The sequence below is a fragment of the Nomascus leucogenys genome, chromosome 14 (assembly GCF_006542625.1).
Source record: "Nomascus leucogenys isolate Asia chromosome 14, Asia_NLE_v1, whole genome shotgun sequence".
In the NCBI taxonomy this organism is placed as follows: Eukaryota; Metazoa; Chordata; class Mammalia; order Primates; family Hylobatidae; genus Nomascus; species Nomascus leucogenys.
This window is the reverse complement of record NC_044394.1, coordinates 25,166,136-25,227,083: the sequence shown is the minus strand read 5'-3', so window position 1 is coordinate 25,227,083 and position 60,948 is coordinate 25,166,136. Positions and strand designations below refer to the sequence as shown.

The following is a 60,948-nucleotide window of genomic DNA, read 5'->3' as shown; positions in this document are numbered from 1 at the left end:
GGCTGTTGCCTGTAATACCAGCATTTGGGAGGCTGAGTGGGGAGGATTGCTTGAGCTCAGGAATTGGAGACCAGCCTGGGCAATGTGGAGTCCTATCACATTGGGAACTCCAATGGGAAAGGAGTCAGGCTGGCAAGACCAAGAGAAAGCAGAAAGAGAAAGCAGATAACCTGTGGGTCTGCACGGTCCAGGATATGTAGCCCTCCTACATCCAATTTATCACAAGACACCTGTAGATTAATTAGCTCATTGCAACCTTGGTGTTATCAGCACTGCTCTAAGCCCTTGTCAACACACAGTACCATCCTATAAAATCCTCAGCAAGCCTTTGTCTCCTTGCAGTCTGCCCCTCTCTCGCTGACCTGCCCCTTGCACTGTTGCAATGTATTTTCATACTTTCTCTAATAAACCTGCCTTTCTTTACCAACAGCTGTCTTGGTAAATTCCTTTACCACCTGCATGATAGCAGTCTCAGATAGTTGCCACTCACCTGCAACAGGCAACATGGCGAAACCCCATCTCTACAAAAAATACAAAAATCAGCTGGGGGTGGTGGCGCGTGCCTGTGCTCCCAGCTACGTGGCAGGGCTGAGGTGGGAGGATCGCTTGAGCCCAAGAGGTTGAGGCTGCAGTGAGCCATGTTTGCACTGCTGCCCTCCAGCCAAAGAAACAAGAAACAAACAGAAAAAGACCTTGCCTTTAAGAGCAAGGATTGTGGGACTCCAGAGTGTGGCTGTGCATGAAAGACAATGAAGTGGGCACTATGCTGCTGGGGGCAGAGAAAAAAAGGGACATGTGTGACCTAACATAAAAGCTAGAGCTGGGTCTAATGGCAAAGATGACTATCAGGCTGCTTGTGGGACTTGTGGGATGCTGCTACGGCAAGCTGCATTTTTCTAAGATTGCCATGACAGTATGTATCTGATTCCACGTGTTCTCCTTACAACGTGACTGGATATTCCTCCATTGAGAGTTGGGTCTATGTTCCCTACCCTTAAACCTGAGTAACCTTTTGTGTCTACCTCAACCAAAAAAAATCTGGTGGAATGATGCCATGTGACTTCTAAGATTAGGTCATAAAAGATTAGGTCATAAAACAGCTTCTCCCTGCCTCTCTGTTAGGGTACCTGCCTTGGGAAACCCTGAGCTGTTATGTAAATCTAACTACCTTCAAGCTCTCTTGCTGGAGACACCACACAGAGTTAGAAGGGGATGTCTGAGGAACCGCAGGTGTTTCAGTACCTAGCTGTTGGAGTCTCCTCAGCATAGGCTACCAGACATGTAAGTGAAGAAACCTTTGAAATAAGCTAACCCCAACCAGTCAGGCTGCAATCTCATGAGAGACCTTGAGCAGAACTGCCCTTGAGTTGCTCTAGAATTCTTGACACATAGAAACCGTGAGAGGTAAAAATGATTATTATTGTTCAAAGCAATTAATTTTATGGGTGATTTGTTATATAGTCATAGTGTTTGGGAAAAGGAACTAGACACATTTACCAAAATTGACCATAACCTGGGCCAAATTATAGTTAGGATTTAAAAAAAACATTTGGGGTAATTGCAATTTAGTCTTTTTTTTTTTTTTTTGAGACAGAGTTTCACTGTTGTTTGTCCAGGCTGGAGTGCAATGGCGCCATCTTGGCTCACTGCAACCTCTGCCTCCTGGTTCAAGCCATTCTCCTCCCTCAGCCTCCCAAGTAGCTGGAATTACAGGCGTGCACCACCACGGCCAGCTAATTTTTGTATTTTAATAGAGATTGGGTTTCGCCAGGTTGCCCAGGCTAGTCTCAAATTTCTTATCTCAGGTGATCCACCCTCCTCGGCCTCCTAAAGTGCTGGGATTCCAGGCAGGAGCCACGGTGCCCGGCCGCAATTTACTCTTAAAAATAAGAACCTAGGTGCCGGGCGTGGTGGCTCATGCCTATAATCCCAGCACTTCGGGAGGCCAAGGAGATTGGATTGCCTGAGGTCAGGAGTTTGAGACCAGCCGGGTGGCGAAACCCCATTTCTACTAAAATACAAAAATTAGCCAGGCATGGTGGCAGGCACCTGTAATCCCAGCTACTCGGGAGGCTGAAGCAAGAGGATCGCTTGAACCCGGGAGGCAGAGGTTACAGTGAGCCGAGAATGAGCCACTGCACTCCAGCCTGGGCAACAGAGCCAGACTCCATCTCAAAAAAAAAAAAAAGAAAAAAAAAAAAAAGAAAGAACCTAGGCTGACTGCTGTGGCTCATGCCTGTAATCCTGGCATTTTGGGAGGCTGAGGCAGGCAAATCACTTGAGGCAGGGAGTTTGAGACCAGGGCAAAACCCCCTCTCTAGTAAAAAATACAAAAACAAGCCAGATGTGGTGTCACACACCTGTAATCCCAGCACTTTGGGAGGCTGAGGAGGGTGGATCACTTGAGGCCAGGAGTTCGAGACCAGCCTGGCCAACATGGTGAAACTCCATCTCTACAAAAAATATAAAAATTAGCCAGGTGTGGTGGCACATGCCTGTAATCCTAGCTACTCAGGTGGCTGAGGCACAAGAATCCCTTGAACCTGACGGGTGGAGGCTGTAGTGAGCTGAGATTGCTCCACTGCACTGCAGCCTGGGCAACAGAGCAATACTCAATCTCAAACAAAACAAAACAACAAACAAAAAAACTGGCTGATGCAGGAGGATCATTTGAACCCAGGAGTTTGAGGCTGCAGTGAACCATGATCACACTACTGCACTTCAGCTTGAGGGAGAGTAAGACCCTGTCTCTCAAAAAAAAGAAAAGAAAAAAAGAGAAAAGGCCAGGCGTGGTGGCTCATGCCTTCATGCCTGTAATCCCAGCACTTTGGGAGGCCGAGACGGGTGGATCACCTGAAGTCAGGATTTCGAGACCAGCCTGACCAACATGGGGAAACCCTGTCTCTACTAAAAATACAAAATTAGCTGGGTGTGGTGGTGCATGTCTGTAATCCTAGCTACTCAGGAGGCTGAGGAAGGAGAATCACTTGAACCTGGGAGGCAGAGGTTGCAGTGAGCCGAGGCTGTGCCACTGCACTCCAGCCTGGGAGATGGAGCAAGACTTTCTCTCCAAAAAAAAAATGTCTAATGTCAATGGATAGAAAAGATCTTCCCTAATCTGATAAGTGACTCAATGAAAAACTATAGCAAATATCATACTAAATAGTAAAATAGTAGTAAAATATAAAAGTTTTTCCTCTTGAAGTTGGGAGCAAGACAATGATATCCACTATCTCTACATTGTCCTAGCAAATACAGAAGGCAAGAAAAAAACAAAATGTATAAGGCTCAAAACGGAAGGAAAAAACTGTCATTATATGGAATTGACATACTTGCATGCCAAGAGAATTCAAAATAATCTACAGAAAAATTATTAGAATAAAAATAATTTTAAAAGAATTAAAACATTAAAGGCCGGGTGCGGTGGCTCACGCCTGTAATCTCAGCACTTTGGGAGGCTGAGGCGGGCGGATCACCTGAGGTTGGCGGTTCGAGACCAGACCAACCAACATGGAGAAACCCCGTCTCTACTAAAAATACAAAATTAGCCAGGCTTGGTAGTGCATGCCTGTAATTCCAGCTACTCGGGAGGCTGAGGCAGGAGAACCGCTTGAACCAGGGAGGTGGAGGTTGTAGTGAGCTGAAATTGAGCCATTGCACTCCAGCCTGGGCAACAAGAGTGAAACTCCGTCTCAAAAAAAAAAAAAATTCTTTTTAAATAAATTAAAAAGAAAGAAAAAGACTGATAAACTATTCTAGAGTAAAGAAGACTAAAGAGACATGATATGGTATAAAATGTATTTGGTTTCTTTCTGCCCCAGAACTCCTAAAATCCTAGAAATTTCCTGAGTGCTAGGAGGATCTTTTGTTATTCATAATTAGCTCCTTTGATAAGTCCTGAGTTTATGCTAATGAACCTGCTTAGGGCGGAGCCCGTAGATAGCTTCAGGATGGGGCTAGTCACCAGAAAGTCCAGGTGATTAGAGGATTAAAGGGTTGGAACTTAAGCCCCGCCCACCAACATCTGGAAGGGCTGAGAGTGCAAGAAATTTAGCTCTATTAAAAATTTAAACACTGCAGTTGGCTCGAGTACTCCCAGTAAAACGAGGTGTTCTCGGCGGTCCCACCCTACCCTGCCGTCGCCGGGCTGCGCCGCTGAAGCCGGAACGCGCCTCCGCTGCCCTCGCCGCCTCCATCCCCGCTGCCCTCGTCGCCTCCATCCCCGCTGCCCTCGTCGCCTCCATCCCCGCTGCCCTCGCCGCCTCCAGCCCCGCGGCCGCCGCTCCCCTCGCCGTCCGCGCGCACACCATGACGAAGAACGAGAAGTCCCCCAACCAGAGCCTGGCCGAGTGGAAGCTCTTCATCTACAACTCGACCACGGGAGAGTTCCTGGGGTGCACCGCCAAGAGCTGGGGTTTGATCTTGCTCTTCCACCTAGTTTTTTATGGGTTCCTGGCTGCACTCTTCTCATTCACGATGTGGGTTATGCTTCAGACTCTCAACGATGAGGTTCCCAAATACCGTGACTAGATTCCTAGCCCAGGACTTATGGTTTTTCCAAAACCAGTGACTGCATTGGCATATACCTTTAGTAGATCTGATCCAACTTCGTGTGCAGGGTACACTGAAGACCTTAAGAAGTTTCTAAAACCATATACTTTAGAAGAACAGAAGAACCTCACAGCCTGTCCTGATGGAGCACTTCTTGAACAGAAGGGTCCAGTTTATGTTGCATGTCGGTTTCCTATTTCGTTACTTCAAGCATGCAGGGGTATGAATGATCCTGATTTTGGCTATTCTCAAGCAAACCCTTGTATTCTTGTGAAAATGAACAGAATAATTCGATTAAAGCCTGAAGGAGTGCCAAGGATAGATTGTGTTTCGAAGAGTGAAGATATACCAAATGTAGAAGTTTGTCCTCATAATGGACTTATGGACTTAAAATATTTCCCGTATTAGGGGAAAAAACTGCATGTAGGATATCTACAGCCATTGGTTGCTGTTCAGGTCAGCTTTGCTCCTAACAATACTGGGAAAGAAGTAACAGTTAAGTGCAAGATTGATGGATCAGCCAACCTAAAAAGTCAGGATGATCATGACAAGTTTTTGGGATGAGTTATGTTCAAAATCACAGCATGTGCGTAGTATGAGTAGGATATCTCCACAGAGTAAACGTTGTGTTGTCTGTCTTCATTTTGTATCAGCTGGACCTTCCATTCTAGAATTATAAGACCACCTTGGAGAAAGGTGTGTGGTACATGACACTAGGTTACATCATAACGTGCTTCCAGATCATAGTGTTCAATGTCCTCTGAAGTAACTGCCTGTTGCCTCTGCTGCCCTTTGAACCAGTGTACAGTTGCCAGATAGGGACCGGTGAACACCTGATTCCAAACATGTAGGATGGGGGTCTTGTCCTCTTTTTATGTGGTTTAATTGCCAAGTGTCTAAAGCTTAATATGCTGTGCTATGTAAATATTTTATGGCTATAACACTGTCATATTTTGATGTCAACAGAGTTTTAGGCATAAAATGGTACCCGGCCAACATCAAGTGACTTTATAGCTGCAAGAAATGTGGTATGTGGAGAAGTTCTGTATGTGAGGAAGGAAAAAAAGAAAATAAAAGTGTATTTGAAAAATATTTTTTTAAAAATTTAATCACTAAGATTTGATAAGTTTCCTTTCTGCTGAACACCCGGAGGTGCTGGGAGGGTGGCACACCCAGAGGTCATGGCAGCACCACACCCCTCCCCCCGTACTTTGCCATATCCATCTCTTCATCTGGTTATTCATCTGTATCTCTTGAGACAGAATCTCCCTCTGTCGCCCAGGGTGGTTTGCAGAGGCACGATCATGGCTCACTGCAACCTCTGCCTCCCAAGTAGCTGGGATTACAGCTATGTACCACCATGCCCGGCTAATTTTTGTATTTTTTAATACAGACAGGGTTTCACCATGGTGGCTAGGCTGGCCTTGAACTCCTGACCTCATGTAATCCACCCACCTTGGCCTCCCAAAGTGCTGGGATTACAGGCCTGAGCCACCATGCCTGGCGAAGACGCTGTCTTTTTTTTTTGAGACGGAGTCTCACTCTGTTGCCCTGGCTGGAGTGCAGTGGCACAATCTCAGCTCATTGCAGCCTCTGCCTCACGGGTTCAAGCAATTCTTCTGCCTCAGCCTCGTGAGTAGCTGGGATTACAGGTGCCTGCCTCCACACCCAGCTAGAGACAGAGTTTCACCATGTTGGCCAGGCTGGTCTCGAACTCCTGACCTCATGATTTGCCTGCCTTGGCCTCCCAAAGTGCTGGGATTATAGGCGTGAGCCACCACGCCCAGCCAAGACCCTGTCTTAAAAAAAAAAAAGGCAGAGCATGGTGGCTTACGCCTATAATTCCAGCACTTTGGGAGGCCAAGGCGGGCATCACTTGAGCCTGGAAGTTTGAGACCAGCCTGGCCAACATGGTGAAACCCGTCTCTACTAAAAATACAAAAATTATCTGGGCATCGTGACACGTACCTGTAATCCCAGCTACTCAGGAGGCAGAGGCAGGAGAATCGCTTGAACCCAGGAGGCAGAGGTTGCATCACGCCATTGCACCCCAGACTGGGCGACAGGGCAGGACTCTGTCTCAAAAAAAAAAAACAAAAAAAGCTGAGTGCAGTGGCTCACACCTGTAATCCCAGCACTTTGGAAGCCTTGAACCTGGAAGGCAGAGGTTGTGGTGAGCCGAGATCGCACCATTGCGCTCCAGCCTGTGCAACAAGAGCGAAACTCCATCTCAAAAAAAAAAAAAAAAAAAAAGACAGTCTTGCTCCGTTGCCTAGGCTGGAGTAAAGTGGCGTGATCTTGGCTTACTGCAACCCCTGCATCCCAGGTTCAAGCGATTCTCCCACCTCAGCCTCCCAAGTAGCTGGGATTACAGGTGTGAGCCACCACGCCCGTCTCATGGCAGACGTACAAAAAACTTTCATATTTTTAGTAGAGAAGGTATTTCACCTCGTTGGCCAGGCTGGTCTCCAACTCCTGGCCTCAAGTAATCCACCTGCCTTGGCCTCCCAAACTGCTAGGATTAGGCAGGAGAATAGGACCTGGAGGCAGGGAACCTAAGGACTTCCGAGAACTAAATCAAATGGAAACATCTCAGCTATGACAGGAAATATCCTTTTCATTTACATAGGCTGTACAGTGAGTAAATGATTTTGTAACTTTACTTCATCCTCTTCATTTACATAGGGTGTACGTCAAGTAACCAATGGAAACCTCTAGAGGGTATTTAAACCCCAGAAAATTCTGTAACAAGGCTCTTGACCTCCTATGCTCAGGCCTGCTTTCACCCTCTGGAGTGTACTTTCGTTTTCGAGAAATCTCGGCTTGTGTTGCTTCATTCTTTCCTTGCTTTGTTTGTGCATTTTGTCCAATTCTTTGTTCAAGACGCCAAGGACCTGGACACCCTCAACCAGTAACAGGACTACAGGCATGAGCCACCACACCCGGCCTATGATATCTTTTATAATAAAATGGCAATGTGTTTCCCTGAGTTCTGTGAACTGTCCTAGCAAATTAGTCAAACCCAAGGAGGAGGTTGCAGAAACCCTGGTTTCTACCCAGTCAGAAGTACCAGTGGCCTAAGGATAGTGTCAGAATTTTCATTCACTCATTCATTCATTTACTTATCATTCTTGTGGGTACATAGTAGGTGTATGTATTTCTGGAGTACATGAGATATTTTGGTACAGGCATGCAATGTATGGCTCAGAATTGAACTGAATTATGGGACACCCGGTTGGAGAATCCACTGAGGGATTGCTTAGTGGCATAAAATCCCCACACATTTTGGTGGCCAAGGGTCTCAGAAGTCTTCTCTGTTGATTGTGAGATTAAAGGCCCAAAAAAACGGTTTTTCTTTTTTGTAGAAATGGGGTCTCCACCTGTCACCCAGGCTGGTCTTGAATTCCTGGCCTCAAGCAATCCTCCCACCTCACATCACTGTACCCGGCTTGGTTTTTCTTTTTACGCATGACAACTAAGTGCAATACGTGATGCTGGATTGAATTCTGGACCAAGGTTTTAAAAAACTTTTTTTATTTTGCTACAGGGGACATTAGTGAGATAACTAATGAAATTTAAAGAAGGTACACAGATTTTATAGTACTGTATCAGTGTTAGTTTCATGATTTTCATAACTGTATTGTGATTATGTAAGGGAATATCATTGTTTTTACAAAGTTATTTAGAGGTAAAGTGGCATCATGTCTGCAATTTACTCAAATGTATAAACAGAGGAGTCAGGTGGGGTGGCACACGCCTGTAATCCTAGCACATTGGGAGGCCAAGGCAGCTGGACACTTGAGGTCAGAAGTACAAGACTAGCCTGACCAACATGGTGAAACCTCATCTGTACTGAAAATACAAAAATTAGTTGGGTGTGGTGGTGCACGCCTGTAATCCCAGCTACTTGGGAGGTTGAAGCACAAGAATCATTTGAACCCGAAAGGCCAAGGTTGCAGTGAGCTGAGATCCCAGCGGAGGTGCACAGACTGCTTGAACCCAGGAGGTCAAAGTTGCAGTAAGCTATGATCATGCTACTGCACTCCAGCCTGGGTGACAGAGCGAGACCCCATCTGTAAAAATAAATAAATAAATAAATTGATATGATCACTATGGAAAGCTGTTAGTATACTCAATTGAACACACACGTACCCTAAGACCCAGCAATTTTACTACTAAATATATGTCCTGCGGAAATATGCACACAGATGCACCAAAAGACATATACAGGAATATAATTCACATCAGCCCCAAACTGGATACAACCCTAAAATAGAATGGATAAGTAAAATGTGGCATATTTATACAACTGAACACTACTGGCAATAAAAATGAATGAACTGCAACTATATACAACCACGTGGATGAATTTCTCAAACGTAATGTTGAGCAAGACACAAAAGAACACACGAATATAAGTCCGTTTACACATACTTCAAAAGCAGGCAAAACTAATTCTTAAAAAAATTTTACTTTTTAATTGAAATATAACCAGAGAAAATGTACAAATCTCAAATGTATAGCATTTTAACATATGGAAAACATCCATAATGACTATTAATTACCTAGATCCAGATATGGAATATTTCATCCCCCAGGAGCTGCGTCCCCCTCCCAGATGATAACTCCAAACTTCAACTACTATTCTGATCTATTTGTACCTTGAATTAGTTTTTTCATAGACTACCATTGCTTTTTTTCCTTCATTTTTTTAAAGACAGAGTCTTACTCTGTCACCCATTAAATAATAATTACCATTGCCCCTTCCCGCTAACCTCTAGCAATCAGTTTCACTTTTTGTCTTTATGAATTTTTAGTATTTATTTAGAAACAAGATCTCGCTCTGTTGCCCAGGCTGGAGTGCAATGGCATGAACACAGCTTACTGCAGCCTTTAGTTCCTCAGTTCAACTGAGCCTCCTGCCACAGCCTCCCAGGTAGCTGAGACTACAGGCACATGCCACCATGACCAGCTAATTGTTTTAAATTTATTTTTTATGGAGATGGGGTCTCACTCTGTTGCCCTGGGTGGTCTCAAACTCCTGAGCTCAAGCAATCCTCCCACCTCAGCCTCCCAGTGTTGAGATTACAGGCATAAACCACCATGCCTGATTTTTTTAAAAATAATTTTTTGTAGATATGGGGTCTCCCTGCGTTGCCCAGGCTGGTCTTGAAATCCTGGGCTCAAGTAATCATCCTGCTTTGGCCTGATTACTATTTCTACTATTTCTTGACCTGACTGTTGTTTCCATAGATGTAGTCACCTTTTTATTATTTATTGATCTTTATATTTAGGATTTGTATACTTTTCTGTATATATGTTACACTTCAATAAAATTTTTCTCAAAAAATCTAAAGATTTTATTAGTTATTGCTCCTCAACTCAGCACAGTGACTGTAGAATTTTATCCCGGTATGTTCTAAGCATTAGCTTCTTTCATTTCTGCTACTACAGGCATATTTCACGATTTTATGACTATTATCATTTTATGAGTTTGCCTATTTAAACTAAAGACTCATATTAAGACAGGAAGGGGGATAACATTTAAAAAATTACTGTATTGTAAAAGTCATTGTTTCTCTGTGAGGAGAGATGATGAATATATGAATTGTTTTTTCTCTCTCAGCTTCTAGTTACTAAAGAACAATCTGAGATCTGAGACACATTCTCAGAATGTGGGGAAAGGGGCTTACCAATGAGCACGCAAGAGCATCTTGTTTGGACACAGTGTCTACCTGGACACCCCCAGTTGGTCCCATTTAGATTAAAATATGTCTCTGGCCGGGCACAGTGGCTCATGCCTGTAATCCCAACACTTTGGGGGAGGCGGGTGGATCACCTGAGGTCAAGAGTTCAAGATCAGCCTGGCCAACGTGGTGAAACCCCGTCTCTACTAAACATACAAAAATTACTTGGGCATGGTGGTGTGCAACTGTAGTCCCAGCTGCTCGGGAGGCTGAGGCAGGAGAATCGCTTGAACCTGGGAGGGTGGAGGTTGCAGTGAGCCGAGCTGGTGCCACTGTACTCCAGCCTGGGCAACAGAGTGAGACTCCATCTCTAAATAAATAAATAAATAAATGTATAGCTCCAAGTCTTGTCTTCAACGTTAAAGTCTGACACTAACATCCCAAGGCAGAATCTTATTATTTCCAGTGGTATTCATTGTCATGAATTCATTAGTTTGATGCTGGGACTATGTATAATTCTTTTTTTGTTTGTTTTGGTTTTTTTATTTTACAGAGCATAGTAGAGGAGTGAGGCTATATATAATTATGTAATTATCTTGGCTGTTTTCTGGGAAAACTTACAGGAGGAATGGATAGCAATATTTTTTTTTTTTTTTTTAGATGGAGTCTCAATCTGTCGCCCAGGCTGGAGTGCAGTGGTGTGATCTTGGCTCACTGCAACCTCTGCCTCCTGGGTACAAGCAATTCTCCTGCCTCAGCTTCCTGAGTAGCTGGGATTACAGGCGTGTGCCACATACCTGGCTGGTCTCAAACCCCTAACCTCAGGTGATCCGCCCCCCTCGGCCTCCCAAAGTGCTAGGATTACAGGCATGAGCCACCTGTACCAATAATTATTGAAACTAGAGTTTTATGTAAGAATTGACATTTCTTTTTGTTGTTTATATTTCTCCCCACCTCCATGATGTACAACCTTCCTATTAAGAGAATGTTGAGCTGTTGTGATGATTAATGTTAAATGATGTTATATTTATCTGAATTAGTTTCAATTTAATCACCATTTCATGAAGTCACCGCAAAATGAATTGCTGACTCTAAGAAAATAATCACTTTTAGGAAACAATTAGTTTGGACACTGTGTTTCTACTGTTAGGTGACAACCAAATAGAATTTTATGTTTGAAAAATTAGAAGCAGTTAATTGCACTCAAATCATGACTCTCTCCTGAGGAAAGTACTTTGCAGATTGTAATTATCAGTAATACTTTGTAAATGAAAAAGCAAGCATTGAAGAAATTAAGCGTTTTGTGGTTCTCTGTGAAATTAAAGCCAGGAATGAGAACTCTGTATTTCTGGTTCTCGTTCTTGTACCAAATCATCTGACCATAGATAGGCAACTTTTAGAATTTAGCCAAGAATAAAGGAAATTGTCAAGATAACCTTAATAAATTTATGCAATATTAATATGCAATCCTCTTTCACATTAAATTTATGAAATCATATTTAATGCCAGGCCTAGTGGCTCACACCTGTAATTCCAGCACTTTGGGAGGCCAAGGTGGGCAGATCACTTGAGGTCAGGAGTTTGAGACCAGCCTGGCCAACATGGTGAATCCCTGTCACTACTAAAAGTACAAAAATTAGCCAGGCGTGGTGGTGTGTGCCTTTAGTTCCAGCTACTCGGGAGGCTGAGGCAGGAGAATCCCTTGAACCTGGGAGGTGGAGGTTGCAGTGAGCCAAGATCGCTGTTCCAGCCTGGGCAACACACTGAGACTCTGTCTCAAAAAAAAAAACAAAGAAAAAGAAAAAAAAGAAATCATATTTAATGTATACCTTAAGATATGGAATTTTATATTCTCACTTTCAGCTGGGATCCCTAGTCACTTAGGAGAGTCATTCTTTTTCTTCGAAACAAGTCTGTCTCTTATTGCCCAGGCTAGAGTGCAGTGGCTCGATCTCAGCTCACTGAGGCCTTGACCTCCCAGGCTAAAGAGATTCTCCCACCTCAGCCTCCTGAATAGCTGGGAATACAGGTGCACGCCACCACACCTGACTTTTTGGAGAGACAGGGTTTTGCCATGTTGCCTAGGCTGGTCTTGAACTCCTGGGCTCAAGTGATCCTCCTGCTTGGACCTCCCAAAGTATTGGGATTATAGGCGTGAGCCATCGGACATGAACTTGGGAGTGATTCTTGACTCCTTCTGTTACCAGAAAGGGGTCCCGATCCAGACCCCAGATTTCAAGAGAGGGTTCTTGAATCTTGGACAAGAAAGAATTGGGGTGAGTCCACAGGGCAAAATGGAAGCAAGTTTATTAGACAAGTAAATAAACAAAAGAATGGCTACTCCATAGGCAGAGCAGCCCTGAGGCCTGCTTGTTGACTATTTTTATGTTTATTTCTTGATCATATGCTAAACAAGGGGTGGATTATTCATGAGTGTTCAGGGAGGGGGTGAGCAGTTCCTGGAACTGAAGGTTCCTCCCCTTTTAGACCGTATAGACTAACTTCCTGATGTTGCCAAGGCATTTGTAAACTGTGATGGGGCTGGTGGGAGTCTTTTAGCATGCTAATGCATTATAATTATAAATAAATATAACGAGCAGTGAGGACCACCAGAGGTCACTTTCATCACCATCTTGGTTTTGGTGGGATTTGGCCGGCTTCTTTATTGTATCCTTTTATCAGCAAGGTCTTTGTGACCTGTATCTTGTGCTGACCTCCTATCTCATCCTGTGACTGTGAACCACCTGGGAATGCAGTCCAGCAGGTCTCAACCTTCTTTATTTATTTTTTTTCAAGACAAAGTCTCACTCTGTCGCCCAGGCTGGAGTTCAATGGTGCAATCTCGGGTCACTGCAACCTCTGCCTCCTGGGTTCAAGGGATTCTCCTGCCTCAGCCTCCTGAGTAGTTGGGATTACAGGTGCCCACCACCACGCCTGGCTAATGTTTGTATTTTTAGTAGAGACGGGGTTTTGCCATTTTGGTCAGGCTGGTCTCGAACTCCTGGCCTCAGGTGATCCGCCTGCCTTGGCCTCCCAAAGTGCTGGGATTACAGGCGTGAGCCACCGTGCCTGGCCGACTCAGCCTTATTTTACCCAGCCACAATTCAAGATGGAGTCGCTCTGGTTCAAATGCCTCTGACACTGCCTGTCTCAAGTTCAAACTTTTAAGCTCTGCTCTTACTTTTTTGCTTTTCCTTTTTTTGGAAATAATTTCAAGCTTATAAGAAAAGTTGCAAGAATAGTGAAAAGAATAGTTTTTCTTCAAATCATTAATTTTAATTTTAATTTTTTTTTGAGACAGAGGCTTGCTGTGTCGCCCAGGCTGGAGTACAGTGGCAGGATCTCAGCTCACTGCAACCTCCACCTCCTGGATTCAAGTGATTGTCCCGTCTCAGCCTCCCGAGTAGCTGGGATTACAGGCGCGTACTACCATGCCTAGATAATTTTTCGTATTTCTAGTAGCGACAGGGTTTCACCATATTGGCCTGGCTGGTCTCAAACTCCTGGCCTCAAATAATCCACCCACCTCGGCCTCCCAAAGTGCTCAGATTACAGGCATGAGCCACCGCCGGGCCTAATTTTTTCTTTTCCTTCCTTCCCTCCCTCCCTCCCTCCCTCCCTTCCTTCCTTCCTTCCTTCCTTTCTCCCTCCCTGCCTCCCTCCCTCCCTCTCTCTCTCTCTTTCTCTCTTCCTCTCTTTCTCTCTTTCTTTCACAGGGTCTCACTCTTATTGCCCAGGCTGGAGTGCAGTGGTGCAATCATAGCTCACTGTAGACTCAACCTGCGGGGCTCAAAGCGATTCTCCCACCTCAGGCTCCCGCGTAGCTGAGACTACAGGCACAGGCCATGACCCCCAGCACATTTTTGTATTTTTTGTAGAGACGGGGTTTTGCCGTGATGCCCAGGCTGGTCTCGAACTCCTGGGCTCAAGTCATCCTGTTGCATCAGCCTCCCGAGTAGCTAGGATTATAGGCACCCACCACCATGCCCAGCTAATTTTTTATTTTTGGTAGAGGCAGGATTTCGCCATATTGGCCGGGCTGGTCTCAAACTCCTGACCTCAAGTGATCTGGCTGCCTCAGCCTCCCAAAGTGCTGTGTTTTTGTTTTTTTGAGACAGGGTCTGGCTGTGTTAGCCAGGCTGGAGTGCAATGGGATGATCACAATTTACTGCAGCCTCAACCTCCTGGGCTCAAGTATTCCTTCCTGCCTCAGCCAGGCACACACCACCATGCCGGGCTAGTTGTTTGTGTTTTTTGTAGAGACAAGATGTTACCATATTGTCCAGGGTGATCTTAAATTCCTGGGCTCAATCCTGCTGCCTCAGCCTCCCAAAGTGCTAGGATTATAGGCGTGAGCCACCTCGTCAGAACATTTGTTTTCTTTTCTCTGGAATGAAAGTTCAGGAGGGGCCGGTGTGGTGGCTCACACCTATAATCCCAGCACTTTGGGAGGCAGAGTCGATCATTTGAGGTCAGGAGTTCGAGACCAGTCTGACCAGCATGGTGAAACCCTGTCTCTACTGAAAATACAAAAATTAGCTGGGTGTGGTGGTGCACGTCTATAATCCCAGCTACTTGAGAGGCTGAGGCACTAGAATCGCTTGAACCCTGGAGGCGGAGGTTGCATTGAGCTGAGATCGTGCCACTGGACTTGGGCCTAGGAAGCCGCTCCAGCCTCCATCTCAAAAAAAAAAAAAAAAAAAAAAAAAAAAAAAAAAAAAAAAATTCCAGGAGGGGAGGGCAGTTAGTTGCTGGGCCAAATAGTAGTTTGCATGTCGTTATAGAAAAAATTGTTTGTTGCAAGCCGACAAGAAATTGCATAGTGGCACATGCAGGTTGTTCCAGCTACTTGGGAGGCTGAGGCAGGAGAATTGCTTGACCCAGTGAGGCAGAGGTTGCAGTGAGCCGAGGTCACTCCACTTCACTCCAGCCTGGGCAACAGAGGGGAGACCTAATCTCGAGAAAAAAAGAAAAAGCTTGTCTGGTGTGGTGGCTCATGCCTGTAATCCAGGCTTTTTTGTTTGTTTGTTTGTTTGTTTGTTTAAGACAGAGTCTTGCTCTGTCACCCAGGCTGGAGTGTGAGTGGCATGATCTCGGCTCACTGCCACCTCTGCCTCCTGGGTTCAAGCAATTCTCCTGCCTCAGTCTCCTGAGTAGCTGGGACTACAGGCGCGTGCCACCACACCCAGCTAATTTATTGTATTTTTAGTAGAGACGGGGTTTCACCATGTTGGCCAGGCTGGTCTTGATCTTCTGACCTTGTGATCAAACCGCCTTGGACTCCCAAAGTGCTGGGATTACAGGCATGAGTCACTGCACCCAGCCAAGTCCTGGCATTTTGGGAGGCCAAGATGGGAGGATTGCTTGAGGTCAGGAATTGAAGACCAGTGTGGTCAATATAGTGAGACCCCCAACTCTAATTAAAAAAAATTTTTTTTCAGACTCTTTTCCAGAGTGGTTGTATTATTTTACATACCTACCAGCAGTGTATGAATGATCTAGTTTCTCAAAATCCTCACCAGCATTTGGCGATGTCACTATATTTAATTTTGGCCATTCTGATAGATGTGAAGTGATATTCCACTGTGGTTTTAATTTGCATATGTTTAATGGCCAGTGGTGTTGGATATCTATTCAAGTGCCTTTTTGCCTTCTGAATAGTTTCTTTGATGAAATGTCTGTTTATATCTTGTGCCCACGTAATTGGTTTGTATTTTTACTGTTGAATTTTGAGGGTTTTTTAAAATATATTTTAGGCCGGGCGCTGTGGCTCACGCTTGTAATCCCAGCACTTTGGGAGGCCGAGGCGGGTGGATCCTGAGGTCAGGAGATCGAGACCACGGTGAAACCCCGTCTCTACTAAAAATACAAAAAAAAAATTAGCCGGGCGTGGTGGCGGGCGCCTGTAGTCCCAGCTACTCGGAGAGGCTGAGGCAGGAGAATGGCGTGAACCCGGGAAGCGGAGCTTGCAGTGAGCCGAGATTGCGCCACTGCACTCCAGCCTGGGCGACAGAGCGAGACTCTGTCTCAAAAAAAAAAAATAAAATAAAATAAAATATATTTTAGATATTAGTCCTTTGTCTGATGTAAACTTTGTCAATATTTCCCCCCTACAGTCTGTAGCTTTTACTTATATATTCTCTTAATAGAGTCTTTTATAAAGCAAAAAGTATTTTAATTTTGATGAGGGCCAAGTTGTCAATTTTCCCATCATGCTTTTGGTGTTAAGTGTAAGAATCCTTTGTCAAGCCTGAGATCCTGAAGACTTTCGCTTATTTTTTTCTAAAAGTTTTATAGTTTTGCATTTTACATTTAAATCTATGATTTAATTTTGTTAAATTTTATAGAAGGTGTGACGTTTAGGTTGAGTTCATTTTTTTTTGCCTATGCATGTTCAATGCTCCAGCATCATTTGTTAAAAAGGCTATCTTTCCTCCATTGAATTGCTTTCATACCGTTGTCAAAAATCAATCTGCCACATTTGTGTGGGTCTATTTCTGGGTTCTCTGTTCCTTCACCAATATCACTCATTTGATTACTGTAGCTAAATAGTAAGACTTAATATTTGGTAGAGTGATTCTTTTTTGCTTCTTCTTTTTCTTTTTTTCTTTCTTTTTCTTTTTTTTTATTATTATTATATTTTAAGTTTTAGGGTACACGTGCACAACATGCAGGCTTCTTACGTATGTATACATGTGCCATGTTGGTGTGCTGCACCCATTAACTCGTCATTTAGCATTAGGTATATCTCCTAATGCTATCGCTCCCCTCTCCCCAGACCCCACAACAGTCCCTGGTGTGTGATATTCCCCTTCCTGTGTCCGTGTGTTCTCATCGTTCAATTCCCACCTATGAGTGAGAACATGCGGTGTTTGGTTTTTTGTCCTTGTGATAGTTTGCTGAGAATGATGGTTTCCAGCTTCATCCATGTCCCTACAAAGAACATGAACTCATCCTTTTTTATGGCTGCCTTTTTAGGATTCTTACAGGAATTGCATAAAACCTGTGGATAAATTTTGGAAGGAACTAACATCTTTGTTATTTTGAGTCTTCCAATCCATGAACATGGTATGTCTCTCCATTTATGTACATCTTTCAGAATTTCTTTCATCAGCATTTTGTAATTTGTAGGATACAGATCTTGTACTGTTTTATTTTATCTATTTATATACTTTTTTGGGACAGAGTCTCACTCTGTTGCCCAGGCTGGAGTTCAGTGGCACGATCTTGGCTCGCTGCAGCTACTCTGCTTCCTAGGTTCAAGTGATTCTTCTGCCTCAGCCACCCAAGTAGCTGGGAATACAGGCATGTGCCACCAATCCTGGCTTATTTTTAGTAGAGATGGAGTTTTACCATAGCCAGGCCGGTCTTGAACTCATGATCTCAAGTGATCCACAGGTCTTGGCCTCCAAAAGAGCTGAGATTACAGGCGTGAGCCACTGAGTTCAGCCCTGTACATGTTTTATAAGTTTATACCTAAGTATTTAATTTTCTTTGGAGTGATTATATATAGTATTGTGTTTTTAATTTCAGTTTCCACATGTTTATTATTAACATATAGAAATGCAATTGATTTTTCTGTGTTGGTTTTGTGTCTGTGACCTTGCTGTACCCATTTATTGGTTCTAGGAATTTCTTTGGCAGATTCCTTGGAATTTTCTAGATAGACAATCATATCATCTGCAAATTGGGACAGTTTCATCCTTCCTTCCTTCCTTCCTTCCTTCCTTCCTTCCTTCCTTCCTCCCTCCCTTCTCTCTCTCTTTTTCCTTCCTTCTTTCTTTCTTTTCTTTCTTTCTTTCTTTCTTTCTTTCTTTCTTTCTTTCTTTCTCTTTCTTTCTTTCTTTCTTTCTCTTTCTTTCTTTCTCTCTATCTCTCTTTCTTTTCTTTTTTTTCTTATTGCACTTTCAGTACTATGTTGAATGAGAGTCGTGAGAGGACATCCTGTTTTAGCAGGAAAACATTCAGTCTTTCACCATTAAAAGTATGGTTTCTTCCTTCCTTCCTTCCTTCCTTCCTTCCTTCCTTCCTTCCTTCCCTCCTTCCCTCTTTCTTTCTTTCTTTCTTTCTTTCTTTCTTTCTTTCTTTCTTTCTTTCTTTCTTTCTTCTTTCTTTCTTTCTTTCTTTCTTTCTTTCTTTCTTTCTTTCTTTCTTTCTTCTTTCTTTCTTTCTTCTCCCTATCTCTCTCTCTTTCTTTTCTATTTGTTCTTATTGCACTTTCAGTACTATGTTGAATGAGAGTCGTGAGAGGACATCCTATTTTAGCGGGAAAACATTCAGTCTTTCACCATTAAAAGTATGATGTTAGCTGTAAGTTTTTTTTGTAATCCTACATTCATTTTGGAAACAAATCTACCATGTTGGCTTTTGATTAATCCATGTTCTGGGAAGTCCTCTATGATTTCCAGTTTATCTATTGTTCCTTTTGTAAGAGCAGGTATTTACCATAAATTCTGCCCTTAGATCAAACAACCTTGATGTTATGGTACTTCAATTGTCCTTCACATCCCTTCTGAACCACCCCTCCCATATGATATAAAAGCCCTGAGTCGGCCAGGCATGGTGGCTCATGCTTGTAATCCTAGCACTTTGGGAGGCTGAGGCTGGCAGATCACCTGAGGTCAGGGGTTTGAGACCAGCCTGGCCAACATAGTGAAACTCTGTTTCTACTAAAAATACAAAAATTGTCAGACGCGGTGGTTCACGTCTGTAGTCCCAGCACTTTGGGAGGCTGAGGTGGGTGGATCACCTGAGGTCGGGAGTTTGAGACCAGCTTGACCAACATGGAGAAACCCTGTCTCTACTAAAAATACAAAAAATTAGCTGGGCATGGTGGTGCATGCCTGTAATCCCAACTACTCAGGAGGCTGAGGCAGGAGAATCGCTTGAACCCAGGAGGCAGAGGTTGTGGTGAGCCGAGATCACCCCATTGCACTTCAGCCTGGGCAACAAGAGCAAAACTCCGTCTCCAAAAAAAAAAAAAAAAGAAAAAGAAAAAAGAAAATTAGCCAGGTGTGGTGGCGCATGCCTACGATCCTAGCTACTCAGGAGGCTGAGGCAGGAGAATTGCTTGAACCCAGGAGGCAGAGGTTGCAGTGAGCTGAGATCGTGCCACAGTACTCAAGCCTGGGTGACAGAGCAAGACTCCGTCTCAGAAAAAAAAAAAAAAAAAAATGCACTGAGTCTTGGGAGTAAGAGTATGGCATCCAACATCTTGTCATCGCTGCGACCCGAGACACAGACATAACTTCTGTTAGTAAGTCTCTGTTAATGTTTTTTCTAAGAAGCTGGATTTGTCCACCTCTTTCTTCAGCCTCTCAGCTTCCTCAGACTTTGGGGCAGATTTACATAGATCTGCTGGCCATGGAACAATGCTCTTTATCAAGTTGGGGAATTCCTTTCATTCCTGGTGTGCTGAGACTTTTAAATTTTATTTTATCTTATTTTATTTTGAGACAGGGTCTTACTCTGTCACCCAGGCTGGAGTGCAGTGGTGTGATCATAGCTCACTGAAGCTTCAATTTCCTGGGCTCAAGCAGTCCTCCTGCCTTAGCCTCTGTAGCAGCTGGAACATTTTGCTAAACCTTTTTTCTTCAATTGATATGATTATATGATTTTTCTTTAGCTTATGGATATGGTGGATTACACTGATTATTTTTTGAAATATTGAACCAGCCTTGCATATGTAGAATAAATCTCACTTGGTTATGGTATATTATACCATAAACAAACCATTACCATTTTCATACATTGTTTGATTAGATTTGCTAACATTTTGTCGAGGCTTTTTGTGCCTAAGTGATCTGTTGTAATATATTGGTCTTTAATTTTTTTCCTTTTGCCTTCTTGGTACTTTGGCTCAAGCCTGTAATCCCAGCACTTTGGGAGGCTGAAGTGAGCGGACCATTTGAGGTCAGGGGTTCCTGACCAGCCTGGCCAACGTGGTGCAACCCCGTCTCTAATACAACTACAAATTTCAGCTGGGAGTGGTGTCGGGTGCCTGTAGTCGTAGCTACTTGGGAGGCTGAGGCAGGAGAATTGCTTGAATCCTGGAATGGGAGGTTGCGGTGAGCTGAGATCGCACTGCTGCATTCCAGCCTGGGCTGTGGAGCAAGACCCCATCTCAAACACACAAATAAAAAACACAGAAAGAACATTTACTCCAAATTACATTTAAGAATATTCACCATTTTGGAAAACAAATATTCTAATACTAATAATGAGACCAAATCACATGCCTACTTTATATAATTGTTCCTGTTACATGATTAGATAGTAAGCCACGGCTGGGTGAGGTGTCTCATGCCTGTAATCCCAGCACTTTTGGGAGGCCGAGGCAGGTGGATCACTTTAGGTCAGGAGTTCGAGACCAGCCTGGCCAACATGGAGAAACCCCTTCTCCACTAAAAATACAAAAAATTAGCCAGTGTGGTGGCTCACGCCTGTAATTCCAGTTGCTCGGGAGGCTGAGGCAGGAGAATTGGCTGAACCCAGGAGACAGAGGCTGCAGTGAGCTGAGATTGTGCCACTGCACTCTCTAGCCTGGGCAACAGAGTGACAATCCGTCTCAAAAAAAAAAAAAAAGACAGTAAGCTACTCTTTCATAGAATTACTCAGGTTCAGGGACATCAGAAATGATGTTTATAGCAAGCTCTTGGTCAAAACCAAAGTCAATTGGCTGATTCTGGCTTAATTCATTTTAGTATATGCCTAATGCATTTGTTTATTATATAAAATAATATACTGCGGTAATACCCTACTGCAGTAATATATTATGTATCTGCAATAGGGTATTATTAATATATTACCTTAATCTGTTTTATGTTGCTTATAACAGAATACCTGAAGGTGGGTAATTTACAAAGAAAAGGATTTTTTTTTTTCTTTTTGAGACAGGGTCTCACTTTGTCACCCAGACTGGAGTACAGTGGCCAATCTCGGTTCACTGCAACCTCCACCTCCCAGGCTCAAGTGATCCTCTCACCTTAGCCTTCCAAGTAGCTGGGATTACAGGCGTGCACCACAATGCCTGGCTAATTTTTGTATTTTTAGTAGAGACGAGGTTTCACCATGTTGGCCAGGCTGGTCTTGAACTCCTGACCTCAGGTGATCCACCCGCCTCCGCCTCACAAAGCGCTAGGATTACAGGCATGAGCCATTGAGCCCAGTAAGTCATCATCTTTTAAAGGCCCATCTCTTAATATTGCCGCATTGGGGATTAAATTTCTTCTTTTTATTTTTATTTTTTTTCTAAGATGGGGTCTCACTATGTTGCCCAGGCTATTCTTTTTTTTTCTTTTTCTTTTTCTCTTTTAATATGTTTACTTATTTAACAGCATTACTGAGGCGCAATTGACATACAATAAACTAGACATATTTAGAGTACACAATTTCTTAAGTTTTGACATATGTACGCATCTGTGAAGCCATTGCCACAATCAACATAATAAACAAATCCGGCACCCCAAGAATTTCCTTGTTATCCCTTTGGATAATCTCTTCCTCCAATTACCCTCCCCAGGCAACCACTAATCTGCTTTCTTTCACTATAGACTTTAGTTTGAATTTTCTAGAGGTTTAAACAATTGGAATCACATAGTACGTATTCTTTTTTCTGGCTTGTTTTGGTCAGCATAATTGCTTTGAGATTCAGTACATGTGGTGTTTTTTTTTTTTTGAGATGGAGTCTCGCTCTTTCACCCAGGCTGGAGTGCAGTGGCGCGATCTCGGCTCACTGCAGGCTCCACCCCCCGGGCTTCACGCCATTCTCCTGCCTCAGCCTCCTGCGTAGCTGGGACTACAGGCGCCCGCCACCTCGCCCGGCTAATTTTTTGTATTTTTAGTAGAGACGGGGTTTCACCGTGTTAGCCAGGATGGTCTCGATCTCCTGACCTCGTGATCCGCCCGCCTCGGCCTCCCAAAGTGCTGGGATTACAGGCGTGAGCCATACATGTGGTGTTTATCGATACTTCATTTCTTTTTTTTTTTTTGAGACAGAGTCTCCCTCTGTCACCAGACTGGAGTGCAGTGGCGAGATCCCGGCTCACTACAACCTCCGCCTCCCGGGCCCAAGCGATTCTCCCGCCTCAGCCTCCTAAATAGCTGGGACCACAGGCATGCGCCACCACACCCAGCTAATTTTTGTATTTTTAGCAGAGGCAGGATTTTACCATGTTGGCCAGGATGGTCTCGATCTCTTGACCTCATGATCCGCCCACCTGGGCCACCCAAAGTGCTGGGATTACAGGCATGAGCCACCATGCCCAGCCCAATATTTCATTTCTATTGCTGAGTAGTATTCAATTGTATGGATACATCAAAATTTGCTTATCCATTCGCCTGTGGGTGGACGTTTGGGTTGATTCTAGTTTTCAGTTCTAATAAGGCTGTTATGAACATTAATTCACACATGGGTCTAGATGTAAGCTTTTTATTTTTATTGAGCATGTTTGCTAGGTCATATAATAAGTAGTGTTTAACTTTTTAAAAAATGGATGAGGCTGGGCATGGTGGCTCATGCCTGCAATCCCAGCACTTTGGGAGGTCAAGGTGAGAGGACTGCTTGACCCTGGGAGTTTGAGACCAGCCTTGCCCAGGCTATTCTTAAACTCCTAGGCTCAAGCAGTCCTCCTGCCTTGGCTTCCCAAGATGCTGGGATAATAGGAATGAGCTGCCATCTCCAGCAGGGATCAAATCCTAACACAAGTTTTGGAGGGGACAAATACCTTACAAAATGTACATAAATTTTTTTTAAGTTAAAGCACAAGATAGAAGTTGTAACATTTTCTTCCTGTATTCCAGTGAACTTTCTTCTGTACATGGGTTGTGTGTACCCCTCCTTGTAGACCACTGACTTATAAGACAGAGTTCAAAGTCCTTCCCCTGTTATAAACAGAGTCCTTGCCTCTCACCTCTCCCTGCTTGAACCTTATACTCCCACAACATTGAATTTTTTTTTTTTTGAGTTGGAGTCTCACTCTGTTGCCCAGGCTGGAGTTCAGTGGCATGATCTCGGCTCACTGCAACCTCTGCCTCCCAGGTTCAAGAGATTCTTGTGTCTCAGCCTCCCAAGGAGTTGGGATTATAGGTGCCTGCCACCACACCTAGCTAATTTTTGTATTTTAGTGGAGATGGGGTGTCGCCATGTTGGCCAGGCTGGTCTCGAACTCCTGACCTCAAGTGATCCTCCCACCTCGGTCTCCCAAAGTGCTGGGATTACAGGCGTGAACCGCCATGCCAAGCCTGAATTTATTTATTTATTTATTATTTTTATTTTTTGAGAAATGTCTCACTCTGTTGCCTAGGCTGGAGTTCAGTGGCACGATCTTGGCTCACTGCAACCTACCTCTGCCTCCTGGGTTCAAGCAGTTCTCCCTGCCTCATCCTCCCAAGTAGCTGGGATTACAGGTATGCGCCACCACGCCTGGCTAATTTTTGTATTTTTTAGTAGAGGTGGGGTTTCACCATGTTGGCCAGGCTGCCCTCGAACTCCTGGCCTCAAGTGATCCACCTGCCTTGGCCTCCCAAAGTGCTGGAAATACAGGTGTGATCCACTGCGCCCGGCCCTGAATTTATTTTATTTTATTATTTATTTATTTATTTTTGAGATGGAGTTTCGCTCTTGTTGCCCAGGCTGGAGTGCAGTGGCACGATCTCAGCTCCCTGCAACCTCTTCCTCCCAGGTTCAAGCCATTCTCCTGCCTCAGCCTCCCAAGTAGCTGGGATTACAGGCATGTGCCACCACGCCCCGCTAATTTTGTATTTTTAGTAGAGACAAGGTTTCTCCATGTTGGTCAGGCTGGTCTTAAACTCCCGACTTCAGGTGATCCATCCGCCTCAGCCTCCCAAAGTGTTGGGATTATAGGTGTGAGCCTCCGCACCCGGCCTGAATTTATTTTTAAAAAAATATTTTTATTATTTGTTCGCTTTGGAATGCTTCATGAATTTACATGTCATCTTTGTGTAGGGGCCACGCTAATTTTCTCTGTATTGTTCCAATTTTAGTATATGTGCTGCTAAAGTCTCCTACACGTTGTGCTATTTCTTGCCTCTGTACCTTTGTTCAGGCTGTTCCCTGTGCTAGCATGCCATTTCCTTTCTTCGTCTGGCTAACTTGATTCATTGTTTTGTCTCATCTCAAACACATCACACTTTCCAGGAAGTTCCCTGACATTTCTTTTTCTTCTCCCTTGAGGTTGGGTTAGGTGTCCCTCCTCTTGGCTTCTAAGTTCTCAGTGTGTCATTCTATTCTTACTTTTTATTGTTTTTGAGATGGAGTCTTAACTCTGTGCAATCTCGGCTCACTGCAAGCTCCGCCTCCCAGATTCACGCCATTCTCCTGCCTCAGCCTCCCGAGTAGCTGGGATTACAGGCGCCCACCACCATGCCCCGCTAATTTTTTGTATTTTTAGTAGAGATGGGATTTCACCATGTTAGCCAGGATGGTCTCGATCTCCTGACCTCGTGATCTACCCGCCTTGGTCTCCCAAAGTGCTGGGATTACAGGTGTGAGCCACCGTGCCTGGCCCATTCTATTCTTATGCCTATTAATTGTATTTTTTATTTTAATTTTTTTAAATTTTATTTATTTATTTATTTTGAGACAGAGTTTCGCTCTTGTTGCCCAGCCTGGAGTGCAATGGTGCGATCTCGGCTCACTGCAACCTCTGCCTCCTGGGTTCAAGTGATTCTGCCTCAGCCTCCCAAGTAGCTGGGATTACACGCATGTGCCACCATGCCCAGCTTATTTTGTATTTTTAGTAGAGACAGGGTTTCTCCATGTGGGTCAGGCTGGTCTTGAACTCCTGACCTCAGGTGATCCACCTGCCTTGGCCTCCCAAAGTGCTGGGTTTACAGGTGTGAGCCACTGCGCCCAGCTATTCGTTGTATTTTAATTGTCAGGGGGCAACCTGGGCTGATTTAACTTATGTTTCTACCACCCTGGAGCATTGGGGCTGAAAGAGAAATTAAGTTGGGTTATAGAAAAGTAGAAAAAGTTGGTCCGTGCGCAGTGGCTCAGGCCTGTAATTCCAGCACTTTGGGAGGCCGAAGCGGGCAGTTTGCCTTAGCTCAGAAGTTCGAGATCATCCTGGGCAACACGATGAAACCCCGTTTCTACTAAAATACAAAAAGATTAGCCAGGCATGGTGGCGTGCACCTATAGTCCCAGTTACTTGGGAGGCTGAGGCAGGAGAATTGTTTGAACCTAGGAGGCAGAGGTTGCAGTGAGCCAAGGTGCCAAGATTGCGCCACTGCATTCCAGCCTGGGCAACAGAGTGAGACTCCGTCTCAAAAAAAAAAAAAAAAAAAAAAAGAAAAGTAAGAAAAGTAGAAGTTGTATTTTTTGCACACTTGAGAGTTTTCAGACTGAAGTTTGAAACTACTATTCTTACTGACCTTGGCTCTTGGTACAGTTGTACTTTACCCAGGTGTTAGGTTCAAAAGGGAGTTATGTGAAAAGCACATACATATTCATCAGGTAGAGTGCTAGGAAATAGATGGCATTGCCAAACGAAGATATTTAAGGAGAGTTTAAAAGGGGACTCTATAAAGCTATCGCTGTGAGGTTTACCTCCACAATGGATTAGGCAACACTCAAGACTTGTCATAGCAGGTTCTGTTTCCATTCCTAGGCCTACAGAGGCCGTAAGAGGAACTGGTTACAGGAATGCAGAGTCAGAGAAAGCTGTGTGGGCAAGGTCACCTGACAGAGTATACACATTTGAAGTGACCCTGATGGGAAACAAGCACCCTGACTTTGTTCTTCCATCTCCTACCAGCGGCCCCCACCTTTAACTGAACCCAACTCGAAGGCAGAGAGCAAGTCAGCCTGCTGCTGATGTAGTCCCAGGCACAGGGCATGGTGGGTAAGGTGGAGAGAGCATCAAGTGGACACACCAAAGACATCCAGCACAACAGATAACCCTAAGAGTCACTGTAGGTGTCGAGTCAGACATGAGCAGGGTAGGAGAGCTCCCTTCCTCAAACCACCACTAGGAATGTCAGGCAGCCATCAGGTGATGGTCAGGTGGTTATTAAATGGTATCTCTAAAATAATAATTGGTCACAGCCATAGCCAGGGAAAGGCAGTCTCTCAATAGATAAAAACACCTGAAACTAGTGATCAGCAGCTTCCCAATAAGATCTCAGGAGTTGGGCAACTGGGCTCAAGCATGCTCATTAAGAGACGAAATGGGCCGGACGTGGTGGCTCACACCTGTAATCCCAGCACTTTCAGAGGCTGAGGTGGGCGGAACACAAGGTCAGGAATTCGAGACCAGCCTGGCCAATATGGTGAAACCCCGTCTCTACTAAAAATACAAAAAAAATTAGCTGGGTGTGGTGGCGCATGCCTGTAATCCCAGCTACTCAGGAGGCTGAGGCAGGGGAATTGCTTGAACCCAGGAGGTAGAGGTTGCAGCGAGCCGAGATTGTGCCACTGCACTCCAGCCTGGGGAACAGAGCAAGACACTGTCTCAAAAAAATAATTAATAAATAAATAAAATAATTTTAAAAAGAGACAAAGTGGTGGAGTTTAACTGGTATATGACCTTCTATATGACCTTCCTCTAGGAATGTTAGACTGGTAAGGGAAGTATGTTAGTGGTGGAAAGTATCCGAGTCACACAGCACCAAAATATGTTACCAGTGCCGAATCCGTACCAGTCTGCAGCAACCTCAATTCTTGCCTCCTTAGAAGAAAGAATTTAACTGAAGGGTGTAAGGCAGAAGGAGAGACCGAGGCAAATTTTAGAGCAGGAGTGAAAGTTTATTAAAAAGCTTTAGAGCAGGAATGAAAGAAAGGAAAGTACACTGGGAACAGGATCAAGCAGGCAACTTGAAAGGCAAGTGTGTGGTTTGACCTTTTGACTTGGGGTTTTATATGCTGGCATATTTCTGGGGGCTTGCATCCCTTCTCCCCGATTCTTCCCTTGGGGTGGGCTGTGCTTCTGTGCGGCAGCCTGCTAGCACTTGGGAGGTGAGCATGCATGGTGTGTTTACTGGAGTTGTGCGCATGCTCACTTGAGGTGTTCTTTCCTTACCAGTCGAATGTCCCTAGAAGGTGACCATGTATGTTAAACTCCATCATTTTGCCTCTTAATGCTCATGCTTGAGTCCACTTGCCCAACTCCTAAGATCTTATCGGGAAGCTGCTGATCACCAGTTTCAGGTGTTTTTATCTATTGGAAGACTGCCTTTCCCTGGTACTGGCTGTGAACAATTTTAGAGACTGTTTAACAACCACCTGACCATCACCTGATGGTTGCCTGACATTCCTGGTGTGTGTGTGTGTGGGGGGGGCTGTCTTACCCTGCTTATGTCTGACTCGGTGTCTACTCTAACAAAAGTACCTATGAAAAACGCTAAAATCCACTCCTAGCCCCCTGTGCACTTAGCCTTGAGGTTCCACATATGAAACCTTGAAATAAGTGACATCATACAGTGATGGAAAATGCTAAAGTCTTTTTTTTATTCCTTTACGTCTGAGAGGATTGCTCTCTCTCAGCCATTAAAGCATTACTGTCTGGCTGAAGTGGTGGAGAATTCCATAATTAAGATGATTAGCAAAATATCATATGTCACAAACTCAAATGCCTCAGGGGGCCAGGCAGGTGATGGAAATCAGAGCAAATAAAACATGGATGGATGCAGTTGCAAGCCAGTGGGTGATCTCTGGCTCACTTTCTTTCTGATACCCCTTGATATGGTTTCGCTGTGTCCCCACCCAAATCTCATTTTGAATTGTAGTTCCCATAATCTCCACGAGTCATGGGAGGGACCCATTGGGAGGTAATTGAATCATGGGGGTGGTTTCTCCCATCCTGTTCTTGCCATAGTGAGTTAGTTCTCACGAGATCTGATGTTTTTATAAGGGGCTTCCCCCTTTGCTGGGCATTTGTTTTCTCTCCTGCTGCCATGTGAAGAAAGACATATTTGCTTCCCCTTCCACCATGACTGTAAATTTCCTGAGGCCTTGCCAGTCATGCTGAACTGTGAGTCAATTATTATTATTATTATATTTCTTTTTGAAACAGAGTCTTGCTCTGTCGCACAGGCTGGAGTGCAGTGGCTCAGCCTCCCGGGTTCAAGCAATTCTCCTGCCTCAGCCTCCCGAGTAGCTGGGATTACAGGCATGCGCCACCACACCCGGCTAATTTTTGTATTTTTTTTTTTTTTGTAGACACAGGGTTTCACCATGTTGGCCAGGCTGGTCTCGAACTCCTGACCTTGTGATCGCCCACCTTGGCCTCCCAAAGTGCTGGGATTACAGGTGTGAGCCACTGTGCCCAGCCTGTTACTATTATTTTTGAGATGGAGTCTTGCTGTGTCACTCAGGCTGGAGTGTAGTGGTGGGATCTTTGCTCACTGCAACCTCCGCCTCCCAGGTTCAAGCAATTCTCCTGTCTCAGCCTCCTGAGTAGCTGGGATTACAGGCATGTGCCACCACACCTGGCTAATTTTTGTATTTTTTTTTAGTAGAGAGGGGTTTCACCATGTTAGCCAGGCTGGTCTCAAACTCCTGACCTTGTGATCCACCCACTTCGGCCTCCCAAAGTGCTGGGATTACAGGTGTGAGCCATCATGCCCAGCCTATTATTATTATTTTTGAGATGGAGTCTTGCTCTGTCACCCAGGCTGGAGTGCAGTGGTGCGACCTCTGCTTACTGCAACCTCCACCTCCCGGGTTCAAGCAATTTTCCTGTCTCAGCCTCCTGAGTAGCCAGGACTACAGGTACCCGTTACCACCCCCAGCTAATTTTGTATTTTTAGTAGAGACAGGGTTTCACCATATTATTCTGGCTAGTCTTGAACTTCTGACCTCAGGAGTCCACCTGCCTGGGCTTCCCAAAGTGTTGGGATTACAGGCATAAGCCTCCGTGCCACCTGAACTGTTAGTCAGTTAAGCCTCTTCCCTTTATACATTACCCAGTCTCAGGTATGTCTTTATTAGTAGCATGAGAACAGACTAATACACCCCCTTTCATCAGTCTTTAATAGTGAGGGGCAACCACCATGTTGGCAAATTGTTTCTGGTTTGCGGGTGGGATTGGTAGAAAGCCTTCTCTTCCATGCCCTGCTGAAAGGCTGATCTCCCTAATAACTGCAAGCCACAGGCTAGGGCACTTCTGAAGGCCTACCATGTGCAAACACTGTTCTAAGTGCTTCCACCTTAATTGGCTTCTTTTTTTTTTTCTGAGACAGAGTCTTGCTTTGTCACCCAGGCTGGAGTGCAGTGGTGTGATCTCAGTCCACTACAACCTCTGCCTCCTGGGTGCAAGTGATTCTCCTGCCTCAGCCAACCGAGTAGCTGGGATTACAGGCACCTGCCACAATGCCTGGCAAATTTTTTTTTTTTTAGTAGAGACAGGGTTTTACCATGTTGGCCAAGCTGGTTTCGAACTCCTGACTTCAAGTGATCTGCCTACCTCACCCTCTGAAAGTGCTGGGATTATGGGCATGAGCCACTGTGCCTGGCCCTCCTAATTAGTTTATTTAATCCTCTCTACATTGCCACAAGATAGGTACTACTATGATCACTATTTTACAGGTGAGCAAATGAAGCACAGAGAGGTTAAGGAGGAACAGGGTTATCTGTTACAACTCTTCAGCAGGGCATTCTGGGCAGTACTGTCTAACTTGTAAGAGGCAAGGGGACTATTTGTTAATCATTTATTGTTATTATTATTATTATTATTTTTTGAGCAGAGCCTTGCTCTGTCCCCCAGGTTGGAGTGCAGTGATACAGTCTTGGCTCACAGCAACCTCTGCCTCCTAGTTTCAAGTGATTCTCATGCCTCGACCTCCCAAGTAGCTGGGATTACAGGCCTGCACCACCATGCCTGGCTAACTTTTGTGTTTTTTAGGAGAGAAAGGGATTCACCATGTTGGCCAGAATGGTCTTGAACTCCTGATCTGTATTAGTCCATTTTCATGCTGCTGATAAAGACATACCCAAGACTGGGCAATTTACAAAAGAAAGAGGTTTAATGGACTTATAGTTACACATGGCTGGGGAGGCCTCACAATCATGGCAGAAGGCAAGGAGGAGCAAGTCACATCTTACTTGGATGGCAGCAGGCAAAGAGAGAGAGAGCTTGTGCAGGGAAACTCTCATTTTTAAAACCATCAGATCTCGTGAGACTTATTCACTATCATGAGAACAGCATAAGAAAGACCCACCCCCATGATTCACTTATTTCCCACCAGGTCCCTGTCACAATATGTGGGAATTATGGGAGCTATGGGTGTGAGAGAGAGCCAAAGCATATCATTCTGCCCCTGGCCCCTCTCAAATCTCATGCCTTCACATTTCAAAACCAATCATGCCTTCCCAACAGTCCCCTAAAGTCTTTTTTTTTTGAGATGGAGTCTTGCTCTGTCACCCAGGCTGGAGTGCAGTGGCACATCTCAGCTCACTGCAAGCTCTGCCTTCTGGGTTCATGCCATTCTCCTGCCTCAGCCTCCTGAGTAGCCGGGACTACAGGCGCCCACCAGCACATCTGGCTAATTTTTTGTATTTTTAGTAGAGATGGGGTTTCACTGTGTTAGCTGGGTTGGTCTCGATCTCCTGACCTCGTGATCTGCCCGTCTCAGCCTCCTAAAGTGCTGCAATTACAGGCTTGAGCCACTGCGCCCGGCCGTTGCTGAAGTCTTAACTCATTTCAGCATTAACTCAAAAGTCCACAGTCCAAAATCTCATCTGAGACAAGGCAAGTCCCTTCCACCTATGAGGCTGTAAAATCAAAAGCAAGTTAGTTATTTCCTAGATACGTGGGAGTACACGAATTGGGTAAATATAGCCATTTTGAATGGAATAAATTAGTCAAAACAGAGGGACTACAGGCCCCATGCAAGTCTGAAATCCAGCAGGGCAGTCAAATCTTAAAATTCCAAAATGATCTCCTTTGACTCCATGTCTCCTATCCAGGTCACGCTGACGCAAGAGGTGGGCTCCCATAGCCTTGGGCAGCTCCACCCCTGTGGCTTTGCAGGCATAGCCCCTCTCCTGGCTGCTTTCATGGGCTGGCATTGAGTGTCTGCAGCTTTTCCAGGTGCACGGTGCAAGCTGTTAGTGCATCTATCATTCTGGGGTCTGAAGGATGGTGGCCCTCTTCTCATAGCTCCACTAGGTGGTGCCCCCAGTAGGGACTCTGTGTGGGGGCTCTGATCCCACATTTCTCTTCTGCACTACCATAGCAGAGGTTCTCCATGAGGGCCCTGCCCCTGCAGCAAACTTCTGCCTAAGCGCCCAGGCATTCTCATACATCCTCTGACATCTAGGCAAAGGTTAAAAAAAAAAAGGCCAGGCACGGTGGCTCACTCCTATAATCCCAGCACTTTGGGAGGCCAAGGCGGGTGGATCACCTGAGGTCGGGAGTTCAAGACCAGCCTGACCAACATGGAGAAACCCCACCTCTACTAAAAATACAAAATTAGCTGGGCATGGTGGCTCATGCCTGTAATCCCAGCTACTCAGGAGGCTGAGGCAGGAGAATCACTTGAACCTGGGAAGCGGAGTTTGCAGTGAGCCAAAATCGAGCCATTGCACTCCAGCCTGAGCAACAGGAGTGAAACTCTGTCTCAAAAAAAAAAAAGGTAAAATAATAATAGCAATAAAAACAAATCTTTCACGCCTGTAATCCCAGCACTTTGGGAGGCCGAGGTGGGCTGATCATGCAGCACTTTGGGAGGCCGAGGTGGGCTGATCACGAGTTCAGGAGATTGCGATCATCCTGGCTAACATGGTGAAACCCCATCTCTACTAAAAATACAAAAAATTAGCCAGGCGTGGTGGCGGGTGCCTGTAGTCCCAGCTACTAGGGAGGCTGAGGCAGGAGAATGGCGTGAACCCGGGAGGCGGAGCTGGCAGTGAGCTGAGATCACGCCACTGCACTCCAGCCTGGGTGACAGAGGAAGACTCCGTCTCAAAAAAAAAAAAAAAAAAGAACAAAAAACAAAAAAACAAATCTTATGTCGTAAATTTGACGTCCTTCTAAAGCAAATGACTTTTCTGATGAGATTGGTGGGGATATTAAAAAGTGTGGGCCGGGCGCGGTGGCTCACGCCTGTAATCCCAGCACTTTGGGAGGCCGAGGTGGGCGGATCACGAGGTCAGGAGATCGAGACCATCCTGGCTAACACGGTGAAACCCCGTCTCTACTAAAAATACAAAAAATTAGCCGGGCGAGGTGGTGGGGGCCTGTAGTCCCAGCTACGCGGGAGGCTGAGGCAGGAGAATGGCGTGAACCCCGGGGGGTGGAGCCTGCAATGAGCCGAGATCGCGCCACTGCACTCCAGCCTGGGTGAAAGAGCGAGACTCCGTCTCAAAAAAAAAAAAAAAAAAAAAAAAAGTGTGGTTAGAAAATGTATAATGAAATGTGTGAACATTCAAAAGGTCTGCATAATTCAATGAACCAATATTTCCCAAATGGCCAATGAATGATGTTCAAAATTATGCCTGGACAAATGATTCAAAGTGCAAAATAGACTGTTTTTTTTTTTTTTTTTTTTTTTTTTTGGTATTTTTAGTAGAGATGGCATTTCACCATGTTGGCTAGGCTGGTCTCAAACTCCTGACCTCAAGTGATCCACATGTCTTGGCCTCCCAGAGTGCTGGGATTATAGGCGTGAGCCACTGCGCCTGACCTAGACTTACAGATTTTAATGTAATAGAGTATGGAATGGTTATTGATGGGGTTTCAGATTCCATATTGCCAATAACCTTTAAGAAATCATCCCTTGTTGGCCGGGCATGGTGGCTCATGCCTGTAATCCCAGCACTTTGGAAGGCCAAGGTGGCCAGATCACGAGGTCAGGAGATAGAGACCACCCTGGCCAGCATGGTGAAACCCCGTCTCCACTAAAAATACAAAAATTAGCTGGGCGTGGTGGTGCATGCCTGTAGTCCCAGCTACTTGGGAGGCTGAGGCAGGAGAATCACTTGAACCCGGGAGGCAGAGGCTGCAGTGAGCCGAGATCATGCCATTGCACTCCAGCCTGGGTGACAGAGCGAGACTCCATCTGAAAAAAAAAAAAAAAAAAAAAAAGAGAAATAATTTCTTGTTGACTGGGTGTGATGGCTCACACCTGTAATCCCAGCACTTTGGTAGACTGAGGCAGGTGGATCACCTGAGGTCAGGAGTTCAAGACCAGCCTGGCCAACATGGTGAAATCCCACCTCTACTAAAACTAAAAAATTAGCCAGGCGTGGTGGCAGATGCCTGTAATTCCAGCTACTCAGGAGGCTGAGGCAGGAGAATTGCTTAAACCCAGGAGATAGAGGTTGCAGTGAGCCGAGGTTGCAACACTACACTATAGCCTGGCCAACAGAGCAAGACCCCGTCTCAAAAAAAAAAAAAAAAGAAAAAGAAATCATCACTTGTTGAATTTTGGCATAGTATCAGATAAAAATGTCCACAATAACCTTTTTTTGTTGTTGTTGTTTGTTTTTTTTAAGATGAAGTTTCACTCTTGTTGCCCAGGCTGCAGTACAATGATGGGATCTCAGTTCACTGCAACCTCCACCTCCCAGGTTCAAGCAATTCTTCTGCCTCAGCCTCCTGAGAAGCTGAAATTACAGGCACGTGCCACCACACCTGGCTAATTTTTTGTACTTTTTAGTAAAGACAGGGATTCGCCATGTTGGCCAGGCTGGTCTCGAACTCCTGACCTCAGATGATCTGCCCACCTCAGCCTCCCAAAGTGCTGAGATTACAGCCATGAGCCACTGCACCTGACCACTCTTTCCTTTTCTTTTCTTTTTGTTGTTGTTGTTGTTTTTTTTTTGAGATGGAGTCTCACTCTATTGCCCAGGCTGGAGTGCAGTGGCACGATCTCGACTCACTACAACCTCCACTTCCTGGGTTCAAGTGATTCTCTCACCTCAGCCTCTCAAGTAGCTGAGAGTACTGGCGTGCACCACCACGCCTGGCTAATTTTTGTATTTTTAATAGAGGCAGGGTTTCACCATGTTGGCCATGGTCTCAAACTCCTGACCTCAGGTGATCCACCCGCCTCAGCCTCCAAAGGACTGGGATTACAGACGTGAGCCACTGTATCTGGCCCACTCCTTCCTTTTCTAACTGTGCCAGGCATGTGCCACCACACCCAGCTAATTTTTTGTACTTTTTAGTAAAGACAGGGTTTCGCCATGTTGGCCAGGCTGGTCTCGAACTCCTGACCTCAGGAAATCCACCCACCTCGGCCTCCCAAAGTGCTGGGATTACAGGCATGAGCCACCGCGCCTGACCACTCTTTCCTCCTTCCATGTGTCAATGCCTTCCAGACAAAGACCACCAGGAACACAGCTGTAATTGGAAAAGTTGGATTTGTTAATCATTGCAGTGAGGGAGAACATACATGATAGGGAACTGTTGGGCACCTTAGTAAGATAGTTTTAGAAAACACTTGTAGATTTGGGCTTGTGTTAGGTGATTTTGGGGACAGTTTAAGAAAATGGGGTTTTGCTTTGGATTGAATTTTTAGGAAATGGGGATAATTCTATAATTGGGTATTGTAATCGTTTTTTCACTTCAAGTTGTTTTTTTTTTTTCTTCTGAGACAAAGTCTTGCTCTGTCACCCAGGCTGGAGTGCAGTGGCGCGATCTCAGTTCACTGCAACCTCTGCCTCCCAGGTTCAAGCAATTCTCCTGCCTCAGCCTCCTGAGTAGCTAGGATTACAGATGTGCGCCACCATGCCTGGCTAATTTTTTTTGTATTTTTAGTAGAGACGGGGTTTCACCATGTTGGCCAGGCTAGTCGCAAACTCCTGACCTTGTGATCCGCCCGCCTCAGCTTCCCAAAGTGCTGAGATTACAGGTGTGAGCCACCGTGCCTGGCCGCACTTCAAGTTTTAATGAAAGCTTATATAAGATTATTTTGGCCGGGCGCAGTAGCTCACGCCTGTAATCCCAGCCCTTTGGGAGGCCGAGACAGGCAGATCACGAAGTCAGGAGATTGAGACCATCCTGGCTAACATGGTGAAACCCTGTCTCTACTAAAAAACACAAAAAAGTAGCCGGGTGTGGTGGCGGGCGCCTGTAGTCCCAGCTACTTGGGAGGCTGAGGCAGGAGAATGGCGTGAACCCAGGAGGCGGAGCTTGCAGTGAGCCAAGATCCGCACCACTGCACTCCAGCCGGGGTGACAGAGTGAGACTCCGTCTCAAAAAAAAAAAAAAAAAAAAAAAAAAAAAAAAAAAAAAAAAAAAAGATTATTTTCTTCCTGCATCTTCGCTATTGTTTCTTTCTTGTATTTGCCATTTTCCTTTCCTACCTGGTGAGATTTGGCTTTCTGTTCAAGGATCCTTTTGTGGCCTTTGTCAAGTTTTAGCTTAGTGATAACCACCTTGCTGGGTGAATGCCCACAGGGACAGCTATGCCGTTAGCCTTTTCCCACTGCACCCGTTCAATGTAGATAACCTATTTCTTCCTGTAAACCTGGATTATTTGGCCAGTTTGCTGACGCTTACAGTGTCCTCGCACAACCTGAACTTCGTCATCCTTTTGGATGGTCTTGGATCGAACATTGTACTTTTGTCTCAGCTCTTTGGAAAGAGGGGAAGACATGATCTTTCTGCAAGTATGGGAAGGTGCATTGAAATGCCTTTTGCAGTTCTTGCTTTGGTCAGAAGTCACAAAGGGATTGTACTTCATTTTGGCTGCTCCACCTTTGGTGATGGCTGCAAAGGTTTAATAAATCTTATTTATGGGAAGGTATAGTGGATTGAATGGTGGCCCCCCAAAAGGTATGTCTACATCCCAGCCCCCAGAACCTGTAAATGTGAGCTTGTTTGGAAAAGGATCTTTGTAGATGTAATTAAGGATCTCAAGATGAGATCATCCTGTATTACCTGGATTACCTAGGGGAAGAGAAAAGCAGAGGCAGATCTGAGACAGGTACAGAGAAGAAGGCCATGGGAAGGTGGAGGCAGAGACTGAAGTTGTCCAACCAAGGAACGCCTGGAGCCACCAGAAGCTGGAAGCAGCAGGGAAGGATTCTCCCCGGAGCCTTCAGAGGGAGCACGGCCCTACCTATCCCTTCACTTCGGACTTCTAGACTCCAGGACTGAGAGAGGCTATATTCTGTCTGAAGCCATCAGGTCTGTGGCACTCCACCACAGCAGCTGCAGGAAAGGAGAAGAGAAGGGCTCAGTGGAGCCACACTGTAGCTGTGAGCAGTGACTCAGATTGACTGGAAAAGGAGGATGTTTGGTCATTTTGGACAAGTTCCTGGTTCGGTTTTTGTTTTGGCTCATCACAGTCACCGGGTGGCCTTGTCTGATGTGGATGTTCTGTGACATTATGTTCAGCAGGAGACTATGAGGGCCAGCTGTGTGCCAGGCCAGCTCCTGGAAGAACCAAGGCCTGGCTGGGCATCGGGGGCTGCTTTTCTTTCTCTCATATGTGAGGCTGGGTGTTCTTTACGGACTTCAACCAAAACAACACATCCCAACAGACTGAATGCAGAAGCTATGAGAATCCAGCTCTTTTCTATTCAGCCAGATGTTAAAAAGATTTGTCAAAATGTAAAACAATGCCATTTTCTCCCCCATCCCTTTTTTTAATGGCATTTTTTTCCACAAAAATTTTATTTATGAGAACATGTAATGGGTTTTTAATGATGGTTATTTTATTTTATATTTTCTATTTTTTGTAGAGGCAGGGTCTTACTACGTTCCCATGCTGGTCTTGAACTTCTGGCCTCAAATGATCCTCCTACCTTCGCCTCCCAAAGTGTTGGGATTATAGACATGAGCCACCTGGCCTGTTATTATTTTTAAATTTATTTAATATGTTCATAGATAAAACATCTTTGTTTTAATTTCTAATATAGTAAATATTGGTAAATATAACCCGAATAAACACAAGCTCACTGAGTCCTCAGTAATTTTAAGTGTGTAAATATAACTTATACATAAAATATTTAAGTATGTTAAGGGGTTCAGAGACCAAAAATTTTCAGTACTACTTACCTAGTTCATTGTCAATCTTTGTAAATGCATGTGTGCTTATCTACTTATTGGAGATGGTGTTCTATATTTGTCCACTAGATCAAGCTTGCTAAGTGTGTTCTCATCATCTATATCTTTTTTTTTTTTTTTTTTGAGACGGAGTCTCACGCTGTTGTCCCAGCTCACTGCAACCTTCACCTCCCGGGTTCAAGTGACTCTCCTGCCTCAGCCTCCCGAGTAGCTGGGATTACAGGTGCATGCCACCATGCCCAGCTAATTTTTGTCTTTTTAGTAGTTATGGGGTTTTGCCATGTTGGCCAGGCTGGTCTTGAACTCCTGGCCTCAAGTGATCTGCCCATTTTGGCCTCCCAAAGTGCTGGAATTACAGGCGTGAGCCACCATACCTTTACATGCTTTCAATACATTTAATTAAGCCAGATTGTGTGGCTTACTCCTTGTGTAACCTAGGGAATTTACTAATTCCCTCAGGACCTTGTTTTTCTCATTCATTATCTACTGATAATAATAGTGCTATCTTGTAAAGTAGTTATCAATAAATATTTGCTATTGTTATCTTCACTAGAAGTGTTTAGTGTAGGAGCAACAAAAAGGGACAACGGTTGGATTTATACAGTTGGGGTTTTAACTGGGCAACGGGGAAGAAAGATAAGTGGGTAAGGATATTAAGGAGGTCAGAAAAATAATAGTGGGAGTGTAGGTTGGACAGGAAAAGAAGTGGAAGGCTGAGCTGTGAGGAGCAAATGCAGTGGAAGCTTAGTGAGAGGCAGGAGATAGTATGGGGAATGGGGACTGAGTAAACTGGAGAGACAATTACTAGGGCCCATGTGAGGTCCCATGCGAGATCCCAGGTGTGGGCGCAATGAAGGGGTGAGTGGAGTGGACAAGTTATCTGCACAGAACAGGGTGGTACTGGATCGACATGAGAACCCAAAGTCTTCTATGCTGGCTTGACCAGTAGATAAACAAGGGGCGGTGGAGCACCAGAATGACACAAATCTCCCAGCAGAAGTGATGCCTTGAGAGCGGTGCTGGCAGCTGGGCAAATGCCAATCCTGCTTAGGATACTGGGGCCTTGGGAGAACCTGCCACCTTTCCCAGAGACAAAGGCAGGGGAGCCAGACCTTCTTCAGGACAGCCAGCTTTCAGTCATGGCAAGAAATGAAGCGGTTTCCTGTGGGAGTGGAGCTGATGATGTTGGAGGTAGGTTTACTGTGCGAGCAGTGGGCCAGTGGGTCAATGGAGAGAAAACACAGGGACCTTCCATCTGGAGCAGTGGCTGAGGATGGGAAGGGTGGGAAGCATGCTGGCATAGACTGGCCAAGACTCTAAATGATATTCTAGACAATATGGCTCAGCTTAGAGCCCAAAGTAGCGTTGGTTTCTTTTCTTTTTTCTCTTCTTTTCTTTCTTTTTTTTTTTTTTTTTTTTGCTATGAAGTCTCATTCTATCCCCCAGGCTGGAGTGCGATGGTATAATCTCGGCTCACTACAACCACCGCCTCCCAGGTTCAAGCGATTTTCTTGCCTTAGCCTCCTGTGTAGCTGGGATTACAGGCACCTGGGTAATTCGTGTGTTTTTAGTGTAGATGGGCTTTCACCCATCTGACTTCCTCAGTCTTCCAAAGTGTTGGGATTACAGGTGTGAGCCACCGTACCTGGCTTTTCACCCCTCATCTTAAGATCTGCTTCTAAGTGTTGATTTATTTTTGTTTTTGAGACAGTCTCCCTCTGTCCCACAGGCTGGAGTGCAGTGACAAGATCTCGGCTCGCTGTAATCTCCATCTCCCAGGCTGAAGCGATTCTTGTGCTTCAGCCTCCCAAGTAGCTGTGGCCACAGACTCTGGCCAACACGCCTGGCTAATTTTTTTGTATTTTCAGTAGAGACAGGGTTTCGCCATGTTGGCCAGGCTGGGCTCCAAATCCTGGCCTCGAGTGATCCGCCCATTTCGGCCTCCCAAAGTGCTCAGACTACAGGCATGAGCCACCGCTCCTGGCCTAGTGTTGGTCTCTTAATGGTTTTAGGCAAGGAGGGGCAGTTACAGATAGGTCAAGGAGAAAGAGGACTTTCTAAGTAACGGTGCTGCCCTGCCGAAGAATAGTCTGTCCTACGAGGTGGTGACTTCATCATATATTGTTTGTTTTTAAAGAAGTGGGATGGACATCTGTCAGGGAAGCTGAAAGTAGGGTTGGGCTGCAGAACTTCAAAAAATTCTAACTCTGAAAAATCTGAAATTTCAGAGTATAGTATTTGGCTATGACCCCCTCTAGTGGCCATTGTGCAGAATTAACCATAATACAAACATTTCAGAACTGACTCAAAATTTCAAACCTCAAGACTAGCTAGGGTCTGTGGCTTTTAGGGAATATCCTAAATTCTGCTATGTGGATAATTCTGCATGAAATCCACCGAAGTGTCTTGGCTTTTACTGTTTGAATCACATTAATGATTTTTTCTAAATCAGAGGCAGCTGTATCAGGAAGACGTTGCTGGCTGGTAGACTTCTGCACCAGGCACATAAAGTCTAGGACAGCAAAACAAATCAGATTCCTGTCTTCATGGTGTTTACATTCTTGTGTGGGGAACAGATCATCAATAACCAGTTAATAAGAAAGTAAGACTCTGATTAATGTTATGGCAGGAAATAGGCAGAGTTTGGTGACAGGGACTAAGGAGGCTGACCTACTTGCATAGGGCACTCAGGGAAGGTTTCTTTAAAGAGGTGACATTTAAATGAGAAGAGGCAGAAGAATATCCCAGGCAGGGAAAGCAATAGATGCAAAGGAGTGGTAGGAACAGCTCATCTAGGAGCTGATGGAAGGCTGACATACCTGGAAAACGAAATTAGCAAATGGCATAAGGCCTGGGTTGTGGCTGGAGGACACCCAAGGGCCAGATCATACCAGTTCTTGAAGACCATGGGAAACCTCAAAAGCCAGGGGAAATTCAGTTATGATAACTCTCATCCCATCTTAACAGACTGTGTTTATTTATTTATTTATTTGAGTTGGAGTCTTGCTCTGTCACTCAGGCTGGCATGCAGTGGCACGATCTCTGCTCACTGCAACTTCTGCCTCCCAGGCTCAAGTGATTGATTCTCCTGCCTCAGTCTCCCGAGTAGCTGGGACTACTGGTGCACACCACCACACCTGGCTGATTTTTGTATTTTTAGTAGTGATGGGGTTTCGCCATGTTGGCAGTGGCTGGTCTTGAACTCCTGGCCTCAAATAATCCACCTGCCTCGGCTTGCCGAAGTGCTGGGATTACAGGCATGAGCCTCCGCGCCCAGCCTGTATTCATTTAAAAATTAATTTTGTTGAAATTATCTGTACCCATACTCTGCTTCTAAATGGAATAAATATTTTTTAAAAACTTGAATTTGATTTCATATTAACCGATTTGATCTGTTGGTTTCTAAGACCATAGATTTCTTTTGTACTAACCATTCTTTCTGTACCAGCATTTGGTAGTGAATTTAGACAGGTTATTGAATTGGAAACAGCAGATTCTTTGTTGGAAAACATAGGACATTGTTCTCTTGAAGAGAACATCATCAAGGCACTGACCTCTTTCTAAGGAGGAACTGGAGAGAGTCTTCTCTTTTCATGAAGACAGCTTCTGTGCTTGAACTACTTCATCCAAAAAGAGACTTACTAGAATTAGCCAAGCCCCAAAGGATGAGAATTTTTCTGCGATGTGAAAAACTTAACATTGTTTTACTTTGTCAGGGAATTTCAGAAGTCAGTTAAAAATTTAAAGCTCGATGTAGATTAGTCAGCCTCTTTTGATCTAAATATTTCTTAATTTAGAAGCACTGTGAAAAATGAGGATGATGAATGCTAGACAAAGCCAACACTATTAAGTTTATAAAAGAGAAACACTCAGCATGACTTCAAGGTTGGTGGATGGCACACATACAGCCAGTGGGCCCATTGTGCTATGTGTAGGCAAACTCTGTGGTCGTGCCAAGGGGATCGCCTTACCTACCTGTGCTGTGTGTCAGCACCCGAGTGGTCTGACAAACTGATAGTAAGGCTCACTTTATTAGATAATGAGAGAAATGTGGATATGTTAATTTCTCAGTCAGAAAGTATAGTACTGTTTTATGGCACAAAATGGGCAATTGTAAGAATGGTAATTGTTGAGAAGGAGGAAGGGAAGAGGGAGAGAAGAGGCATCAGTGGGATTGACTCTGGTATTGAAGGTGACGTGGCATGAGGAAAAGAACATTAGAATTGCCTACTGCCACTGCCACCCAACTGGAGGTAAAGATTCTGTCTGTCAGTATACATGCACTTAACGAGGCCAAGACTCAACCAGCTACTCAGTCATCTATAGGGAGTGGGAGCAATAATTCTACAACTGGGTATCTTCAAATTCTAGCCAAGATTAAACTTTTTTTGGTTGCAAATTAAATGTTCTAAAAAAGAAACTATTTAGCTTGTTGTGGTGGCATGCACCTGCAGTCCCAGCTACTCGGGTGGCTGAGGTTAGAGGATTGTTTGAGACCAAGAGTTCAAGGCTGCAGTTGAGCTATGATAATGCCACTGCACTCCAACCTGGGTGATAGAGCAAGACCCTGCCTCAAAACAAAACAAAACAAACCCCAAAAAACCAACATTAGTACAGTCTGGAGCATCCAAATCATCCATACAATACCTTTGTGAGCACTGCCATGTGATTTTATTTTATTATTTATTTATTTTTTTTTTTTGAGACGGAGTCTCGCTCTGTCGCCCAGGCTGGAGTGCAGTGGCGCGATCTCGGCTCACTGCAAGCTCCGCCTCCCGGGTTCACGCCATTCTCCTGCTTCAGCCTCTCCGAGTAGCTGGGACCACAGGCGCCCGCCACCATGCCCGGCTAATTTTTTTTTTTGTATTTTTTAGTAGAGACGGGGTTTCACCGTGGTCTTGATCTCCTGACCTTGTGATCCGCCTGCCTCGGCCTCCCAAAGTGCTGGGATTACAAGCGTGAGCCACCGTGCCCGGCCTGCCATGTGATTTTAATGCCCAAGTTTGCACTTTTATATACCATCAAGATCATGCTCAGTGATATTTAACTGTTTTGTTTATATGTATAGAATTATTTTATTGGTTTCCATAAAGTGCATATTTGACACTAAAAATAAAATTTAAGCCAGGTGTGGTGGTGTGTCGCTATAGTCCCAGCTACTTGGTAGGCTGAGGTGGGAGGGTCATTTGAGCCCAAGAGTTCCAGACCAGCCTGGGCAACATCATGGGACCCTATCTGTTAAAAGCAAAACAAAACAAAACAAAACAAAACAACAACAACAACAAAACAAATGGTGCTGGAACACGTGGACATTTATAGGTCAATAAAAAAAGGAACAATAAGTAAATATAAAAATTTGCCTTTTGTTGTTCATTCCGACTAAAACCATGCAGTCTTGCTCAGTCAGCTCATGCTGTGTTTGTCTCTGGGATACAATATGGCTAAACTGGCCTAATAGAGGTAGAGATTCTGTCGGTTAGTATATGCTTACTTAATGAGACCAAGACCCAGTCAGCTACTCAGAAGGTCTGTGGATCACATTACTCACAACCCTGAACCTAGGTAATAAGTGCATGGATAGAGCACCAGAAGCCTCTAGATTTGGTCAACGTGCTGGCTAATCAAGCTGTGCCTATAGGTCAAGTTGAAAGTAAATGCTGGTAAAGGAGCAGACAGTCCTAAAGGTATCCTCTCTGCCAGGAATACTCCAGACCTGCCGGTTCCCAAGGCTTCTACTTTCTCAACTTCAATGTCACATTCTCAAAAGGAAAAATTAAAGGATACTATCCATATAAGGAAAACAAATGGAAATAAAAATACAGCTCTTGAAAGAGAAGTCAATAGCTGGGACAAACTCAGATCAGAAAGGATTAGAATATTAGTAGATTGGAAAGGAGAACTGAGGAAATTTAAACATTTTAAAATTCTAGCATTGAAAAAAATCTAGAATTAAATAATAGGCATCCTGAAATGAAAGTGCATCCCAAATACCAAGCAGAATATATGAAAATAAGCCCGCACACTGGCCACATTGTGACACTACATCAGAGATAAATAGAAAAATCTTAGAAGTTGGCCAGGCGCGGTGGCTCACGCCTATAATCCCAGCACTTTGGGAGGCCAAGGAGGGCAGATCACCTGAGGTCAGGAGTTTGAGACCAGCCTGGCTAACATGGCAAAACCCCATCTCTATTAAAAATACAAAAAAAATTTAGCCAGATGTGGTGGCACGTGCCTGTAATCCCAGCTACTTGGGAGGCTGAGGCAGGAGAATCTCTCGAACCCGGGAGGCAGAGGTTGCAGTGAGCCAAGATCACTCCATTGCAGTCTAGCCTGGGCAACAAGAGTGAAACTCCGTCTCAGAAAAAAGAAAAAGAAAAAGGAAAATCTTAGAAGTGACCAGAAGGAGGAAGAAGACCAATTATCTACAAAGGAATGACAACTGGCTTCTCATCGTTGACAGCTGGCTTGTCATCAACATTGATAGATGCCAGAAGACAAAGACGTAAAATTATGAAAGTGTTTGTTGAGAAAAAAAAAGCAACCATCAACCTAGAATTGTATGACCCGTTAAACTATCACTCAAAAATAAAAGTAAAACTTGTCACAGGCTCTCATTGAAGAAATGGTTAAGAATCTCCTCAAGAAGAAAAGTGCACCCAGAGGGAAAGCATGGCATACAAACATAAGCAACCGACTGACCGAAAGACTAAGCACAGGGGCAGATGAAATATATCAGGATATGTATTTCTGTGGCTGAACAGTCCCCCATAAAACACATTTTTGTATGTTTTTATAAAACAATAAAAATAATAACTCCCCTCAATAAAAACATCATGGCTGAGTGCGGTGACTCATGCCTGTAATCCTAATACTCTAGGAGGCTGAGGTGGGAGGATTGCTTGAGGCCAGGAATTCCAGGTTACAGTGAGCTATGATTGTGTTGGTGCGCTCCAGCCTTGTCGACAGAGTGAGACCCAGTCTCTTAAAAAACAACAAAAAAGGGCCAGGCGTGGTGGCTCATGCCTGTAATCCCAGCACTTTGGGAGGCCAGGGCGGGCGGATCACGAGGTCAGGAGTTTGAGACCAGCCTGAACAACATGGTGAAACCTCGTCTCTACTAAAAATACAAAAATTAGCTGGGCATGGTGGCGCGTGCCTGTAGTCCCAGCTACTCGGGAGGCTGAGGCAGGAGAATTGCTTGAACTCAGGAGGTGGAGGTAGAATCGCTTGAACTCGGGAGGCGGAGGTTGCAGTGAGTCAAGATCGTGCCACTGCACTCCAGCTTGGGCGACAGAGGGAGACTCCGTCTCAAAAACAAAACAAAAGATTGTGTGTGTGTTCAGTGGATAGTTTATTCTAAGTCCTTTAAAATACTGTAGTCATTACCCCGCTTTAGCAATAATTAACATTTTGCCAACTTTTTTTTTTTTTTTTTTTTTGAGCCAGAGTTTCGCTCTTGTCATCCAGGCTGGAGTGCAGTGGCGTCATTTCGGTTCACTGTAAACTCTGCCTCCTAGGTTCAAGCGATTCTCCTGCCTCAGCCTCCCAACTAGCTGAGACTACAGGCACCTCCCAGCATGCTCTGCAAATTTTGTATTTTTAGTAAAGGTGGGGTTTCATCATGTTGGCCAGGCTGGTCTTGAACTCCTGACCTCAGGTGATTCACCTGCCTCAGCCTCCTAAAGTGCTGGAATTACAAGTGTGAACCACTGTGCCCAGCCTTTATGTGCTTTTTATAATCAGTAAGAGGATACAAATAGGAAGTGATTTCAGATGTTATTGAAAACTTATGGTGAAGAATATAGGCTAAATATTTGACCAGGCAATGTGGCTCACACCTGTAATCCCAGCACTGTGGGAGGCCGAGGCAGGAGGATCACTTGAGCCCAGGAGTTCAAGACCAGCATGGGCAAAATGGCAGAATTCCATCTCTATAAAAAGATACAAAAATTAGCCAGGTGTGGTGGTGAGTGCCTGTGGTCACTGGTACTTGGGAGGCTGAGGTAGGCAGATTGCTTGAGCCCCTGGAGGTGGAGATTGCACTGCACTCCAGCCTAGGCAACAGAGTGAGACTCTGTTTCAAAAACAAACACAAACAAAATACGGATTTTGAAAGTGAAGTAAAGTTGTAAAAATTTATCAATCCAACAGAAGACAGGGAAGAAAAGAGAAAAAACTGACAAAAAGAATTGCAAATAGTAAAGAAAAAAAATAATGGTAGAAATAAGTCTATATAGATCCCTGAAACAACAAATATAAGTAAATTAAATTCATACATTGAAAGACAAGTAGCTACCAGATTTGATTATGCTTCTTACAATAGGTACATCTATAACAGAATGACATAGGAAGGTTTAAACTGAAGGAATGTAGTAATACTCAAGAAAAACATAACCTGGGCCAGGTGCAGTGACTCACGCTTGTAATCTGGACCTTTCTCTGAATTTTGCTGTGAACCAAAAACTGCTTAAAAATATAATATTAAGGCTGGGCACGGTGGCTCATGCCTGTAATTCCAGCACTTTGGGAGGCTGAGGCAGGCGGATCACTTGAGTTCAGGAGTTCAAGACCAGCCTGGCCAACATGATGAAACCCTGTTTCTACTAAAAATACAAAAATTAGCCAGGCATAGTTGTGCGTGCCTGTAATCCCAGCTACTCAGGAGGCTGAGGCAGGAGAATTGCTTGAACCTGGGAGGTGGAGGTTGCAGAGAGCCGAGATGGAGCCACAGCACTCCAGCCTGGATGACAGAGCAAGAGTCCGTCTCAAAAAAAAAAAAAAAAAAAAAGCCCCATTATTTTAGCTACAGGTTATACTGCATTATTATAAATTGCGCAAGGAGAAACAGCATATAGATAGATTTACTCATGTTTGTATATATATATATCTTTCTCTTTTTTTACTTGTTTTTTTGTTTGTTTGTTTTTTCTTGTTTGGCTCTTATTGTCCAGGCTGGAGTGCAGTGGCAGGATCTCAGCTCACCACAACCTTTGCCTCCTGGGTTTAAGCCATTCTTCTGCCTCAGCCTCCTAAGTAGCTGGGATTACAGGCATGCACCACACCCGGCTACTTTTTGTATTTTTAGTAGAGACAGGGTTTCTCCACATTGGTCAGACTGGTCTCAAACTCCCGATATCAGGTGATCCACCTGCCTCGACCTCCCAAAGTGCTGGGATTATAGGCATGAGCCACCACACCCGGCCTATATATATATATTTCTATCATCATCTGGCTTTCATTGTCTTTGTTGAGAAGTCAACTGCAAGTATTATTGTTGTGACATCGATAGTAATATTACTTTTCTCTCTGGGTGCTTTGGGTTAGAAATAATCCTCTTTCTTGTTTAGTTTTAAGAAATTCTGCTCCGATATGTCTGTTTTAATATTAATATTTGTTTATTTATTTAGTTTTTTGAGACAGAGTTTCGCTCTTGTTGCCCAGGCTGGAGTGCAATGGTGTGATCTCAGCTCACCGCAATCTCCGTCTCCTGGGTTCAAGCAATTCTCCTGCCTCAGCCTTCTGAGTAGCAGGGATTACAGGCATGTGCCACCACGCCCAACTAATTTTGTATTTATAGTAGAGACAGAGTTTCTCCATGTTGGTCAGGCTAGTCTCGAACACCTAACCCCAGGTGATCCGCCCACCTCGGCCTCCCAAAGTGCTGGGATTACAGGTGTGAGCCACTGTACCTGGCCATTAATATTTATTTTATTTGGCCCTTGAAGGGGTTCAGTTTTATTATTTATTTAATTTTTAAATTTTATAGTGACAAGTCTTGCTATGTTGCCCAGGCTGGTGTTGAACCCCTAGGCTCAAGTGATCCTTCCTCCTTGGCCTCCCAAAGTGTTGGGGTTATAGGCGTGAACCACTGTGCACAGTCTGTAGTGGTTCTTGAATCTTGAAATTGATGCTTTCATTAGTTTTAGAAAAATTGTGGGAAGGGGTAGGTACTTAGGTGTTCAGTATGTTGTTCTATGTGCTTTAATATTCATATCAAATATTTAAAAAAATGTTTTAAAAAGCAAACTGACAGGTCTTGCCTCAGGTATTTATGTACGACTCCACTCCCATTTCATTGTTTAGAGATTGCTCCTTACTCTTGAATTCCTGGCTTGCCATTTTGATTCCCTAATTTACTTCCTTAATAGCAATGTTTTCAAGTGTTCTGCCTGTGAACAAATCTGAGACTTACTGCCTAAAATTCAGAAGCTTGAAACGTATCTTAGAAGCTAACATGAATGCAGAAGTAGCACAAAGAGGAGCACTGAAAAGAAAGCAATCCTTGCCAAAGATGATAAGATCGAGAGGTAAGAAGGAGAGAAGATGCTGCTGTGAGAGCTTGGTCTAAGGGAGCATCAGTGTGAGCAGGGAACTACACAATAATTAGACCCAGGGATATTGCAAGAGGAGTCTGAGAACTTCTCTGCCAACCTCAAGGCCCATCAAGATGCCTAGGAAATAAACTACATATGTCCAGGCCAAAAGAAGAAAAAAAAAAAAGGCTGGGCATGGTGGCTCACGCCTATAACCTTAGCACTTTGGGAAGCTGAGGCGGGAGGATCCTTTGAGCTCAGGAGTTTGAAACCAGCCTGGACAACATAGTGAGAACTTGACACACACACACACACACACACACACACACGCACACACGAGCTACTGAAGATCAAAACAGCTTATAGATTTTGCTTCCAGCTACTCATGGAAAAATTTATCAATCCTCTGCAAGTAATACATATCAAACAAGAATGCATTTATATATACTTATCATAATCAGCTGGGGTTAAGTAGACCAGAGTGTGAGATATACAGTCAGACATTCTTATCGATTTCTACTTTGTCATAGCTACATGGCCTTGGCAAGTAATATTCTTTCTGGGGCCTTACTTTTTGTAAAATGAGTATAATAAAAAAATCAACCCTACCACCTTCGCGGGACTATAGTGAGAAAGAGCACTGTGAAGTAGTGAAGAGCATGGGCTCTGGAGTCAAGTGGGTCTGGGCTCAAGTCTTTTTTTTTTTTTTTTTTTTTGAGATGGAGTTTCACTCTTGTTGCCCAGGCTGGAGTGCAATGGCGTGATTTTGGCTCACTGCAACCTCCTGTGTTCAAGTGATTCTCCTGTCTCAGCCTCCCAAGTAGCTGGGATTACAGGCAGGTGCCACCATGCCTGGCTAATTTTTGTTTTTTTGTATTTTTAGTAGAGACGGGGTTTCACCATGTTGGTCAGGCTGGTCTCAAACTCCTGACCTCAAGTGATCCACCTGCCTTGGCCTCCCAAAGTGCTGGGATTACAGGTGTGAGCCACCGTGCCCAGCTGGGCTCAAGTCTTAATTGTGATACTTACTTGAATATTTTGGGTGAGTCTCAATGTCTTTAAACCTCAATATCTTCATTTGTAAAGTGGAATTAACGATGGTCCTTCAGGAGTGACTAGAGTATGCTGAAATTTTTGTACAAGGTGGATATACAGTAATTAATATTTGCTATTAATATATAAATCATAAATGAGCCAATGTATATAGAAGTACTTTAAACATTGTTAAGAGTTATACAGTTATTAATGATAATCTTATTTTGGTTCTTGAAACTGATTGTATTATTTCCAAAGTCCTGAATGCTCGAGGAACTCTGATTATATGCAGGATGGTTGATCTCAGTTGGACTGAACAAACCACTGAGAGATGAGCTACCTTTGATAGAGTCTACTTGATGCGGATTACACAGCTGATTATGTAGGCTGATTACATAAAGGCCTTAAGAGGGACTAGTTCTCTTAGGGCATCCCAGTGCCTTTTAGTACTATACATCTTAAGTGTCCCAACAAAAGAGGTCCTTTGACAGAGAGTGGTAGAAAGAGCAAAGGACAAAGTACACATGAGAACCAACGTACCAGCTTTGTTCTCTTTTATATTTGCCTAGGCTGATTCTAGACAGAGAAACCCTAAGTATTAGTTAGGGTTCTTCAGAAAAACAGAACCAACAGGATCTATCGATCTATCTATCTATCTATCTATCTATCTATCTATCTATCTATCTATCATCTATCTATCACCTATCTATATCTATATCTTGGTTCTCAGGTCTTCAAACTCAGACTGGGGCTTACACCATTGGCCCCTGGTTCTCAGGCTTTAGAGCTTGGACTGAAACTACACCACCAACTTTCCTGGGCCTCCAGCTTGCAGACTGTGCATCATGGGACTGCTCCATACTCAAGTGAGCCAATCCCTCATATAAAACCTCTATCTGGCTGGGTGCGGTGGCTCACTCCTGTAATCTCATCACTTTGGGAGGCTGAGGTGGGCGGATCACTTGAGGTCAGAAGTTCAAGACCAGCCTGGACAACGTGGTGAAACCCTGTCTCTACTAAAAATACAAAAATTAGCTGGGCGTGGTTGTGCGCGCCTGTAATCCCAGCTACTCAGGAGGCTGAGGCAGGAGAATCGCTTGAACCTGGGAGGTGGAGGTTGTAGTGAGCCGAGATTGTGCCACTGCACTCCAGCCTGGGTGACATAGCGAGACTCTGTCTCAAAAACAAAAAACAAAACAAAACAAAAAGCAAAGCACACATCTGAGCCCAGAGTTGGAGACGCTTGCTGAAGAAGAATCCAGGGGAAGGTGAAGTGGTTGCAGGCCAGCTGATGCTCTCCATGCCAAAGAGATAAGCCAACAGATACACAACATTGTGTGTGAACTACAAAAGTGCCTGCTTCCACCTTTTCCGCATAAAAATTAAAATGGCTTTGTTTCACTTCTGCCTCTGAAACCTCATGCAGAAGTGTCTCTTGAGGCCCACCTTAACTGGAAACAAATTGGGAAAGGAATTCTGGGAAATGTAGTTCAGGCTAGTCAAGTTGATGCATTACAGAGGCACTACATACATACCATTTTTGTCTCTTACACAAATGCTACCATACTGTATACATTCTTTTGCACCTTGCTTAGAGGTCCTACCAAATTCTTTTTTTTCTTTTTCTTTTCTTTTCTTTTTTGAGACTGAGTTTCCCTCTTGTTGCCCAGGCTGGAGTGCAGTGGTGCAATCTCAGCTCACTGCAACCTCCACCACCTGGGTTCAAGCAATTTTCCTGCCTCAGCCTCCCGAGTAGCTGGGATTACAGGCGCGTGCCACCACGCCTGGATAATTTTGTATTTTTAGTAGAGACAGGGTTTTGCCACGTCGGTCAGGCTGGTCTTGAACTCCTGACCTCAGGTGATCCACCCGCCTCGGCCTCCCAAAGTGCTGGGATTACAGACATGAGCCACCACGCCCAGCCCAAATTTTTATATATAGATACGTGGTTTTTTTTTTTTTTTTTTTTTTTTTTTTTTTTTTTTTTAGTGGTGGTACAGTATTCCGTTGTGTTTGGGTTGTTCCAATCCTTTGCTATTTCAAACAGTGCTTCAATGAATTGCCTTGTGCATACATCATTTTGCATGTGTGTAAGCATATCTGTATGATAAGTCCCTGGAAGTTCAATTTCTCAGCCAAATGGTTTCTGCATTTAAAATACTTCTCTATTGTCTAATTGTTCTTTATAGAGGTTATATCAATTTCTGCATTTAAAATACTTATCTATTGTCTAATTGTTCTTTATAGAGGTTATATCAATTTCCTCTCCTATTAAGTAAAATATAACAGTGCCTGGTTTCCCATACTTGTAACACAGTATAAGACCAAAGTTGTTTATCTTTGTACATTTTATAGGTAAAAATATATATTTCAGCATGGCAGTGTGATTGTAATTTGCATTTTTCTTATTATGAATGGGTTTGATCTCTAGGGGATATTTCTGGGTAGGGAAAGGAAAGTAAAGAATAAGTTTAGAAATTTCAGTTTGAGTTAGATTCAATGTCCCTTTAAAAAGTTATCTTTAAAATACTGGCCCCTCTTCTTCCAAAACACATTTGATATTAAAGAACTTCTCGTTAGTAACAAATGATAATACTGATGAGAAAAGTACAATTTTACTATACAGCTCCATTATTTTAGTGAAAAGCAAAGAGTAAAGTTCAAACTAAAGTGGCTAAACCTGCTTTTATCCCAGTTTACAGTAGAAATATGATATACATATTTGGATTGAATGAGGAAAATCTTGTATAAATATCTGGTTTACTGAAATTAAACATCTTTAGAACAATCTTGGATTGTATTAGTCTGAAAAACAAGGCATAGATACTAGAAAAAATTTCTAGAACCATCTCTGGATGATCATTAATAACAAAATATGAAATATATTCTACATCCCAGGTGTCTTGTGTAGATCAAAGTTATCTAACACAAGTTTGGAGTTAAGTATCATAATCTGTTACTGTTAGAGATGGCCAGATTCTCTCATGTTTTTAGTTCTTTCATTCTTAGAAAAAGATTTACAATTTGAATGGAAAGTAATTGGTAATCAAAATATGTCATTAGGTATAGCTGGCAAAATATTAATGGTTCACTTTATAACTCAAGTATCTGCATATGACTTTTGTATATTTTATTGTTTCCTAGTTGAAGATTTTGATTTAGTAGAAATTTTTTAACATTTCAGCTTTCATTCTCTAAACTCTGTCTTCTTCCTGGAAGAACTCTGTTCTACTCAATGAGAACAAAACAGCTCCCTCCTGGGAAAGCTCTTTTCAAAAGTAAGTGCATACATAGCCTGGCCACATAGTTGGTGTTTATAGTGGTGTTACATTTATTAAAGACATTCAGGCCGGGCGCAGTTGCTCATGCCTGTAATCCTAGCACTTTGGGAGGCTGAGGCAGGCAGATTTCACCAGCCTGGCCAACATGGTGAAACCCCATCTCTACTAAAAATATAAAAATTTGCCAGGTGTGGTGGGGCACGCCTGTAATCCCAGCTACTCAGGAGGCTGAGGCAGAAGAATCGCTTGAAGCTGGGAGGCGGAGGTTGCAGTGAGCAGAGATCATGCTACTGCACTCCAGACTGGGCAACAGAGGAAGACTCTGTCTTAAAAAAAAAAAAAAAAAGAATAAAGGAGAGAGCAGGCCAGGTGTGGTGGCTAATGCCTGTAATCCCAGCACTTTGGGAGGCCAAGGCAGGTGGATCCTGAGGTCAGGAGATCGAGACCATCCTGGCTAACACAGTGAAACCCCATCTCTACTAAAAATAAAAAAATTAGCTAGGCGAGGTGGCGGGCGCCTGCAGTGAGCTGAGATCACGCCACTGCACTCCAGCCTGGGTGACAGAGTGAGACTCTGTCTCAAAAAAAAAAAAAAAAAAGGAGAGAGCCCTGGATTTCTAACTTGACTTCTCAGGCAAGCTTCAAATGTCCCTACATCTTCTTGGATTTTTAAGTGATATCCAAGTAGGTGAGACAAAGATTCTCTGGGATCTAATAGGGCAATGAAGGCAGATATTTTAATGAAAGTGAGAAATTGTGGGTTTGGACACAGGTAGCACTTTTTGATACTCATTGATGAGCTTAAGAATCTCAAAGATATTCAGGAAGTTTAAAAGGCCTTGTAGAAAAAAGGGGTTTTCAGGGACAGAATTATGGTGTCCATAAGAAAACACATCACATAGACCAACCCCCTGAAATAGCTAACCTTTGCCTAAGGATGCAAAACAGACTTTCTTGGATTTCTCAGTAAATCCCTGAGGTAATAGGGTATGCTGAACACAGTGAATATTTAAAGAAAGGATCTCTTCGGAGCTTCTGCCAATAAAATATTCTCTAAGTCAAAGAGTAGCCTCACCTCTCAGCTTCTTAATAATGAAAGTGCTGGTCAGAGTAGCAGGCTTTGGGCATCCTCAGTGTTAGAAAAAGACTGACCAGTGCTTGTGTATCCTCTAGGAAAGTGTTCTTTTCTCATGCTTTAAAAAATTAATTTCCCCCAGTCTTGATCAGGGGACTATAATTTTTAAAAATTCTACACTTCAATTTAGAACTACTTACTCTGCCAATCTCGATGAAAATGGTGATTGTCTCCTACTGAAGAATGGAGGGCTTCTTATAGCTGTGTTAAGAACAGGAAAGGATTCTTCTTTTTCTTTGTTCTTTTGCAATAAATTAGAAACAAATGGTTAACAATAAGATGTAAAAATATTAGAGAAAATGTTGAAAGGAGAAAATGAGCCACTCATAATCATGTTGCCAGAGCATAGCGGTTACTCTTTTTGTTTTTGAATGTTGCCTGTTGGCCCTTACTTAAATATGTACATATTTTGGGCATAGTTGCAAGAGTATTTTTGGCAAGTATCAAGTCACTTTATGTATATTTCATGCTAGGTCTTTAAGGAATGGGTTTTTTCTTTTTAAAAGTCATCAAATGCTGCTAATATGTTTTAAAAGCCATGCCTTAATTTATCTTAACTAGCATCTTACTTCATTATAGGAAATACGTTTTCTTCTGGTCATAGACATTTAGACCAATTGCTTTTTGGGGTTATTCCTAGTTTTGATACAGAAGCCCCATTATCATCCCCTCTTTATCTAGTGTGACATATAGACATGCATTCAGGTGACCTAAAAGTCGTATCTGTCTATTAAAGTATAGGTTAAACAGAAAAGGGGCTAAAATAATAGCCCCATTTCCTGCTCCTTGAGATTGTGATGTTATCTATCATAAGATAATGTTTGCCCACAAACATTATCAAAAAGTGTCAAAACACTTCTCAAAAGTGTTGATAGCTGGGGAGGCTGTGCTTGGTTAAATCTTCCGGACCTTAGCTGATACCTCTCTATGGGAGTAATCAGTGAAAACTTCAAACTGTCATATTACTTGTGGCTTTTCATTTTCCATTTATTCATTTATTTATTTATTTTGAGACAGGGTCTCATTCTGTCAGCCATGTTGGAGTACAGTGGCATGATCACAGCTCACTGCAGCCTTGACTTCCCAGGCTCAAGTGATCCTCCCACCTCAGCCCCCTGAGCAGCTGGTACTACAGGCGGGTAATTTTTGTATTTTTTGTAGAGACGGGGTTTTGCCATGTTGCCCAGGCTGGTCTCGAACTCCTGGACTCAGGCAATCTGCCGCCCTTGCAAAGTGCTGGGATTATAGAAGTGAGCTACCAAGCCTGGCCATACTTCTGGTTTTTTAATCTGTAAGGTTAAAAAAGGCATAAAGGGCCAGGCACCATGGCTCATGCCTGTAATCCCAGCACTTTGGGAGGCTGAGACAGGCAGATCACTTGAGGTCAGGAGTTCCAGACCAGCCTGCTCTACATGGTGAAACCCCGTCTCTACCAAAAATACAAAAATTAGCTGGGTGTGGTGGTGCACACCAGTAATCCCAGCTACTGGGGGGCTGAGGCAGGAGAATCACTTGAACCCGTGAGGCAGAGGTTGTAGTGAGCCGAGATCATGCCGCTGCACTCCAGCTTGGGCAACAGAGTGAGACCCTAACACAAAACAAAACAAAATAAAATAAAATAAAATAGGCCTAAGGGTACGTAATGATAGATGCATTTGAGAGGAGTTTTAGGGAAAGTCTTCACTTGTTGGTGGTCCATTTTACCTAACCTCTGATTAGTTATCTAGCATCTCAAAGTGCTGGAATTACAGGCGTGAGCCACCGTGCCCAGCTGAGATTTGCCAGCTTTCTCTGCAGCTAGGTGTGGCCATGTGATCCTCCCACCTCAGTCTCCCAAGTAGCTGAGTTCTGGCCAATGGAATGTGAACTCATAATGTGTGCCTCTTCCAGGCGTGGACCGTAATAATCTTTTACAGATGAGCCTCCATGTTCTTTCTCTTTCCTGCTTGATGCAGAGGAGCATGACGTCCTTAGAATCTCTGACTTTCCTAGAAGGGCAAGCCATAAGATGGAAGCCTGTCAGGAGAGAGCCATCCTCTGATTAGGAACACCTATTTTGCACTTTAGCAAGAATTAGTCTTTCATTATGTTAGGCAAATGAAACTTTGGGGTTGTATCCGTAACAGCTGCTGTTACCCTAATTAATATAATTATGAAATAGAAAGTTATTTTATTTGTATAATCACACACACACAGACATTATTTTTGTTTCTCTGTAAACCTATGACGATGGCAGAGAGGACACTAGGTAAAATATTTTGAAGTTAAAACACAGCTGGGAACTGAGATACTACTCAGAGAAGAAAATTATCTATAAGATAACAAGAAGCAGCACAAAGTAATGCTTAAGTAAGGGGCAACTGGGGTCAGACTGTCTGGGTTTGAATCCTGGCTCTGCCACTTGTAATCTGCAACCTTGAACAGATGAACTTTTTTTGCTCCCATTTCCTCATTTATAAAATGGAAATAATAATAATAATATCTACCTTATAAGAATCTTGTAAGATTCAAATGAGGTAATATGTATTAAATGCTTATAGTGGTGCCTGGCAAAGGAAGCACTCCATAAATGTTAGTTAATTATTATTACCAAGTAAAAACCTTGTGTCAAGCAGGGGCCCAGAGTCCAGAGGAGATGGGGGTAGGGTGGGGTAGAGAGGAGAAGCTGCTTCTACTCCTGGCTGGCACCGCGTGTCATCAACGTGATTCCCAACTAGGCAGGTTAAATCTTGTGGTAAGACACCTCCAAATGGAGGAGCACCTTAAGCTTCTGGAAAGAATATCTCTCCTTCCTGATCATCTGCCACAGGCATCTCCTGCCTCCTGTGGGTGCTCCTGCCTTGGTCAGCACAAAATGGAAGGTTGCACATATTTCCTCCTCTTTCTCTCCAATCCGTTCTGTTCTCCATGTCTTCAAGATGGAAAAACAAAGCAGATATTTAGGGAGCCACAGACCTCTGTATTTATTTATTTATTTGAGATGGCGTTTCACTCTTGTTGCCCAGGCTGGAGTGCCATGGCATGATCTTGGCTCACTGCAACATCTGCCTCCTGGGTTCAAGCGATTCTCCTGCCTCAGCCTCATGAGTAGCTGGGATTACAGGCGCCCGCCACCACGTCCAGCTAATTTTTTTTGTATGTTTAGTAGAGACGGGGTTTCACCATATTAGTCAGGCTGGTCTTGAACTCCTGACCTCAAATGATGCACCCACCTTGGCCTCCCAAAGTGCTGGGATTATAGGCGTGAGCCACCGCACCTGGCCAGTCATTATTTATTATCGGTTTCACTTCTAGTTAGCCTCAGGTAAAATGAACTTTCTTCAAAACACCTTCAGTAGTAAGCTAGAATCCTATTTAAAGTCAGTAACATATGGAATCTTTATACAAAATATAGGATTGAGAGACCGAGACTAACAATTTGTTAGGTAGAAAATAAGCATAAGGATTTAAAAATTTGTATTTTTTTGTAGTAAAACATATATAACAAAACGTTTACTACTGTAACCATTTTGAGTGTATGATTGAGTGGCGTTATACACATTCACAATATTGTGCAGCCACCAGCACTGTCTATTCCAGAACTGGTTCATCATTGCAAACAGAAACTCCATACACACTCAACAATTTCCCATTCCTCCTGCCTCCCAGCCCCTGGTAACCTCTTCTTCTACTTTCTGTCTCTATGTATTTGCTTATTCTTGGTGTCTCGTATAATTGGAATAATGCAGTATTTGTCCTTCTGTGTCGGGCTTATTTCACTTAGCATAATTGTTTCTAAAGTTTATCCCTATTGTAGCATGTAGCAGAATTTCTTTCCTGTTTATGGTTAAATAATATTCCATCATAGGCGTATATATACCACATTTTGTTTATCCATTCATCTACACGGGGTGTTTCCACCTTTTGGCTATTGTGAGTAATGCTGCAATGAATATTGGTGAACAAGTATTTGTTTGAGTCCTTGCTTTCAATTTTTTTTGGGAATATACATAGGAGTGGAAATGTTGGTAATTCGTGTTTTTATTTTTTTGAGACAGAGTCTGACTCTGCGGCCCAGGCTGAAGTGCAGTGGTGCATTCTCGGCTCACTGCAACCTCCATCTCCCAGGTTCAAGTGATTCTCTTGTCTCAGCCTTTTGAGTAGCTGGGATTACAAGTGCACGCCACCATGCTCAGCTAATTTTTGTATTTTTAGTAGAGACAAGGTTTCACCATATTGGCCAGGCTGGTCTTGAACTCCTGTCCTCAAGTGATCTGCCCATCTTGGCCTCCCAAAGTGCTGGGAGTACAGGGGTGAGCCACCACACCCGGCTAGTTCATGTTTTTAAATAGGGGATTTGTACATGTGTCTCACTGACAGGAACTATGTCACATCATGTGTCCTTACTGCAAGGGAATGGGATGGGGCTGAGAAAATGAGGTTTTAATTTTTTCCCCAGTCTTTCTTTTTTTTCTTTGAGATGGAGTTTCGCTCTGTTGCCCAGGCTGGAGTGCAATGGTGTGGTCTCTGCTCACTGCAACCTCTGCCTCCTGGGTTCAAGCAATTCTCTTACCTCAGCCTCCCAAGTAGCTGGGACTACAGGTGCGTGCCACCACACCCGGCTAATTATTGTATTTTTAGTAGAGATGGAGTTTCACTATGTTGGGCAGGCTGGTCTGGAACCCCTGATCTCATAATCCATCTGCCTCGGCCTCCCAAAGTTTTGGGATTACAGGTGTGAGCCACTGTGCGTGGCCTCCCCAGTCTGTATAGTAGATAAAGTCAAGATAATGTGGGCTGGGAAAAGATGGTGAATGAGTCCACCTACAGTACCTGCCACAATTTACATTCTGGAGGATGAATTTAGAACTAAGACTCTGTACTCCCCTAGCAGGAAATATGAATAGGCATTGATTCCCGATGGTACCTATAATGTTGTTGGTATTCTATAAATTCAAATTCAATGCTGTCCTTTTTCCTGGATCTAATTTTGAATGATTTTATCACTTAAGGGAACTGCTTCATCTAGTTTCAGTGGGAATTTAGATAAATCTGCTTTTGATAGGTAATTACCCATGGTTTGGTTTGTATAAAATAAGCTTTCCAACAGAAGGGGGGCACTCAACTGTAGATGAAGATAATTAAATGATAATTAAAATGGGGGTGGTTTAGCAATAACAATACAAATGGGGAAAGGGCAAGATGGCATACTGTAAAGGAAACCATTTCTATTGGAATACTCAGAATTAAATACAACTAGTTCTGTTTAAAGACTGCTATTCAAAAATTATTGTTCAATTACTCCAGTATTTGCTATCTGACTTACCCAAAGACATTCATTTATCACCATAAGCTTGGGAATAGGATCTAGCCATTGCAACGGTAGACTCCAGAAATTCAGAAAGAAGATTCGGACTTACCTTTGATATAATTTTTTTTTTTTCTTAGAGGCAGAGTCTTGTTCTGTCACCCAGGCTGGAGTGCAATGGTGAGATCTTGGCTCACTGAAACCTCCACCTCCCAGGTTCAAGTGACTCTCCTGCCTCAGCCTCCCGAGTAGCTGGGATTACAGGCAAGCATCACTATGCCCGGCTAATTTTTGTATTTTTAGTAGAGACGGGGTTTCACCACGTTGGCCAGGCTGGTCTCGAACTCCTGACCTCAGGTGATCTGCCTGCCTTGGCCACCCAAAGTGTTGGGATTACAGGTGTGAGCCACAGTGCTCAGCCTGATATAAATTTTAAATGCTCTATTATTAAGAAGAAAATCACCAAGGTAACAATCTTATCAATGATGGATTCAAGAATGGAATGAAGGATGGAAAGAGCAAAGCATGCATTAGGCAATTTGTATGTGTCTGTCACCTACATAGCTAAAGAAAGAGAGGGATGAAGGTGTATTAGTTAGGATACAATCTCAGGTGAAAGTAACAGAGCCCCAAAGTAACAGTGTGCTGAACAGCATGGAAGCTTATTTCTGTCTTGTGAAGACGGCCCAGGGCAGGTATAGTGGCTCTGATCCACAAGATCATGCAGAGACCTTGGCTCCTTCTGCCCTGTTTCTTTGCCATTCCAAGCAGTGGGGTAGAGGCAAGAAAAAGGGTGAAGGCGTGACTTGTAAGGTATGACCAGATACTTTTAAGGGTATGACCAGAAATCACACCCCATTGTGCTCAGGATTTAGATTTATGGCCACACCTAGCTACAAATGAGTCTGGTTTTTATTTTGGATACCCATGTGTCCAGCTAAAAATTAGGGGTGTTATTATTTAAAAAGAAGAGAATAAATTTTGAGATGTTGTCTTAGCTGTTTGTGTTGCTATAACACAATACCTGAGACTGGGTAATTTATAAAGAACACAAACTTATTTCTCACAGTTTTCACAGCTGAGAAGTTGAAGATCAAGGTACCAGCAGGTTTGGATGGTGAAGGCTGCTCTTTGATTCCAAGATGGCACCTTGTGGCTGTATGCTGTGGAGGGGAGGAATGCTGTGTGAGGCTTCCTTTACAAAGGCCTTAATCCCATTCATGAGGAAAAAGCCCCCATGGCCTACTCACCTCTTAAAGGCCCCACCTCTTAATACTATCAATTGGCCATTGTATTAGTCCATTCTCACACTGCCATAAAGAACTACCTGAGCATGTAATTTATAAAGAAAAGAGGTTTAATTGGCTCACAGTTCCACAGGCTGTACAGGCAGCATGGCTGGGGAGGCCTCAGGGAACTTACAATCATGGTGGAAGGGAAAAGGGGAAGCAAGTACATCTTTAGACGGCAACAGGAGAGACAGAGTAAGGGGGGATGTGCAACACACTTTTAAACAACCAGAGCTCATGAGAACTCACTTACTATCATGAGAAAAGCAAGGGGAAAATCCTCCCCCATGATTCAATCACCTTCCACCAGGTCCCTCCCCAACATGGGGAATTACAATTTGACATGAGATTTGGATGGGGACACATAGCCAAACCATGTCGGCCATTAAGTTTCAACAGCTACATTTTGGAGGTGACACAGTTGAACCATAGCAGATCCAGTGAACCATCTTTGCTACATTAAAACTATTGCTATTATAGGAAACAGAACAATTATTTTAAAGCAAATGAGTTTTGGGGCTTTTAAGTGGACACCCAGAGCCAGCTATTGTTGGCTATTGCCCTGCATTAGCCCCTTGCCAAGCAAGCCAGGCCCTGGGGAATTCTACTACCATAGGAGATACACGCAGACAATGCTCTCTCTCTCCGACTACATGAGGTATTGCAGAGTGTATTAATTCTCTCTCTCTCACTCTTTTTTTTTTTTTGAGATGGAGTCTGGCTCTGTTGCCCAGGCTGGAGTGCAGTGGCACGATCTCAGCTCACTGCAAGCTCTGCCTCCTGGGTTCACGCCATTTTCCTGCCTCAGCCTCCCGAGTAGCTGGGACTACAGGCACCTGCCACCACACCCAGCTAATTTTTGTATTTTTTTAGTAGAGATAGGGTTTCACTGTGTTAGCCAGGATGGTCTTGATCTCCCGACCTCATGATGTGCCCACCTTGGCCTCCCAAAGTGCTGAGATTACAGGCATGAGCCACCTTTCCCAGCTGCAGACTGGATTAATTCTCTACGACTGCCAGTTATTTCCTGTAAAGAGGATGGTGGTCACACACTTCCCCTGTAAACTTTATGTGCAACCACTTATCGTTCTGATCTGATGAACAAAAATTTGAAAAGAAGTCAATAGAAAAACTAGGACACAACCATGGTGGTGTGGGAGGCACCACAGGAAGAGGAGTCAATGGGTTGGTTGAAGAAAGAAAGCTTCTACGAGGCCTCTGGGTGGCCCATGGAGAGAGAGGTGGATGTTAGGGAGAAAGAGAACCAAGAGAGGGGAAGAAAATGGATAATGAGGCCAGTTGTGGTGGCTGACGCCTGTAATCCCAGCACTTTGGGAGGCTGAGGCGGGTGGATCACCTGAGGTCAGGAGTTCAAACCAGCCTGGC

The 60,948-nt window shown here is 44.0% G+C and overlaps 1 non-coding gene and 2 pseudogenes across 1 annotated transcript; 1 reads left to right on the top strand and 2 right to left on the bottom strand.

The window, feature by feature from the left end:
* The first annotated feature begins 4,308 nt into the window (after positions 1-4,308).
* On the top strand, positions 4,309-5,145 carry LOC100601034 (annotated as a pseudogene).
* Positions 5,146-24,159: 19,014 nt separating this feature from the next.
* LOC115838421 lies at positions 24,160-24,269 on the bottom strand. The gene has a single exon (XR_004033450.1). It is a non-coding gene; the product is annotated as a U6 spliceosomal RNA (small nuclear RNA).
* Positions 24,270-35,454: 11,185 nt separating this feature from the next.
* LOC100601035 lies at positions 35,455-35,891 on the bottom strand (annotated as a pseudogene).
* Positions 35,892-60,948: the final 25,057 nt, after the last annotated feature.